The sequence below is a fragment of the Ixodes scapularis genome, unplaced genomic scaffold (assembly GCF_016920785.2).
Source record: "Ixodes scapularis isolate PalLabHiFi unplaced genomic scaffold, ASM1692078v2 PGA_scaffold9__187_contigs__length_104089568, whole genome shotgun sequence".
NCBI classification, from domain to species: domain Eukaryota; kingdom Metazoa; phylum Arthropoda; class Arachnida; order Ixodida; family Ixodidae; genus Ixodes; species Ixodes scapularis.
Window position 1 is genome coordinate 93,595,751 of NW_024609884.1, and position 72,089 is coordinate 93,667,839.

The 72,089-nt window shown below is 45.3% G+C and overlaps 1 long non-coding RNA gene across 1 annotated transcript; it reads right to left on the reverse strand.

Annotated features, from left to right (window-relative positions):
• Nucleotides 1–52,213: 52,213 nt before the first annotated feature.
• On the reverse strand, nucleotides 52,214–58,578 carry LOC121833721. Its single transcript, XR_006076796.1, has 3 exons — nucleotides 58,362–58,578; nucleotides 55,213–55,362; nucleotides 52,214–52,312 (listed from the first exon to the last, which is right to left on the reverse strand). It is a non-coding gene; the product is annotated as an uncharacterized LOC121833721 (long non-coding RNA).
• Between the last annotated feature and the right edge of the window lie 13,511 nt (nucleotides 58,579–72,089).

The following is a 72,089-nucleotide window of genomic DNA, read 5'->3' on the forward strand; positions in this document are numbered from 1 at the left end:
ATGTCAAGCTTATATGCGCCGCGGGGAGAAATGGATATCGAGTAGGAAGTGTCGGGCGTAGTGTCGGTTGTTGTGTTTGTGTACATGTCGGTGCTGTGTAGTTGTGTGCTGTGTTGCCTGCGTTGTATGTAGGGTTGCTGTGTAGTCGTGGTCGTTCGCAGTGTTAACAGACTCGTCTTTTTTTTTTTTGAACAAGCTGCTAGAAATCTCGATAGGTGGCGCAAGTTACCGCCCGATTCTAAATAGTTTGCTCAAGTTATTTATCCATGTAAGTTCGGCATTGTTTTTTTTTTCTTTTTTTTTGTCTAGCGGTTTGTTGTAGTTACCGACGCCGCCGACAACGCACGTACGTACCTTTGCAAGTAGCTACGTCCGCCACTTGGAGACTTTACTGTGTATGAAAGACATCGAACGAGGACTAAAACGCGCCCTGTGTGCTTTCAATACGGCTGAAAGGCGCACGGCTCGCTGGGCTCGTCTCTCGCCTGTTCTCGGCCGCTGGCCGCCATGTTTCATAAGGAACACGCTCGAAACGGTTTTGCGGAAGGCAGACACGGTGTAGCGTGTTACGTTTACACAGCACCTCAAGTGTAGACGAAAAACACAAATGGCCTCGTGTAAAACGAGCACGTTTCGACGTGTCCGCTATGGGACAACGGTTTACACGTCTGGGCGTGTTATTTTTGCTAACAGTGTAGAAGTTATCTATCCGACCTGTGACCATTATCTGCAACTCACAAATTTCAGTGCTGCATTGGATTGTTTACAGCAAGGCATGCAAGTGAGTCATGTTTCTTTTATCCGCAAAACTTTCAAATGGCCCAATTGTTTACCTCGGCAAAAACTGCACGGTTCGGGGCACAGCCACGCAGGCGGCAAGGCGTTGACACCAAGAGGTCCCGTTCTCTTTCCCTCGCTGGCTCTTGTGGTACCCTTGTCTTCGTCGACTGAAAGGAAAGTCCCTTCAGTGCCGTGCATACTTAAGCCTCCACTGAAGCAAAAATTATTCCATATGAACCTACTTGCCATTAAAGACCAAAGTTCACTTCTTCACTCTTATTTTCTACCCACCTAATACAATGGCTTGTTAACAGGAACACCACCGTTAACTAGAAAAGTCATTCATAATGCAAGTCCTCCGTAGTAAGGAATCGTGTTCAAGGTCTAATTAAACAACAAGCATGGGCACTAAAGACACCCTCCTACATGGGTGGGTATTAGTAAACCCGATTTGGCTAACATTTGCGAGGCCTAGCTTGACAACATAATAAATGACATTGTTTCTGTTCACATCATCTTTTATAGATGCCTTGGCATTAGTTCTGACCTTGGACTGGTTTTGAACGCACCAATATGTTTGCAACTTCGCCATGGGAACCACGAAGTTCTTTCAAAACTAAATAGCAAGCTTTAAAATAAGATAACAAAAAAAGTTATACAGACGCACGAATATAATTACCATTGTCTATGCCCGTACCTGCTGGCACCTGTTTCCAGAAAAATCAACAAATACCAAAGTAATGCACATATTATACATCGTGAAGAGGCCTGCCGACAGCCTGATGAAATGCCAAGAACGTATGAACTGTTAAGTTTTCCGTTCACTGCATGGTTCTCTAAAGGCCCGTTCACACTCTTGTGACCTCTTAAAACTGAGTTCCTTAAAACCTCTTACAACGAGAGGACACACTGGCGCCATCTATTAGGTAGCAGTGTAAACTTGGCGGTCCGGCATATTTACTATTTCTCTTGCGCATTATCCTTTCTTTCTTGGCTCGAAAAACGTTTGTCAACGTTATAAACAAGCCTTTCTTACAGGTATTACACACGTTTTACCTCACAAATCCCGCGAAACCTTCGCTCTTGTGAAATGCAGTTCCAGGGTCACCGCATATTTGGCGCCAAAATGCCAGTGTGTACCCTCGTCCTAAGAACTTTTAAGAAGTTTTAACAGATCTTGTCTCTCTCGGTCGTACTCGGTTGCAAGAGTGTGAACGGGCCTTAAGACTCAAGTTTTTGCCAACTGTGTTCATTTTCTTTAATCTTGGAAGTGCTTCCAAAATAGCAGTGCCCATGTATCCTCCCGAAGTTGCTGGTGCATGCTTGGGACACCCTCGGAAGCTTCTGTCGTTGACTTTGGAAACCAGTGGACGCACACATACTGCGGTTTCATCCTCCAGCCAAGGCTACCCGTTTGCGCTTGCACAGCTTTCGCAGTTAGTTCACGCTGAGGCGAGACGAGGTATAGTGGCATTTGGCACATTCAAGATAGCGAAACCCACCAGATGTCGGCTCCGAGCGGCATGATTATGATACCCAAGAGCTATTTTGCGTATGGTCTATAAAACCTATATGATGCCCGATGCGGAACCTGCCAATTGCTACATAGTTTAGAGCCGGGAAGGCGGACATGCAGCAAGACACGCACCTGCAATTGCATCCACTTTGGCAGGTCTAATGGGCTTCCTTCCCACCGCGCCATACATTGTCACGCCTGGAAGGTTGGCCTGTCACACTCCTATTGACCAGGTCCTCGCCCTTGTAGAGGCACCGGGACAACAGGATCAGCAGCGCGAGTCAAACTTGGCCTTGCCTATGGCCCAGTCAAATTTTTCTTCTGGTAGGGAAACCCCGCCTCGGAGGTAACGCTGCTAGTGTAAAGATAATCATAAATAAACAGGTGCTCAAGCAAGGTTTAGTACAGGTATAGTGCCTGGACGTATTCCCCACTGGTGCAATTGCCATCCTGTTCCTCCCATGTATTAAGAGTTGTCCCAAGGAAGCAACAATGACGTTACAAAACCGAAAGTGTCATGCTGTCGAAACTCTGCAGTTGGTCTTCAAACCTCTGGTGAATAAGACAAGCAGGCAAGCAGGCACAAGTGCCGCTGTCATCGTGGCGTTCCAACTCGTTACTGTGAAGTGACTGTGGACTGTCGAGGCACCGAAAAGAATTGTGCGGCAAACACACCGGATGGCTAACCCCGCCTAAAACCCCTTGACGAGTTTGTGCTAGTTTCGTAAGTGGCATCAAAGCGCCAAAGCAGGAGGCCCGTGGAGGACTTGGAAGCAAATGGCAGTGTAGCCCTGAAATGAGAGCCACTTGGAAGTGAGTTGCAGCACGGCACTCACTCGTGGCACGTGTCTCTCGCTTTCAGACAATTAAGGCTGGATCGCATGTAAGCGACTTAGTGAGCAACGAGACGAGCATCGGCAACAGCGACGGAGATTTCTCACTGTCGCTTGTAACGCTGCTCGGTTCTTGAATTACTAGAAAACGTCGCTCATCGCATAGGTCGCTTGATCCTGTCGCTTTCATGCAGTGTGCCTCGTTGGGCGGCTGAGCGATAGCAAAAAGGGTCGCCATCGCTTGTCTCGTCGCTCCCTTCATGGTTGTCGGCGCTTGCAAAAATGTGAAGTGTGAAATTTATGTAGGGCTTTGTCCATGCCGGCTCTCAGACTGCCGGCAGAACTTTGGGTTTCAGTGAAATACGACCACATGGTTTCTCACTTTGCTTATGTACAGGGGAGGAAAGCTGACGAGGAAGTAGTTGAGAAATCAGTTCATGACCTCTTCAAGAAAGTTGTTCGAAACACCTCGTTTTCTGTTGTTTTTTTTTGGCTGTCTACAGTGCCGTCCGACGGCACTCCACCCGCGCCTAGAAGTGCCGTCCGAAAGAAAGTCGAACAGCACATGTATCCCTGGGGAGCTCGTTAACCAACCCCCCGCATATATTCATGCCGCCTCGCGGCAACAGTATGCGGCTGCTAATTACAAAACTATTAACCTACTTGGCCACGTTGCACATGACGCCTCGCAGCGTCCAGCCCCTCTGTCCCATACCAAGCCCCGCTGTCCCCCATGTACCTCCGGAAAGGGAATTTTCATGCCATTTTGTTAAAGGAGCCCTGCAATCATATTTAAGAGCCTACCTTCTTTGCAGTTTCCCCGTCTCTTGGGGTTCGGCCAAGCCAGCGGGCACGGAGAGAGTAACTAAATATCAGCGAGTCACATTGTAACCGGAAGACGCGGAAACCTCCTCCACCTACGAGGGCGACCCGCGTTGCCGAAAGCGCGCAATATGTGACGTCTTTGGTCCTGGGCTTACCACTGGTCCGAGCCGCTAAAAGTTTTTTTTTAGTCGAAATACAAAGTATAGGTGTCGCAAACCATTTCAGTTATGTATAAAAGTAGTTTTTGTTCCGTAATTTAGATCAGAAAAGAAACAAATGCAGTTTATAAAGTACGGAAACAAGAAAAGACTCGTCAACAAACCCGCCACCAAGCGGCGGAAAAAAACGGCACATAGTAGAAAAGGCTAGTGGGATGAGGCTCCGACGAACAACGAGCGTAGAAAGGTCCCGGATGTACGCGGCGGCGCTGCGGTCATATACCGGCTCGAGGATCCGAACGGTTCCGAGCATTCCGAAGGCTTTCGGCGCGGGCTTGGCTGGCAATTTGGCCATTTGGCGGTATGGCAGCGCGAAGTGGCTCCCGTTCTGAACTGATCTTTTCACCGTGTTTGCTGTAGTTTGTGGCCAATAAAGTGTTATGCAAAATTAGTCCTTAATCGCGCAGCAAATGCAATGCAAGCCGCCCTGGCCGCCCGCTTCATACAGCCTATCCAACACGTGCTTTAGTGGCGCCCTTTCAAGCCGTCGAGACGGAGTGCGGCAGCCATGAGCGCTCGATGAGCTCACTACTCCTCTAGTTCACGGCCGCTCAAGCCAGGACCTACGACGTCATGAAGGAGGTTATTTTTTGCTTGTTTTTGTAATTCTAAATTGCCTATAACTTTTAAAATAAAGCGAAATTTGAGAAACGTTTCTTTAAGTTACTACGTTCCGTGCGCTCAAGTTTTGTGCAAATTAAAAACCAGTCAAAACGTTGTTGCAGGGCCCCTTTAAGCAAAGTTTCGTCGACAACATCCCCCTTTTTTTTCCCCAGTGTTATAATGGTAAAAAAGAAATGACATAAATATCGCCAAATGCCTCGACGAAACAAAATGTTAGAGAAAAAGATTTAAAAAAGTAAGCTCACACTGTGGATCGAACCCGGGTTCGCTGCCTATGAGGCGAGCTACGCTACAACTTCGAAAAACTCGTTTTGACTATTCGCTTTACACAAGACATTCGGACGGCACTTGAAGACGCTAGTGGAGTGCCATTGGACGGCACGTGAACGTTCTGCAAGAGTGCCGTCGGACAGTACTCGACACTACATTATATATATATATATATATATATATATATATATATATATACAAAGTTGAAAATCCCAAGTCAGAGAAACAAAAACACGGAAGGTTTATTTCAACGTTTTGGCAAGAGTCTTGCCTTCGTCAGGAATGGCGACACAGTTCATGTGTGACGCGTTTTATCCAAATCCTTAAAAAAGAGGGGTGTAGGCCCGTTTGTCACGTGCGCATTCGTCATAGGCCAACTGGTAATAGGCCCGTTCGTCACAGCGGAACATTCGTCATAGGGGAATTTGTCACTAGGAAAGTTTGTCACTGTGCGAACCGTATATTTGCGAATTTGAACAACTTATGTTCCCTTGACTTTGCATGCAATAAAGATAAGTACGTTATATTTAATTTTTACTGAAGAGAGGGAACTTCCAAACTAGTCATCGTTGTACTTAGAAAACAACAGGTTTATTGAGAGAAATAAAAACAAACTAAAAACCGATATTCCGAGCTGCCGCCCTAAAGGTTTCAAGACAATAGCGACCATCGCAGCTGCTCGCAATGATCTGAAGATGCCGGCTGCAATCGGCGTGCCTCTTGGACACCCTCGATGATGTCGTGCCGCCTTCTGCTTGAGTCAGCTTCATCTCTGTCAAGGACTGCTCTCTCTTGATGCAGCCCAGGAACACCCAGATCTTGGGCAACTGCAGCCCACGCTGCTCTGGCATAAAAAGAAAAAACAAAAAAGAACACACACACACACTCGTGGAGAAAGCTTTTCGAGTGGGCACCGTACTGAAATTTTGAGCCACAAATGGAAAAATGCGCTACAGAAAACTTCCAAGATCTCAAAGGATTAGGTTAGTTCTCACCTGCAGTCCCCGGTGACACGCTTCGATGCTGTTGTTCGTCCTTGGCATTTCTGCTTGTGTTGATTCTCTGACTGACCAAACCAGAGGAGGGAAGGTTGCCGACGACAAGCCGTTTTGACGGGGTCTCCCGATATACACGTGCTCGAAGTAGTCCGCCACGAGTGAGGCATCGGTCCACAAGAAATAAAGTAACCAATTAGCTTAACTGAAGAAAAAAATAAGACATATAAATATAATGCCGTATACCAGAACAGCAAACTCTTCATCTGAATTGTAGCGACTCTGGTGACCACTGGAGCACACATTCCTGTACACCGACAGGGATAAGTGAAAAAAACATCCCTATACCCGCCGGGAATCGTGGCTTGTATCGCGTTGATGGCCACTACCTCAAGGCGGTTAGCCCCCATGTGACTCAGCACGACGTCGAAAAACCTTAAAAAGAGCGAACATATTTGGAAGTGTTTGAACACATATCCAATAATAGGGCCACCGAGCGTTTCGTTTTATACGTTTATCAGAGCCCTTGAATGCTTACCTTCTTAGGCAGCTTCAGATTTGTTGGGCAGCAAGCCGTAAACCATTGGCACCACCACGCCATTGGCTCTGGCACCCTTTTACGAACTGTACACGAAGCGTGTACAGTTAGTAAAACTGTTCCGAGGTGACTTTAAAGGTCCCTCCGTGAACCACGTAGTCGCCTGAGCCAGACAGCTCAAGTTGCGCTCGGTAGCAAAGATCAGGATTCTTTCGCTGTCGCAGACCACAGCCAGAGAAATCTCATTTGGCTGCCGCGTGTATGCAGGTAAAACAGACATTATTATCATAATATGTCGCCCACTGTGATTTTGCGCTGCAATACCCTTTACCTTAAGCTCTGCGGGCATTCGTATGTCGGCTCTGCAAGATGGTACGCTGAACTCGAAGTTTGCCGCTGCCTTTGCTTGCGGATTGTGCGCCGAAGTGTTGACGGTGCGGGAATCTGCGATACAGTGTCGTGACTGACACAGGCAGCCGCATCCAGAAATATTTGGTACTGTGCTAGACGCCGTTTTAAGGGAATAAAGACATTAGTGAACTTGTTTTGGGGATATAAGAACAGGAACAGATTTTCCTACATACCAGCCTTTTCCTTCATCTCATGACGAACCCGAAGCACGTTTATCTCAGTGGGGTCAAATGGATGCGTATGGTCACTGGAATAAGAGATTTCACGAGTCTTGGCGTGATCGGTGACTATATTAGTTTTACAAACTCCTCTTCGCCGGCAGGCCGAATACAACGTAGTTTCGTTAACCTTAATGCAAGTGTATACGGATGTCCTTCGTGAAGAAGCATATCGCCACCGGATGGATGGATGGATGGTAATGGCTATACCCTTTGTATCGGGCGGCAGCTTGCGCCACCTAGCCTAACATTTCGTCATCCCTTCTACTATTTTTTTTTTGTATGTATTTTGTTATAACAGTTCCCCCTCTCTTTTAAATTGAATTTATTGCCTATTTTTATATGTTTTTTTTTTTTATCCTTCCCTAGATCTCTTCCACCAATCTTCCAATCTCCTCTTAGTAATCGCAATTCTTTCCCTATCAATTCGTCCATTCATGTCCGGAAAACCCAGCGCCCCCTCCAAATCCGTAGTCATCCCCCCCAAGAGGGTGGGACGAAGCCCCGTGCACCTTAAAATTAGATGTTCTATAGTTTCCCTTTCGTGGTTGCATACGTCACACAGAGTGTCTACTTCCTGAAATTTAGCCCTATACGTTTTCGTTCGCAGCACCCCCGTTCTAGCCTCAAAAAGCAAAGAGCTCCCCACTGAATTATCATACAGCTGTTCCTTCTTTATTTCTTGTTTTTGTGCCCTGTATATTGCTAAAGCTGATTTCCCCTGCATTCTCTCTTCCCACAATTTCCTCTCTGTTTCCTTTACTCCCTTTTCCACTGTTATGCTCTGATCGGCTCCATCTCGTTGAATGTATTTAAATCTCAGCTTGCGGGTTCGGTTTGTCCACCTAGTGTTAAGACTTTTCATATATAGATACTTGTACACTTTCGCTGCCCACCGTGTATCCTCAATTTCAGCTAGTCTTTGTTCAAATTTTACTTTACTGATCGCTTCTCTACTCTCGAAAGATGCCCAACCCATATCCCCCTGTACTCCCTCATTTGATGTATTCCCATGTGCCCCCAATGCCAACCTACCCACACTCCTTTGCTGTATCTCTAAACCTGCCTGAATTTCTGACCTCATACACAATACCGCATTCCCAAATGACAGTCCTGGCACCATGACTCCCTTCCATACACCCCTAACAACTTCATATCTATTATAGTTCCATAGTGCCCTGTGTTTCATGATAGCCGAATCTCGTTTCCCCTTCTTTATTACAATATCTTCATGGTCTTTTAGATACCGTCTTCCTTCACTTAACCATACTCCCAGATATTTGTACTTTTCTACGTGTTCTATTAATGTGTCCTGTATCTCCAGGGGCTCCCCCTTCTCGTCGTTGAAAACTATTATACCAGACTTGTCCCTACAAAATTTTAGTCCTAAATTGTCCCCTTCCCTGCTGCAAATTTTAATCAGTTCCTGTATTGTCTCACGACTTTCTGATATGAGTACAATGTCGTCTGCATACATTAACCCTGGCAATACTTGATTTACTTCATGTCCTTCCTCCATGTAAGTCAGGTCAAAACCTAGGTTGCACCGTTCTAAACTTTTTTCCATTTCACTGAGGTATATCATAAAGAGCAAGGGAGACAATGGGCAACCCTGTCTAAGACCTCTTTTTATTGCTGCTGGTCTTGTAGTTTCGGCTTCCCATGTTATAACCACCCTATTCTCCGTATAAACCCGTTCTAGAAACTTAACCATGGTTCCCTCTAGCCCATATCCCTTCAGTTGGTTCCAGAGTTTTTCCTGATTCACATTGTCATATGCCCCTTTGATGTCTAAAAATGCTACCCATAATGGCCTTTGACTTGTCACTGCTATCTCTATGCACTGAGTGATTACGAATAAATTATCATCTAGTCGTCTATCTTTCCTGAAACCGTTTTGAAGCTCCCCTAGGATCTGCTTTCTCTCTGCCCATTCTTCCATTCTTCTTTTTACAATTTGCATAGCTACCCTGTATATTACTGAAGTTACTGTGATTGGTCGGTATGATTTGATACTGTCTTTGTCTCCCCTGCCCTTATATAATAATCTCATCCTGCTCAATTTCCAGTCACTGGGTACCTCCCCTCCCATAAGTATCTGGTCAATCACCTGCCTTAGTTTCAATTTGCTTGTTTTGCCTAGCACTTTTATCAATCTCATTGGTATGCCGTCTGGACCTGTCGCAGTTCCAGCCGGAACCCTTCCTTCTGCTTTTTCCCACTCCCCAGTGGTCATTTCCTCTTCTTCGCTATGATCCTCCTCTTGTGTTGTGTAGACGCTATTATTCCCTACTGCCTGATCTGATTCTAACTCTGAAAATGCTGCTTCGATTGTATGTCTAATGTATTCTCTTGCCTCTTCCCCCTCTACCTTTGTCCCTTCCTGTGTGGTTAGTGTCTGCTGGTACCCCTCGGTCTTTTTTCCCTGCGCACTGATGTGTTCCCAGAACCTTTTTGCCGCATTCCTATCCTTCTGGTTTATCTCCATCATCCACTGGACCCCTGCCCTCCCAATTTTGGCCTGTATTAATGCTGATGCCTCCCGCTTTCTTTCCTGAAAATTCGTCCCATTTTGATGCTACTTCGTCTAGTGTGGCCCCCTTTTTCTTTGCCCATCTGTGTTCTTTAGATGCCGCCTGGCGTCTCGATATTGCTGCCTTAACCTCTTTATCCCACCAGCTTTTCAGCTTACGTTTTAGTTTTCTACCTCCTTGTTTGATTCGATATTTCTCTAACTCTCTTTTGAAAACACTAATTAAGTCTTCATATGTCCATTCTCTTACCGGTTGCTTGGATACTATGATCTCGATTTGCTTGGATACCTCCTGTAGTTGTTTATCATTTAAGTTATTCCTTCCTTCTTGTTTTTGATTTTGCGTTTCTAATTTTACTGTGCCGAATCTGATCTTGATTCTCTTATGGTCGCTCCCCAGACTTTTTGTGCCTTCTTCATCTATTTCCATGCCTCCTAATCTGTTGTATATCTTACGCGACATTAAACAGTAGTCAATAGTCGAGTGAAAGTTCTTTCTTTCCCATGTTATTTTTCCATCACATTTTACTTGAGCATTAACCAATACTAGATCTAGAGCTTCGCAGAACTCCTCCAACAACCTCCCCGTTGTATCTGTATGTCCATCAAAGTCTTCCAAATGTGCATTCATGTCCCCCAAGATAATTATTTCCTTGTTAGTGCCGATTTCCCTAACGTCTCCTGATATACATGTCAAGCGTTCTGCATTTTCCTCCGCTGCATCACTCCCTGTTTTTAGATAAACAAAACCCAAGATTGTGTCCAGACCCCCAATATTGCCTTTGACCCACATGTGTTCCCTGCAGTCCTCTTGTTCCCTTTCCCATTCCTGACCCTTAACTAACACCCCTAATCCCCCTCCCTTGCGTTCCCCATTGGCCCGGTTGCATCCCATCCAATGATATCCTGGTATGTATGGCGGTTCTTCCATATCCCTCAGATGTGTTTCTGCTAATCCATACACTGCAAAGTTTTCGCTCTCTAATTGCTCCTGAATCTCCTCCCACTTTATTCTGTTCCTGCCCCCCTGCATGTTTATGAACCCTATGTTAAGCTGTTTCTTTTTCTTAGTCCTGCGAGGCTTCCTCCCACCCACCGAAACCCTCCCCTGTGTATCTACATTTTGGCCCTCATTCACACCGGCACCCTCAGGGCTCCGGGACCCCCAAAAAATGTACGATGTGACGTCCAATCCTATCCCCTACCGTGCTCCCAGTGATTCCACTGTAGTGGATGCCCCATGTAAAAGGGTCGGAGCGAGCCTCGTACACCACCCTGTTGACTTCCATTACTCCGTACCCAAATCGTCGGCTCAACCCCCTTATCACCCGGTTTGCTTCCACCACCAGCCTCTCTATCTGCAAAGACTGTCCCCAGACCTCTGGGACGGTGCATATTTGCACATGCACAGTCTCAGAGACCTCCCTCAGCTTACGTAACCCCAACTCTATCTGCCTGGCAAGGTTCTGGCTCCGTCCCTTTAACACATCATTTAGTCCCGCGTGTATTACAACTAGGTTCTCTCCCTCCCTGTTTTCCCACACCTCATCCTTCGCTTTGGCCATAGCGTCGACCATGCACTTTCCTGACTGAGCCACTACATTTACCCTCCCATCCCCTTTCACCCTGCCCAGCAGCCCCTCCTTAACCCTTGTTATGTTTGAGTCTCCTACCACCAGCACCCTCTTAACCCCCGACTGCCTGTCTTCATCCCCTCCAGCTATATGTGCTTTCTCTGCCTCAACTTCTGCTGCCTTCCTCGAACCCTGCTGTACTGCAGCACTATACAGCTGTGCAGGCTCCTTTCCTGCACAGTCCAACACCCCGTCACACCTGTCTGCCGCCCCCACCGCCGTCTTCTCTGCCACCTCCTCCTTTCTCTTATTAACTACTCCTGTCAGTTGCTGCACCATCTCCTCACACTTCTTCTTGTGCTCCTTCAACTCCACCTTCCACTCCTCCACCTGTCGCTCAAGTTCGGCTCGCTGTTCCCGTTCTCGCCTCAGCTCTCCCGCCACGCTATCTACCCTACTTTCCCATTCCCTGGTCATCTCCTCCACATCCGCTTCGGCCCTCTTAATCAAATCTCCCACCTGCGCCTCGAGCTGTACCCGCTTCTCCCGCTCTACCCCTATCTCCCGCTTCAACTCCTGAACCGTATCCGCCCATTCCCTTCCTATTCTCCCAAAACCAAGTTCTACCTTCTCGCAACTCCGGCAGGTAAAGCTGCTCTCCTCGGCTTCTGCTACAGTTTTGAACTCCGTCTCCATCATGCAGCACCAACGGCCACACCCCTCACACTCCACATCGGGTCCTTCTTTTACTTTAGGCTGCGCATCCTTCTTCTTTCGCGTATTCACCATTGTCTACCGACACACAGCGCGACCCCACGACGAATATCCCACCAAAACTCAAACCAAGAAAGCCTGTTGTACGCCTCTGCCCTCACAACCAACTAGCCCGCCAAAAAAATTCCAAACGTGCAGGTGGTTCGGTCTTGTAACCCTACCTAAAAAGCCTGCTGAACCCCCCTATCGCTACTCTAAACACTTTTTTTTTTCTACTTATAAAACCACTAGCATAATCAAAAAATGCTTCGCAGTAGGGCTGTAAACCTGGAGGATCAACCCCAACGCGGTGTGCCTCTTGCCTTTAGCGCGCAACACCACCAACAACGCCGCCAACCATTCAAACAAAGCACGTGGCCCAGTCACGTGGCACCGTTGATAATACTCCCGTGCCTACAAGAATCTAAACTAAACTATAAACTATCCTATCCCCCTGTCCCTACTACTACAAAAAACTACCGTCCCTATTCCATGCACAGCTAAATAGGAAACGAAAACAAAAAAAAAAATAGTAACAGGGTTGCCAGGTGCTTGAACTCCAACCCGCCAAACGTCTACGAGATATAGCCCAAAAATAGCCATATGTCGATCCAGAAAAATAGCCCAAAAATAGCCCCAAAAAATTTATCATTTGAAACGTTTATTTTGAGCAGAAAAGACAGATAATACGTTTTTATCCATCAAATGCCCCAGAAATGGCGTCCCTTGCACGTTCGGCGAACTTCCTGAAACGCTCGTACAAGCGCATGACAACATACCTTCCACTGTATTGGGATGCTTACTATCGGGGCATGGTGACCAGAATGCAGTGTTGGAGGTAACGCGTTACTAGTAACGACGTTACTGGTAACGCGTTACATTTTTTGCTAACGCAGTAACGTACTCCTTACTATTCTGAATGACTAACGACTAAAGTATTTCCGTTACTTTTTTTACGGTATCGGCTGCCAAATTACGTTACTCGTTACTCGTTACTTTTGACCAAAACTGGTGTAGTCCTGCACGAGCTTATCTCAAGCTCCTGCACGAGCTTATCGCTGCACGGAACCAGCACCGGTCACTGTAAAGTTAAAAAAAAACTCACTTCTGGAAGGCGAAAAAAACCTTCGACTACCAGCTAATTCCGTTCATCCTCCTTTTTCTTTTTTTTTTCATAGTGTCACCACCCACAAGGCTTAAACGAACGACTGCGTTACAGCCCCCTCCCCTCCCTCCTCTTCCACCCCCCCTCCCCCGCTTTGTGCAGCAGAGGTGGACAGCGGGAGGGGGGGGGGGGGGGGGGAGGGGCGTGGAGAGACATCCGTTTACAACAGTGGACAACTAGTCGCGAAGCGATTCGCTCATTTCTCTAGTTTCAAAAAAGAAAGAAAAGAAACAGCCTTTGTGAAATTTTTTTATCCTCGCTCTCCCTCTCGCTGCCTGAAAGTTCCTGACCCACTTTCGTGCACAGAAGAATCTTTCGCTTGATTAGTCTTTAATTCCCCAAGGTCATGAGAAAAAAAGTTTTAAACCTGGAAAGAAAACTTACAAACGTGAAACCTCTTTTTTTTCACAGAAAAACTAAGAGCTACTGCTGGTAAGAGGCAGCAAGTGATTATAGCCACTGTGCTGGTAACCGGTGTCCTGTTCCAGATATTGAAGTAAATCTGTCTCTGGTAATATTATGAACCCGACTGTTACTAAAACCGGCCTACAGATGAGGAGTGTTGGTTGGCTGGTTGTGTTACAGCAGTCCCCGTTCGCATGCTGTAGTTTATAAAAGCCGATTGACTAACCTCTCCGACTCATTCTGCGTATGAGATGGACATGAATAACGAAACTCGTCGCCATGGCCAGCAGCTCTGAATGAAATGTATCAACTAAAGGAGACAGAATCAGGTAATTTACAGTTTCAATGCGTATTCTGCATGCCGAAAATTAAGCTGCTTCGCGCCTCAAAGCACTATGAAACCACTCTGTAAACGTCTATCTTTATCGAAGCTTGTTTAGGAGGCTTATCATACATCTCTGCCAAACATATGTACTCAAACACAAAAGTAACGTGAAAGTAACGTTCGTTATTTTTGAAAAGTAACGGTAACGGTATTTCGTTACGTTTGTGAAAGAGTAACGTAGCTCAATAACGCGTTACTTTTTACCAAAGTAACGAGTAACGCTATTTCGTTACTTTTTTTCAGTGACGGGCACAACACTGCCAGAATGACGTCACGGAAGAACTATGCAGAATTTAACACAAAGTATAGGTGCACGCCAATCAACAGACAACCTAAAGTATGCGCAGAACAGGTGCTTTTAAGGCCGCAAGGAATCGCACCGTCACTTGTTGAGATGGAGGAATAACAGCCCATGCTTGCATCCGGACAAAATTCGGAGGTAAACTATTGCACAAGGCGCGCAAAAAGAAGACGAATTTGTTTGCTGTCGCAAACTTATCAGGGTTAAGGGACTGAAGCGCCAAATGTTCGCGTAACTTGCTCTAAAACATACATTCGAACCTATAAACCCAAGTACTTTCAGGCATTTTGGTTCCAGCACAGGTCAGAAATCGCCCAATGCACAGGTCAGAAATAGCCCAACACTAGCCAAATAGACAACTACCATTTTTTCCCGCCAACTTCAAATAATACTAGCCCAATTTGGCTATTTATAGCCCAACCTGGCAACCCTGAATAGTAACTACCTCCATTTAGACATCTAGAGAGAGATGGGAAGCAAAAGAGATCCGTCTTTGATAAGCCAGGAGAAACCGGCATGTAAGCCCTAAAGCGGGGCACAAAAAAAAAAAAAAGAAAGAAAAAATGATAGGGTTTAGTGGGCTTTTCTTATTGTGATCTTTTTGTTCTCGAAGTTATTCTGTTAGTAAGGTTACCCAGATAAGACAACATGCAGGCAAAAGGCTGCACGTCGCCTTACCTCGGGGTCGTTGGGACATGCTTTTGCTCCCGTTCGCACAGTGGTCAACTTCACTGACCTTGTACGGATGTGGTTGGGTGGCCCCCTTTCGTAACTTTCCTAACAAAATAGAAATAAAACGTTTAACAATTTTTGGGTCATTGTGTGACGAACTGCCAGCGTGACGAATCATCCCTTGACGAATGTTCCGATGTGACGAACGGGCCTGTTACCAGTTGCCCTATGACGAATCGACATGTGACGAATGGGCCGTATCTCAAAAAAGAGAGAGGGGGAGGGGAGGGGACAACATTTGGAGGTCACGAGAAAGCATGACCAAGCATGGGGACAATACAAAAAAAACGGGGGGAGAAGCAACTAGACCGGACAAGGTGACGAGGGTTTCACCAGATAAACGTACAAAGGGCGTATAAGTCAACAGTACTACAGTAGAACGAAAGTGGTAACAATGCATGACCTAAATATTGTTCTCAATGCAATATGAGGAGTTAGCGAACGGAAGCTCTTGGAATGGGCCAGAATACAGAACTTAAAAAGAGGGGAGGGGGGGAGAGACACGGACACTGGCAATACCCTGTTTCTAGCCTCAAGTACGGCACCACTATATAATAGAGTCTGTAGAAGTTTGTGTTCAACACTCTATTACGCCTGGCACTTATTGTCTTGGTTTTGATAGCAATTCGATTGATGCGAGCGTTTCGGGGCTTTCGTTTATGCCTTTTTCAATTGTGTTGAAACGATAAGTAAGATAGGACTCGCGTTGTTCACGTTCTCGGTTTGACTTGAATCCTGTCTCTAAGAGCGTAACCGTTAGTTTATCGAAGGAGTGTTTTGGCAGGCCCACATGTTTTGAAAGAGGAAGATTTGGGAGAGATACTGCGTGTGCTCTATGGTTGTTATATATATATATGTGTATATACACGATAGACTGGGATACGTTCTCCAACAGCTTTGTTTACAATAACATTAGTAGTGCACCCTTTATACGCCATACGCACGCCCTCAAGAATAACAGGACCTACATTTACATGTAGGTACATGTTCCTGGAAAGCCTAAGGGTGCTCGCTGGAAAGTTTGGGTTTAAAGTAAACTCCAGCGGTGAAGTTTTTAACTCGAAGGAAGTCCACTGCAACATCTGCAAAAAGCCGTTTTCGTACAGTGGAAGCTTAAGTTCGCTTTAGTGTCACCTACGAGTGTCACCTACCACCCATGTACTCCGCTGCAGGAAGGACCATCCGCCAAAACGCAAACAATCAACGCCTTCTCATCGAGGCCCCTATCTCTGAAAAAAGAAGAAGGCATTGCCCGAGCCCCGACTTCTTGTCTTCCTGTCAGAGAATTTGTGCAAACTCCTTTTCCTTGGGAACTGGAGCAAAAATATGTGAGACTTTAAATCGTTGAACTATATGTAACCTCAATTCTAAATGTCCTTTGCGCCGTGTAACAGAGAGCAAAATAAGTCTTAAAAGGCAAGACGATTTCCTGCCATTCAATTTTAATATATTATTTATAAAAAGCGACGCAACCGATTAATCGATTAATTTATCGATTAAAGCGTGGCGATTAATCGGGTTAAAATTTTTAATCGACGCCGAGCCCTAATATATATATATATGTATATATATATATATATATATATAGTGTTTTTTAAGCTTAACAGATTTCTTTAAAAAAGCCGTGAAAGTTACACTTATGCCACTTGTGGAGGTGAGTTATACAGCCAGGGGGACATATTATAGGAGGCTATTCGTAACGATCAGTCGGCTAATTATTTAAAAATCGTTCATAAACTTTTTAATTAATGAAAATAGACAGATGGTTCCAATTAGAAACTTGCTCAGTGCCATGGAAAACCACTAAATCAGTCATTTTCAGAAAGACTTTCAGCGTGTGAGAAGCGTAGTATTGTACTAAAATTACCACTCGTGGAGCATGTACAAGGCTGGGGCTAGATAAGAGACGGAAAAATCGCGCGGGCGCCTTATCGCAACCGCTAGCTTTGTACCTGCTCCACGAGTGGTAACTTTGGTGCACTACTACGCTTCTCACGCGCTCAAAGTCTTTAAGAAAATTACTGATTTAGTGGTTTTCAATGACGCTCAGCAAGTTTGTAATTGGAACCATATGTCTATTTTCATTATTTAAAAAGTTAATTAACGAATTTTAGTTAATTAGTCGACTGGTTGTTACGATTAGCCCCCTATAATATGTCCTCCTAGCCGTATAACTCAACTCCACAAGCGGCATAAGTGTAACTTTCACGGCTTTTTTTAAACAAATCTGTTTAGCTTACAATAAATACACCCTGTATATATATATACATTTTTTTTGTAACTACTCAATGTGCGTTTTTTCCCACAACCTTCAAAATAAACTAAAGCCAGAGGGCTAGCAAATAAGTGCAACATATACAGCATTTTGTATAAACATTTCGTGTCCTAGTAAAAAAAAAAAAAAGACCTCTTCGCAAGCAACATCATCAATGCAGAGAAACGAACCTGGATTCGAACACCCGCAGTGAAAGCAAACGGGGTGCAAATACGAGCGCCAGCACGTAATGGGAACCTTTAGCAGTCGTGGGTTCGGCGAAACACACCGCTTAGTTAGGTGGTACCAAGCCGCCACCCGATTTGTAGAACTCGTCTTGTCCACCGATCCACGAGATAAAGCTCCCGATACACTTACGAAGTCCCGTCCAACAAGGCATAGAATGCAGAACTCACTTTTATTTACTCTTACAGATATTGAGTCAAGAATACAAGCCAAAGGAAGAAACTACTTGCTTCTGAAGCAGCCTTTGTTTTGACAGTCTTTTTCTTTCTCGGAAAAGTGCATGAACAGGCGTTAGTAAGCACGCCGAGTATTTTATTTCAATAAGTCAGCAAAGAAATGTCCAGGAAAAGTGCGCATGACAAACGTTTGATTGCCGCTTGATCCGGAGATGCCAGAGCCACACACTGAACTACAGGTTTTCCCACTCATCTTAATCCACGCGACGTCCAATTTAATCCCAGTGCCGCCCATTTTAATCTAGTCGCCACACAATTTAATCATTGCGCTACCCACTTTAATCCCGGGGTTAGTCAATTTAATCCACAATATATAGTATATGCACTAATTGCCTTCAGGGGTCGTGTTTTGCTTACACATTTGGTAATTTAGAATAATTGTTTATACACTTAGATTTTTATGGGGACAACTGATAATATGATCATTATTGTGACTACTTGGAGTAACTACTCCCACTTGTATTACTCTTTTTGTAACCTGGAGTTATTATGGCGCACTCGAATATATTTTAGCTGAATGGACGTTTTGTTCAATCTTTTTTATTACTCGACTTATCATTGATACGATTGAGATAATATAAATATAATTGCAGTTTATGATTAGTCTTTTGATTACTTCGTGCTACTATTGCTTCAACTCATCTATAATAAACTCAGTTGACATTATTATTTTTCTTTTGATTATTTCGAGTTACTTTTGACCCATTGGTCATGAATTCGAATTCAACGCAATTGTATCATACTGCATTACTTTCAGCTAATATTCAAAAAATTGATTTTTTTTTGTGATGATTATTGACATTATGATTACTCTTGATTACTTTGAGTTACTCTCAGTTCAATTAACTTTAATTCGGACTAAGTGACATTTGGTGACTCTTGTTTACTTTATGTAATTACAGCGCCAATTTATCGGTTTTGAGCTCAGTCAGTCATTATTATTAGTCTTTTGATTACTTCGAGTTACTTTTGATCCAGTAATTCGGCCTCATTGATACTGCGATGACTGTAATAATTTTTTGGGGCTAATATTTAATAAATTATTTATTATTCGCTCAATTGACTTGCAATTACTTGTTTTATTACTTTGAGTAACTATTGACCAAATGGACTTTAATTCAGCCTAGTTGACATTTTGGCTACTCGTTTGATTACTTCGTGTTATTATACCTCCAAATGATCTATAATGAACTCTGTCGACATGATTATTACCAGACTTGTACACGTTACTGAAAAATAGTAAGGAATTACATTTACAATTACTCGAGGCTAAATTGTAATTTATTACAATTACAATTACCCTCTCATAAAAGTAAGTGGCCGTTACCCCCAAAAGTAATCCGTTACTTTCGTGGCATTACTTTCAACATTTTTGTCCTCAATTAAGAAACAAAGGAAAGAGGATTATTTAAGTTCTTATTGGTGCCACCTGCTCCATTTATTGACCTTGAGTATTTTGGGCAACAGCTGTCTCCCGAAAGTCTCGTCAGACATTTTCCGTCATTTTTTACTGAAGATGTCGACTGCTACGCTGAACACCCTTTGAACTGAGGCACTGGATGGGAGTACCATATCGTGCTTTATGAACATTTAATGCTCTGCATTGAGCTATTTCAGTGAAGCAATGGAAGTACTATTTAGCTCAAAGATAGAGCAAGGCTTCATCTCTGCAGCCGTTGCCTGATATTCGAGAGTTTTAGTAGAGTTGGTAACAGTAAGGTGATAATTAAAATAATAAATAAGGTTTGGCTCGATATTCTTCTTTCTTTGGTTATGAACAGGTCGAGCCTCGGTTGAGACGTTGGTGAATAAGAGTTTCTAATAAATAAATATAAGTAATCGAGAAAAAAAAATAACCAGGACACTCATAACAACAATTAATTAGAACGTTGGTTAAAACAAATAAATGTAAACGCACGTTTGCTGTATGTACCTTTCTTGGCGCCTTTCACAAACGCACAGAGCACGGGCCGACTGCAGTTTACTCCGATGTTCTCCAGATAGACATCCGCTGATTCCACGGGCAGCGAAAGGTAGAGTACTAAGTAAGACACACTATGAAAGAAACACTCACGAGTTTCACTCGCTCCTCCAGCCCAGAATATCAGTCTACGTCAGCCATCATTATGTTTTATTTGTAAAAATATCTGCTTGAGATAAGATGCGTATTGCAGGGGTAAAAACAGGAAGAAAAAAGGAAAATTATTACCATTTTCGAAGTGCTCGCGAAAAGTTGACTCACAAAAGGGTGACTGAGATGCAGATAACCTGCCTGGAGTTCACAAATAAAGTGGGCCAACCCGATTCCGAGTCAAGAGGTCCAACGCGTCAAGAGGTCCAACGAGTCAAGAGGTCCAATATTGGACCTCTTGACGCGTTGGACCTCCTGACGCGTTGGACCTCTTGACTCGCCGTGGATCTCTTGACTCGTTGGACCTCTTGACGCGTTGGACCTCTTGACCCATATTGGATCTCTTGACTCGTGCCTTGATGTGTCAAGAGGTCCAACGCGTCAAGAGGTCCAATATTGGATAGCTTGACTCGTTGCATCTCTTGGTGTGAAATATGTACAGCAAGGGGTGTGAAATAAGTACAGGCAAAAAAGATGTTAAAAAAACTATGAGGGCACCTAAGATTTCTCTTACGATCTGAGAATGCGCGAGCACTACCTTTTCCCGAGTTGTGTTGCCGCAACGGTTAGCACGCTAGCCGCGCGATCAAGAGGGCCTAGGTTCGAAACCAGGCATGGGATGGTTTCGTGCTCACGCAACCAGGGAGGTCACGTGACCAGAAGTTTTTTTTTTTTGGTCACGTGACCACAGACTTCTTTTTTTTTTTTGTCACATGATCAGATAGGTCACGGGACCAGACAGATCACGTGACCAAAGATATCACGTAACCAGAGTTTTTTTTTATTATTATTATTATTATGTTGGACTGTGTTGGACAAGTCACGGATTTCGGCGACGGCTTTTTCGCTGACTGAGCCAGGTAATGCTCACACATTAAAAAAACAGACAACAGAGATGCTAACAATAAAGGCGGAGAAGAACCATGTCTGAAAGAGAGCAAAAAGTTGGGCTGTGAAGACTTCCACACTGCAGGGGGGATCTCACGAACACGGCTTTGATACATCGTTTCTGGCCGGTGACGTAATCAGTGTTCGCGCGTATGACCCGTCATTTGCTTGGTTTCTTAAGTGACAGATACGCGCGCCCTGGGCCGTGGGAATCGCATGCTGGGCACTGGATTTGTAAACACCGGAAATCATTGTTGTTATAAACTGTCAAGCTTTTAGCCACATTCGTTTGTTGGGGAGATGTGTGCCTTCTCTCTTCTACCCCTGACCACGAAGTCGTAAATCTGCATCTCCCGTGTTTCTCTCCCCCGCGAATATCGAACACGTAACCGGAAAGGTCTTAACATTCCTAGATTTGAGATGCCTTATTTTCTTTTAGGAAGTGACTACTTCGACACCTGGGCTCGAAACATTTGAAAAACTATTTTGAACACATCTTTCGTCAAACACGAAGGATATGTCCATAGTTATTTGTTATTTCGACGTCTACCATCACACTAAAGCACTATTACGGCGTTTGACATCAAGATAACTGAACATAGTTCTTTTTTTTTTATTTTTGTGACGTCATTTTCAAAAGTTGTAACAATTGTTTAAATTTGTTCACGTCTCATCAAAATAGCTTCCTTGATATTTTGAAGCGCTTGGTCTTCGAAGGACTTGAAAAGACAGTTTGCCCTGGCGCAGCATGGCATGTAAAGTTAGTCATTTTTCCCTTCGCCATGGCCTAGCACTGGACACACTAGAGATCTATCGGCTTCAGAGATCGACCTGCTTTCCGACACGAACAGTTCTTCAATCGACTTCAAACTCTATGACCCAATTTTCTAAATATGATTGAGCAAGTAACCCACCATGTTACAATTCCAACCGACTAACACATCGGGTAATTTCAACTAAAAATAAATGATATCGACAGACATGTGTTAGGTAATTCGTGTCAAGAATACTTAATCATGAAACATTTAGTTTCATGGTTTATTTCGCAGCGTTATCAAAAATAAAGAGCAGTAAAGGAGTTACATATCGCAAGCATAATTATTTGTTGCTGCTCCCTGCTTTTGAGTAAACCAACGGCCCAAATTAACCCGCTATAACTTGCACTGGCCATAACGTTTCAAGGAGACAATGCTCGCATTCATTTGCAACACTCTATTGGACGCCAAGTGGCATAATTTGGGCTCGTTTAAAGACGCCCTCCAGTGATATTTGAGCTTCTTCCCATGTTGCGTTATTTACCTTTTTAGTGATTCGGTGAATTACCTGAATAAAAACTAATGCATAAAATAGTAGTGCATCATATTTTTAATAGAGCATACGAGAACCCGGGACTGGACAAAGTTACCCAAGGAAGTATTTGCGATTACAAATACTGACATACGTGAAAAGGAAGGCTAGTCGCGAGATGCTGAGGTACATTTGTATTTTTTATCTCGGGAATTTGAGAGACACTTCCATAGAAATGGCATAAATGTGTCCTAAAACAGAGAGACTGGAACACAGATATTAAGTTCTACAAGTCCAAAATATGTCGCGAGGCACTATCCACTATTTAACACTGAAATACATATACATGGTTGCAAATAGTATCTGTCTACTTGTCTCCAATGGCTATGTAGTAGTTGTATTGTCCAAAAATCATTCAAATAAGTCAAACAGTCAGTAACCATAAAAAACAGTCCCCATTAGTAGCAATATCATTATAAACACAAAAGATAAAAATAGGGCTCGATGGACCTCTTGACGCGTTGGACCTCTTGACTCGATGGACTTCTTGACGCGTTGGACCTCTTGACACAAATTGGACCTTTTGACTCGTTGGACCTCTTGACACGTTGGACCTCTTGACTCGAATTGGACCTTTTGACTCGTTGGACCTCTTGGCTCGGCTGTCACGTGGCTATTGGACCTCTTGACTCGTTGGACCTTTTGACTCGTTGGACCTCTTGACCATAAGCGGGCCAACCCTAGAAGTTGGACTACAAAAATAACACTTTCACATATTATCACATCTCTTTTAGTGAATTTTAGGGTAGACGGAGCGTTGTCTCGTGTTGTGACATTATGAAAATTTTCGTAGTCACTATAACCGAGAAGGACATTGTTAATTCTTGTCGTTGCACTTACTGCCTCGAGCTTGTCGAAGAGGCACACAATCACTAGGTGTCCTCCTCTCCCCATCTTCGATCGCAAAGAAAAAAAAACAGGTACTAAAAAAAGCGGATATAACTTGCCCCCCCCCCCCCCTTTTTTTTTCTTCGTAGAAGTGTTTATTTGGATCTTTGACATCGCTGTTAGGGTAAAAAAAAAATAGGTGCAGGGGCTTGGTGTTGCAAAAAAAAGACTGCGGAACTGGAGTGCCAAGCCTCCCTTTGCGCTGGTCAATTCGCGTGAGTGTCACTGCATTCAACTTTACCAAAATGAAAGAAACCTTTTCTTTAGAGAGGGGGGGGGGGGTGGGAGCTGGTCTTGAAAAAAAAGTAACGGATTACAAGGAATCCGTTACGTAAAAATTGTAAGGGAATTACTTCAAAATTACTCTAGAAAATAGGTAATTTTTCCGTTACTAAATTACCGATAAATGTAAGGGATTACAAGTAATTTCGTTACTTGTAACGGATTACGTACAAGTCTGATTATTACTGTTTTGATTTCTTTCAGTTACTTTTAAACCAGTGGACTTGAATTAGACCGAAAGGAAATTAGGACGACTCTTGATTACTTTGAGCTTATATTAATACACATATTTATTATGAGCCTAATGTATATCATGATTACTCACAGCCAAAACAGCAGAACAGCCAAAACAACAGAACTTGTAGCAGCCTCAGAAGAGCGCCGGCGCCTGCGAACCAATATATCACCCGAGGCCGCTGACTCTCCTGCAGACTGCAGCGCCCCTCGCGGTGGCGAAGATTTTCATCGCAACTCGCGCCCCTCTCTGACATGACGCGCATACGGCGCCCGTCACACTTCCAAGACACTTCCCCTTCTAGCCACCATAATGGCGGCGACGATCGTTCTCTGTGCGTGCTGTATGGTTCGCATGCTGTGTCGTGCTCAACCTATTTTTTGTGCATTGGTCGTCCAGTTATCCACCTCCTGCAACCCACATCAGCCGCAAGCATGCTGTCGAAGTATTGTGTGCCCGCCGGAAAGAATATCCAGTCTTCTCGGAAGCAAGGCTGCAACTAGGGCTGCTGGGATGATCGTGGCTTGGACGTCGTCGGCTCCCACGAACCGCGTCCGCGAGCCTCACGTCGTTTGCTTGGTTCCTTTTCGTTTCCGGCGATGAATCCCCCAGCCTTGGCCTTGGCCTCATCCCTACAGGACCTAGCTCGTGAAAAACAATCTACGACAACGCGGCGTCTTTGCAATGCGATTACTACGATCAGAGGCTCTTAAAACCCCAGTGACCCCACTTCAATCGTGAGCTCTGTGTGTGTGTTTAGGCGTTGTAAAGAGAGCTCTTCGGTGTAAACGCTCTTACCTTCACAGTGTGCAAACTCTTCGAATGGTTATTCAACAGGCGGCGCTGCGAGAGGCGAGCCTTCGGCGTTGCTTCAACTCGCAGTGTGGTGGTGTGGTTCTCAAAATGGGCACTTATACTCATTTTCATACATAGCGTGCATAGCTGTCAAAGGTACTGAAGTGGTGCGCATGAAAATACAGAAAAAAAAAATGTGTTCCTGCGCGCGTTTCGTGGACGAGTGGTAGCGCTGCTCTGGCTATACCGACGTCTCGGAGGCAGTGGTTCGAACCCACTAGACGCGCAGTTTTTTTTTTTTTTTTTTTTTTTTCTTTTTTAAACATACTTTTTGTACAAGATTGTGCGCATTGCCGAACTGCATATTTCAATTCCTCCTTTCTTCTTGCTTTTTATTTATAAGTCGCCGAGAGGCCACATTTCTACCATCTGCTCTGCCGCCTTGCAAGTGTTATTTGCCTCCAGCACCGAGTTATATTTTTCTTTCGTGCAACGTGGAATGAGGAATCTCACTGATAGCAGCCTTGCCCCAAAATTTATAATAGGATGTTAATCGACAATAGTTGTGGCCTGAACAGTTTATTTTGAAATAGCTGTCAAGGGTAGGAATCCCCCTCTCGGGGTACTTGCGATGCACCTTCAGGCGAATGGCGTTGTGTATGTATTCGGCATGCTTGACAGTCCCCGTGCTCGAAACTTCTACATGGCGAGGTCATCGCTTCGGGGGCGCCACCTTGCCAGATAGACACTGCGCCTTGTACTTCGCTACAGTACGGACGCACACTCCGGTGTTGTTACTGACCGTCTCCAGGACTTCACGACCGACTTCTCCGGGAAACGCATTCTTGTGCTCGCGTACACATTGGCGATCACCTGCTTGCACTCTTTCAAGGTCTGCGCACAACGAATCTTCGAAATTATCCGAGCAGGAAAGGTACTTGAGCTTGTTGCGTAAGACGCCATCTTCTCAAAACCAGCCAGTGCCACACAACCCGAAAACCCGCAGCGGTGCCGCACGGACGAAAACGAAAACAATTAAAAGTAGTTTACATTATCTTTTCCTTTTTATTGAAAAAAAATGTGTGCTCCGTCGAAATCATAACACCACTATCTGTTACTAGCTCCAAGGAGGCACATTTTTCAACTTTTTTATAAGTGGTTTTGCAGGGGACGCGCTACTTTAAGGGGTGAACGTAGACACAAACGGCGATGCAGACCGGTGCGCTAGCTTTGACTGCGTTGCATGCTATGTATGAAACGGAGTTTAGTCTTGAATAAGCAACTGCACCTTCACTCACTCCCAGCGACGCACCCCACGACAGTTCTAGAAATATGTAAAATGCAGACGCAGGATTCGGTTTCGTATAATATGCACGACGCGAAACTTGTTGAATTTCGTATAAAACGAATTCTCAAAACGAGTACTCGCAAGGTATAGCTATGTGGAAAGATGCCCGCTTCATACGTAGCGAACCCAAGTTTGATGCAAAAAATAAACATACTGTTTTTTTCTTTTTTCTTTTATTTTACAAATATTTTTTTAGAAAAATGAATGTCGACGAAACTTCGTGCATATTTTTTTTCTTTCCTTTTTAATTTTTTTTTCACAATAATTATTTAAAAAAAAAATGTTGTCGGCAAAGCTTTAGACTAAATTGTATCGGACTCCCTTTCTAGAGGTGCATAGGGAAACGGCGGGGCTTGCGTTGCCGGCTGGACGCCGCGACGCAGCATTCATACTGCTTTTATCGGTAGGGCAAATGCTGCTGACATGTGACTCCCGTTGAGAAGGGGAAGAGTCAAAACAGAGTCACACGAATCATTGACTCTCTAAGTGAGTCGTGAAGTGTCAAAGGGAGTCATGGAAGCAGGGACTCCCTTTGGACTCCTTTTTTTTTTTAAGAGTGTGTTTAAGACGATACTGTGGCATTTGAGAACACCACAATGCCCGGTGCCTTGCCCTTTTGCCTTCGGTACCTTATATTGCAGAACGCAAGGCTAACATCTACTAGAGCTTTCAAGCCTGCGCGTCCCGTGATATGATGTCACGTCCGGAAGGCCAACACGGCGAGGCCAGCACGACAATCCCACCGGAACCCTGTCGTTCGCTCTGCCGAAAGGCAAGCCGTGCTATTCGTGACTCCAGAGAACTATAGGAGGCGCACTGGTCAGGCAAAATGGCGAACAAAAGGAGGTCGTTCTCGTCGTTCAGCACGCGGACCACCAGAAATTCATCGCACTGCTGCATAAAATCGGTGTTACAAATGAAAGCAAAGCGATTTTTCGACGGTGGAAACCTTCTTCTATATTCAGTGCGTACGAATCAAACGGCGGAAGCATAAAAATAATTACTGGAAACGATGTTTGTTTCTATGCTGCCTACGAGAACTAAGCAGCGATAGCAGACGACCGAATCGAAACGACCTGTTCTCTTGAGCTTCTCGGCGTTGCCGCTACGCGGCGTCGATTTCGCTGCGGCCGGCAATACTCCGTTCATCCTTAAAGGAACCATGAAATGACCTTTTTACTTTTGCCAAATAACTTCACATTAAACCTTCAATGTTCACTGAACGCCGAACCGGCATCCGTTTTCGTATCGGTTTATTCACTTCTACACGACAAATTATTGAAATATTGAGCTTTTCTTCCTTTCCAACTCACTGGAAAACAAGCCGCAGCGTAATTTTGACGGTCGTGACGTGCGCTTTCACCGGAACCGAAAGTACTCTGGGCAGTCGGAGAATATGAGCGTTAACGGCAAGCTGGCGAGTGTGCCGGCAGGTTTTACCACAGGGTTTTATAACACTGAGGCGCCGATGCCACTGATATTTTCTGAATCGGCGTCTCTCATCACCGCGATAGCCATGGACACACCGCAGCGGAGCGACATACAATTAGATATCCTGCGCACAGCGATAGCAATGGCATGGTCCCATACACCGGTACGAAGCGGAGCAGGTCGTCAGCACGACAGCCGTTTCCGTGGCATCTCTGAAAAGCAGGAGACGCGTTGTCACTCACTCGCGTAGCAAAAAAATGCACAGAGTTTTCTATAAGCTCAAGCTTTATAAACTTTTATTTTGCCGGGATAGGCTCTCAAGCCTGAGTGGATGAAAAAAGAAAGAGATGCAGTAAGCCGTCTTGGACGATCGCGACTTTAAAACATGACTTTATTCATAGTGCAAATCTCACGACACGCCCCTTCTACGATTGCAAAAGACTATGTATAATCTGTGAAAACTCAAGAACTGGACACCCTTTCGCTGGTGTCCACACCCAACCCGCGCTCGTCATGAGCCGCCTCACCCGCCTCACAAGCCATCTTTATTCTTACCCTTTTCGATAAATCCCCACATCATTTCCCCTTTCGGGGGGGAGGGGTAAGAGGAAAGTTTCTTTTGCAGGTGGATTTCATTGGTCGCCTCCCAGAGCAGACGCCATGATTGTGGAGTTCTTTGGCAGGGGGCATAATGATGCCGTGTGTCCAGTCACAGCCTCCGTCGACGATAAAGTTCCGTTGGGAGCAGTGGCCTCTGCAAGTGATATGCTAAGGTGGCCAGGACAGACGTGCTTCCTTGATCACCACTCGCCGTTGGGGGCCGTCGGTGAGGCCTTGGCGACGGGGGGTGGCCGCCCATGGACTTCAGAATGGTCTATCGTCGCTCCGGGATTTGATAGCTTCTAAAGTGGACGTCGCGGAACCGCTTGCGTCTTTTTGCTTGTGAGGGTATAAGATTTAATGCCGTGGTTACATCTCGTCGTCGCTAAGTCTGACATTAGCCAGTTCTGGTGGTAAAGTTAGTGTTGGACGCAGGCGTTCGGGGCAGGCCCGGCTTAACAAAGGCGGCCTCGATGTCGGCAGGTATACCTGCCCTTATATATAAGGGCCCGCGATCCAGCCAGTACCAGCGTCGGCTGGCGGTCGTCTCGGTCGTGGTGAAGTGCTCCTTGATGATGTTGTTCGCGTGAAATGACTGGGACGCGTTAAAGTTCACTGATGTTGGCGTATTCTTCATCCTCGTATGCGGCGGGCAGGTCTGCAGCACAGCGTTCCGTTACTGTCCGTCGCCGGAAGGGATGGGGAACGACCTCTGGTACAGACCCTTTTGGCACTTGAGGTTGGTGCTCCCAGGCCATCCGGGACGCGAATGTGACGATTTTCCTGGCCTCCATCACGCACCAGGTGGAAGCCTCGGCAGTGCGGGGCGGTCGCTGACGGCGGCAATGTCGCTTGGCGCGCCGAGAGTGGCCCCGTGGGTTGGATTGGGGGCGTAGGGAGGATCGGGAGCGGCTCCATGATCGTCCAAATGAATGGGTGTTGCTGCGCCGAGGTGGCACGCCTGAATAGAAAATAACCATGAGCAACAATGTAAAAAAAAGTAAATTAACCGCCTTTTTCAGAACTGGAAAGCGCCATGAGAGGCGCGCGCGGGCAAAACGCCATAGGGGCGGCATGACGGCGGCGGCACAAGCAACAATCGCTCTAGGAATAGTTTTCTTGTTGACAGATGTGTCATGTTTCGTGCAATTGGTGCGAATGCGGGGAACTCTTTACTTGGGTCGTCCATCACGGGCAGTGAAGTAACCGAACGTTACGATTTTCTGCCATGCTTCTACGGGTCAAGTTACGAGGCAAACATCAGGGCCTCATGAGTGTCATGCTCGTGATACCTAGTTAATGTTTTGACCGTGATGAAAGGCCACGGTAATTCTACCGGCATCAGAAACTTGAGGTCAATATCTAGTACCAATGCTGAAAACTCCTCCGAAAACCTATGGGAGCGGCGGCGAACGTGACAGTTGCGCCTCTAGCGGACTCGGAGTCTATACGGAAGCAGACGACGCAATGGAAAAGTATAGGCTCCGCGGCATCCTCGAGCTTTGCGAGCCCCGTTTCGTCCCCCCAACAGCTGAAACAATTCATTGCGGCCAACCCGTTTGCAAAATGGAATCCACCGATTGCAACTGCAACGACAAACAAATAACAACGCGCGCATAAACGAAGATAAAGCAGTTTATTTAGAGGTCTCAAACGCCACTCAGGGGGATCACACGCGTTTGAAGCGCATTTGGGAAGCGGAAAAAAAGGCGTTTAGCCACTCGAACTACGTCGTAAGCAGTTACTGTTTATCCGTTACAAACTGCGTTGTCACACTTTCTTACCTGAGGAGGTGATTATTAAAACGTGCGCAAACAATATGTTAAAACTACCTGAGCAAGCGCACCAGCCTTTGCAGCATTACAAAAACAAAAAAGTAACGAGAAAAATGACCGTGCAAACACTTTCCGAACTTTGCAGAAAAGATGGGCTCGCCAACCCAGACGAAAATAAAAAGAAAAGGAGAAGAGTCGCGAACAATGGTAGGCGATTGCAACGAAGAAGTTAGCAGACGAGATAAAAATACAAATCACCCAGCAAAGACCTCCTTCAACGACGACGATCGCACGGGGCGTCGGTTGAAAATTAGCAGGTGCTGCTCGCCCTCGGTGTTGAGTCCACAACAAACAAAGCGGAAGCAACACGACGAAACTATTGAAGAAAAAAAAAGAGCTTCACTTTTTTTTTTTTTTTTCAGCTGCACGCTACACGTTTGTTTATTTGCTTTCGCGGCGTTGGTAGGAACTAAGAACAAAAGAGCTGCGATCTGCTACGTGCTAACAGTGTGTGACTTTTTTGCTTTCGCTTTTCTTTTCTCAGTGACTTTGGCAGGTTGTTTATTTGCTCGCTTGGCGCAGCAGTTCAAAAGTAAATTTCAGTACTTGTTGGCGTACATGTCCAGACAATCCTTGCACACCGTGCCTTTGTTTTGAGTGTCGATGAGCGGCCTCAAGTTCGTTTTCAGGTGAACTTTTATTTGGTGAATTATTCGCCTGCTGAGGCGTCAGTGGCGATTTTGAAGCACTTGGATAGCTGTTCCAGTTTAATTTGAAGTAACTTCATTACCCACGTTTGTTCGGTCTTCGCGAAGCGGAAGAAGGATTTTCCACCACATCAGAAAAACTTGTTTTCCCAGTGGAGATGGCAGGCACATGCCATGCCTGCCATCTCCAAGTATGCGCTGGTTTATGCCCGAAGGCGGCCGCTTGATCAACCATCGATGACCCATAGCAGACGCGACCGCGTACTCAAATAAAATCCAAATAGAAATGTATAACGAGCTTACACTTCTTAATATATTTATTAAGTATCAAAAAGTACATATGAAGATTTCGGATCAGAAACTCAATCGAAGGTGAACATAGGAGGTTATCATAGACGACAGTGGAAAAACAAGAACAACAACAACAAAGTTGCAGACGGCCCTCCAAATGTCAGGGCATAGCGCAGACGAACCGGTGGTAGTAAGCGACGAAGCGAAGGAAAGAAAGTAAAAACTGAGCCAAACAAGGCAAAGCAAAATACGCGATGGTTCGAACGCCAAGTAAGCACAAGAAAGAAAAAAGCAAGCAAAAAACATAAACGCAGGAGGAAGAAAGACCGCTGCGGCGTAGCGTCGCCACAAACATAAAAAGAAAGTAGACTTTGAAAAATGGAAGGAGGTGCACCACCGTCCATCGGGTGTTCTTTTTTGTAACTCCGCTTTTATTAGTTTCAGTAATAGCGTCAGATTTGCATGTGCACAATCGTTTTTTTTTTTTTTCCAGAGCATACTGACATCGCAGTAAGGTACGTGGTTCGAAATTGCCTTTTGCTTCTTCATCCGGAGACGATCGGTATATAGCCAGCTCGCCTATTTGGCGAAACGGTTTTAAGCAATACAAACATGAGAAATTGAAATTGCAACAACAAAAAGAACTGATCGATATGAACAGTAAAGTTGAAACATAGCAATGTTCTAAAACATATTTTTACATTGCCCTTTTCAAAGAAAGAGGGCGAAGGTACATTCGTGTCTTGCTTGGCAGAAAGAAGTTCTGAGTCTTCTGACGCAATATTTTCTTCGGGAGGGCCCGAACATTGCACCCTACAAGCTATAACATCTTTCCCTTGCGAAGAAAATGTCCTTGACTCATGAGGTGGAACCTACTTTTTAACATTCAAAGCAGTGAATACCCGTGACAATTTTTTTTCATTGCTCACCTCGCACGGAGATAGGCAAAACCAATGCATTGTGGAGGATCCGTCTGCTAGCGGAGACTCCGAGCTCGCCAGGGGCACTGCGATCCCTTTTCGCCCGCGATCCGCGGGGGTTGCCAGTATTGGCTTACATGATATTTGCTAGTACTTTGACGGGATTCTTTTTTACAGTGAACGAACCTTCCTGTGGCGAAAAATGGCAGGGGACTGAGTACATTAGGGTATCCTTAAAGGGTGACATCTCTAGAAACAAATGGCTTCAGACCACAAGCATTAACACTCAAGAACTGACAAATCTTTTGTCAGTTCTTGAGTTTCCAGATTGGGGCCCCATGTTGGGCGCCAATGTGGAGACTCAAGAACTAACTATCGTTTCGCTGGTGTCTACGCCCGTTCTAACCCGCGCTCATCATGAGCACGAGCTAGCTTCACGCGCCTCAAAAGCCATCTTTCTTCTTTTCTTTTCGATAAATCCCTACAAAATATGATTTCGTGGCGACATAGACATTGCGATCATTCAAGGAATGCTAACACTAATCACTTTTCTCGGGTGATGAAAACGCGTCAAAATTCTCATCCTTTATTCACACCTGTAAATAGAGTACGCACCAGTAATAGCTTAAACTTTATCACATGCATAGAATGTGAAAACTAAAAAAAATCCGGGCGATGTTCAAGAAGACAAATGCTAAGAAAGCACCACTGTAGTCGAGGTAAACAAAGACGACGGCACGAGCGTTTCTGCTGTATTGAAGGTGCCGCCACAACATCACCGCACGAGTAGATAGATCTCCCCTTCTATAGGACGTACTGTATTATCATCGCTACACGCGACGAGAATTCAGTCAAGAATAACGCTCTACGCGGAACGATGAGCTTCCACCAGGCCGACTTGTCAATTATCATCACCGACGCAATGTTTTTTTGTTTTTTTTTTCAGCAGACACGCGGCGATGCGCAGACACAGTCTGACCTTTCTCTTGCTTCGTTTAGCACACGATAGATGGCGCATAGCTCCCAGCACTATTAAATTCGGCAATTTCCGCCAATCGCTAATTAATCAACAAAATGGGGGCCAGAATATTCTTTAACAAAACTTTTAAGAAACATTCGCCGGCAATTTATTGTTTAGGATCGCGGTGCTGCTAGGAAGGCTCTTACACAATAGGCGATGTGGATTTGGCTGACGTGCCGAGGCACCTCGTAAAAATAATACATTGTACTTAAGAGAACGAATATAGGTGCATTCCGTTCGCCTGTAAGGTGACAAGGCAGCGAAAGTTACAAATACACCCGCCAAGGAAATGATCACTAGAATTCTGCAGACAAAGCTAGCGGCGCGCATGCTCAGCAGCAGCGTACACTCTAAGAAAAAAAGGAGGAGAAAGGTAGCAACAGCGACTGTTCCTCCTTGTTGCGGACAAGTTGCCCAGAGAAGGGAGGAATGGCAGTTCAGATGAAAGGAGGAGGGCGAGTTCATCCTTGTTCAGTTGGCGCAGGGGTAAAACATCGCGCTACTGTCCAAGTGGTCAAAGGTTCGATCCCTAGTGGAGAGGTTTTTTTTTGTTTTTTTTTTTTCTTTTTGTAAAGTTTTTTTTTTTTTTTTTTTTAACAAAACACACATAAACAAACCCAGACCGATGAAAGGAAAATTAAAGTCATTATTATTCACCGAGACGTTTTCCTCCTTCTCCAGGCAGACCGGAGAAAGCTTTCGCCCTCCCGACTCATCTTCTTTCGGTTTCGTTTTTCGAGCATATCGCGCACGTTGTTTAATAAATTAATGTTGAGTTGATTGAGCTTCAGCGGCAGCAAAGGCCGCCTGTAATTCCGTCTCGTAGTCCAAACGTGCAGAACATTTCGGTTGCATTGACGTTTTTACCACTAATTTTATCAAACGATCTAACGAAGCCGCTAGAAACAGCGAAGTTCCGGAGCAGTGCCAGCAGCGCTACATACACTGGGTAAGACCACAGTGGAATCATAACCAGTGGTCCCACTCAAGGCCACTTCCGGTAATCGCGCATACACAGCGCTCCTCAAGCCGGATGGCGACAACTGAAGTTGTCAAACAAAAACCAACAAAAAAACAGGGTCAAAAAGAATCGCAATTGACTAAATTGAGTGCGTTAATGTTATTATTCTTAGAAAACATAATAAGCTAGGTAATAATGATAAACCAACATGGAAAGAAAAAATCGAGCAGTTACCGTTAGCTTCAAAAAGTTCATTGCCCTAACTGAAGCCATGTCGCCGGTCGCGTTGTCGGCGTTGTCGGTGTTGCTGTTCTGCGAATTTCTCTTTCCTAGTACATTTCCCCTTCGGTTGGATCCTCGCTTGGCGTTACCGAATCGCGCTATGAATGTGTTCTAAATGGGCCTGCTCAGGCAAGAAGACAAAAAGCCAGGGACTCACTTCGCCGCTCGAGATTCCGGGATTCCGCTTCAAGTTCGTTGCTGGTGAGTGCAAACATTTTAAAGTGCTCGTGCTGTCCTTCGCGTCAGGCCATGGCACGATCGTCTTTTCTCCAACGCAATGTATGTGACTCGATTAATTTCTTAGTCGTATGTACGTCGGACGTGACTTGTAAAACGGTCGAACGTAATGAATTGCTTGTTCACGCGCAACCTCCACGTATCGAAACTTTCACACCACTTTACTGGAAAAATAAAATATAGTAGCAAATGACGCGGATCAGGACCGAACCTTGGATTTGCTAATCTGTAAAATCATAAAAGAGAAGCTGGCATCATAGCATAAGATATAAAAAAACAAAACAAAAAAACACGCAACATTATAAAAAGTGAATATACCAGTTGTTATATATTTGCATTTGGCTAAGCAAGTTGACTGAGTACAACTAGTCAGATGGATGTCCCTTGAAGGGAATTAACGGGAAGGCACCTCCAAAAAAAGTGTTGCTCAAGCATGCCAATTTCCTGGACTCACACCTGTCTTCTCTCTCTCGTCAGGATACCCTGTGGGTATGGCAGCATCTGGCACCTGTCGTCCAGCATGCGTCGAGAATCCTCCTCCCCCCGTCAAGCTCCAGACATTATTTATCTCCGCTTGGCACGTCATGCAGTAAGACCCAGAGTACTTATCTAATTTAGAAGTATAAGCAGGGACAGATCCAAGGGGGAGATCCAAGGGGGGGGCGACGGGGGCGGCCGCCCCCCCCCCCCCCAATCTCGGAGGGCAATTTGACATGGCTGGACCCCCCGGTGCACACGAAAGAAGGGGAGAATAGCATCCTTACAAACTTTCTGCCCCCCCCCCCCCCCAAACGGAGTTCTGGATCTGCCCCTGAGTATAAGGTGTGTCTCGCTTCGTCCATTCACTGTATAGTGTTACTTTCATGTTCCAGTACGATGCTTCCTCGGAGAATCACACAGAATACCACGAGGGCGACAAACGTGTGGAGGCAAGCTGCAAGGGCCGGACACCAGAGACAAGGACCATCAGTAACCAGGGGGATGAACTGAGGGAACTCAAGAGGCAGCTCATCATCTGGGCCACAAGAAGAAAATCGGAGACCGTACGCTGGGAAATTTGTCGACCCTCATCCTTGGGTGGCATGAGCATTTTCTGGTCATATTCGTACGTGAGGTGAACTGTTACTGGAACTAGGTTGACTCATCCTTCTGCAGCTTACAGGGCATTACCAAAGCTCCGGCACCAACGAGACAGCCGGAACATTTGGCTGAGGGACGGGACACCATATTGTGGGAGTATACACCTCCTACGGAGAGCTCTCACAAAACTTGCTTCGTTGCTCCGATTAGCTTCGAAGAGCGGCAGTGCTTTTCTTTGTAAAATTAGGCTGAAACAGATTATAGCTGTAATAGGGCCACCGAAATTGACATTGCGGCATAACATTCCTAATGAGGGTTCAGGCATCTATTCTATGATCTCTTATGCAATTATGAATGTCGCAGCCACAAGTGGTCACTTGACAATAATCTGCAACTCGTCATATAACAAACTGTGTAAATGGTTGGGTAAGTGCAGTAAAGGTAGTTCTGCATATCTGGGAAAAAACAGTGGCTGGGAGGGCTCTAGCTCTTACTAAAGTGGCGAAGCGGGCGAGTTGGTTCATGATATAAAATTTAAAAGCGCTAAATGTTCAGTTGAGAGTAAGCGCTCGTCCTGTTTGCCTTCCTTTTTGTCGTCGTCTTTGTTAGCGCTTTTAAATTTTATCTCCAGCTCTTCCTCATCACGATCTGTCTTAGGGATCAGCACAACAACCACAGCTGGTTGTCGTGCCAGTAGACCTCGTTCTGAAGTCACCGGTAGAAAACAATAACCGGTTGCTCCCATCATGTTGTCAAGTGGTCAAGAAGAAGATTTTTTCTTTTGAGCTTGGACAAAGTGTTCTTCAATTAGTTTTCTCAAAGCACCTTTGACACGCAATGGCACACATAACCTAGCTAGGTAGGACACCCTACCTGTTAGTAGTGTTTCCAGTTTGTGCTAAATCACGAAAAGAGCCCTTGAAGAATAAGGTAGTGTGAAAAAGTACATTTTTAATTCCTCATGCCGGAGATTCCCATCTGTTGGAGTTTGGATGGAAACAAGTTGTGGTCTGCGCTGTTAAAAGCCTTTCTGAAGTCTAACTGGACGATCTCGCACGGAGTTTGGTTGTCGAGGCTGGTGCTGAGTGCATAAGTGAAAGCTGCAAGGGCCGATTCGCAGCTTTTGCCGGGCGGAAACCATATTGGCGGGGGCTTCATTGTTTGGTTTAGCCATCGCAAGCCTTCGGACGGAGAACGTCGTAGCAGTTGTCTGTGCGCGAACTCAAGCTGAGTTTAGATAAAGTTATATGTGCCGGAACTAGTCCTGGGTACTGTCTCTCCTCAACGTCGGGCCCCGACGTTGAGGAGAGACAGTAGAGACTATGGAAGAGAGTGTGATTGCTGGTGTGGCCTTGATTGGCTGAGTTGTGGGTTGGGTGGGACAAAGGTTAGGTGCGGTAGGGTCAAGTAATGCTACAGCCCGAGAAATGTAAGAGAAGAGCTGTGCTATGTCGTCAAGATTAGAATAGGGCCTGCCGTGATGTGTGAAGACCGGCGCGTGGAACATTTTTTTTTATAGTGAAAACATGCCCAAGAGTTTGGGCTGGCAGGTTGCTTTTGCTCTTAGTTGGTAGGTAATCGTTATGGGAGATATGAATGAGATGCTTGACTTCGGTACGTGCCTGGTGGGCTTGGTAAAGATGAGTGTGATTTAGAGGCACTTTTTTGAATAGTCAACGTTTACGTCTGATTAAGGCTGCAATCTCCTTTGTCATCTATGGAAGGCTGCCGTACCTCCTATTGATCCTTAGGGTGAACACATTTGTGCTGAATTGCTGATATGTTGAGTGAGAGGTCGTCGGCCTCGTCAGCCGATGGGTGATCAAACACGATGAACCAGGGAGCGAGGTGGATGAGCTGATTGAGATGAGGGAAATCGGATTTTTATAACTGCTGGAACTTCTTGGCTTGATGACCTCGCTTAGGGCAATGGATATTGGTGAGGAGAGCACTGCGATCACTGCCTGGTAGGCTGGATTTCACTGTTCAGCGGTAGGATAAGGTGGGATTATTGGTGCAGACGAGGTCGAGCAATGTAGCGTTGCTGTTTTGAGAAATGTAGAATGAGGCGTCATGAAGTTGGGTGAGGCCAGCAGTTGCCAATACGTCTTACAGCATGTCATCAAGTGGATCAGATGAACAGTGCAGAAAACTTGCTGGGGTCGACGCGCTGTAGGCTCTTTTGGAGGAGGGCGTACGATTGTTCACGGTGGGAGGGTGGGCAGTAGGTAGACACCAGAAGAAGCTTTCCATGTTTACAAAATACCTCGACAAAGATGGCTTCTAGACCTGGAGGGGTGAGGTGGTCGAGACGTTGGCAGGGCAGGTGTTATGGCATGGCGAGGACGGACTCCTTCGCCCCAGGGAGGGACAGTTTTGCTGGAATAAAGAGAATTGTGCGAGATTGATCAATTCCCCATTAATTGCCCACCGAAGACAGGCGTCCAGCCATGTCTTGCACACAGCGAATATTGTATTCGGGAAAGATTACTTCAGCGCTTTAAAGTCAGGAAGGTTGTTTTTTAGGAAGCAAATGTTGGAAAACCAAACGGGATTGGAGTCTGTAGACTCCGATCGCGCACTTTTCACACGACAACTATGCCAAACGCGGAGTTGTCATGCGTGCGGTGAATGCTGCCGATGTCGCTCGCCGGAGGCGGGCCGGAGAACTACTTGGTAGAGTTGGCGATGATGGTGGGGTACACAGGGGCTCCGTGCTGCTTAGGGGATGGAAAGAGGTCATCGGCCAGGGGTGGGAGCTGGCACGCCGCACAGAGCCACTCGGTTGATAATGAGGAGAGGCGTCTATACAAAGCGAGAGATACATCTTCACATTTCTGGTGGAACCACAAATCATAAACGTCGCATTGGAGAGTGGCGACATTGTCGACAGAGAGGAAACAGCAGGGGCAGGTGGGACGTGAGCCAGAGTTTGAAGGTACACCCGTGAGCGATATGAAGGTGAACAGCCCTCTTCTTGTTTTTGACGCTCCTGCAAGTTTTGGAACAAGCTCTGTTCCAGAAGAGGGCTAGAACGCAAAGTTTAGACCCCAAGCCACATACTATTTGAGACGTTGAGAGTTAATATAGCTTTAGAGAGCCGTAAAACGGGCAAGAATCCAGGTAAGGTGTTCACTTTCATATTGCTGGCGGGTGTGCTTCACCAGTGATCAGCAATAACGAGATTAGGTGAGGTTGGCGAGGGCGATGAGTGAAGAATGCTGAGCCAGGAGGTTGCTTCCATGGATTACAATGTTCAATGGTGATGCTGCAGTCAGAAAGTGGCATTCTAGGTGCTTACGGTTTGTCGATGATAGGCGATATTTTTGTCGAAGGGCCAGTAGCCCCGTTAGGCAGATCAGGAGACGGAGAGTTGTAAAGGCGCGCTGTCATCGAACCTAACAGCTTAACATTGTGCTGAAAAAATTGACTGGCTAGATCCAACATATCAGAAAACTGACCAGGGGGGCAATGTTCGACAAATGTCTTGTTTCTCCTAAGAAGAAAGGGAAGTGATGGAAGTGACGATATCGCGTCTGATTAGTTAGAGGCTCAAATGACGAAAGGGGGAACTTTCATAATTTCAGCCTCTAACCAATTGGACGCAATATCTCCACTTCCATCACTTCCGTTTCTTTTTAGGAGAAACGGAACATTTGTCGTCGAACATACCCCCCAGGTGTGTTGAACATTCATCTTGGGGGGGGGGGGGGGGGGGGGGGGGGAAAGGACAGGCAGGTCAAATGCACCTCCAAGCACAGCTTTATTCTTTTCCACATTAGCCTGTAGTTACTGTTAAAGCAACTGGTTTGTAATCGCAATCGTTATGTAAAACTGTCGCGTCTGTACAGTTTTTTTTTTTTTGCATGGTTTATGAATAGCTGCTTCGCAATACCTTTACCGCGACTTTGCTTCTACGTGTTTAGACTATGTTTGTTGATCTTAGGTTTATCATTGTTTATGCACATAGCTTGAAGGCTAACATTCAAACTGTTTGTACTACCGTGTATGTTCGATAATACCCGTCAGCAACCGCATCATTGCATGTGCTGTTTGTAACGTTTTATAAATTGTACTATATAGAGCGAAAATAAACATTTGCCTGCTTGAAATAACTCTTGTGTGAATAAATTACCTGTGATTGTCGTCCAGTGGTGCTAAAGCGAAAGCGCAACGCAAGCGGACGCGAGAACCGGGTACACGAAATGCCATGGGGGCCGCCATCTTGAAAAGCAAAACAATAAAAACGAAGCATAAAATGTGGTTAGTTACGCCATCCGTGGTGAGAGGGCGCTTTTACGAGTTTAAATAATTGTTTAAGGAACTTTTGCTCTTTTTGAATTATTATGTTATCAATATAACTAATATTGTGTGAGTAATATGTAATGAGTTTAGTTCTACAATGAACTTTTATTCACACAAAGCCCTCGATCACGTGGTTTGCGATTACCACAGGCTTATTCTACAGTGGGCAAACTGTATATGATAAACTGTGGGTAAGACGGCCGTCTCCGATTTGCAGGACACACGCGGAACTACAGCAGCGAAACCGGCGAAACCACGAGGAATTGTGTCGACGTTTTCGACGTTATGGAAATCGCGGGAACTGCGTCCAAGGAAGGCAGGTTTTCCTGCCGGCTGCCTGGGTGCCTTCCTTGCTGAGTTCGGTTCTGTTGTCCCGTGCCGAGTGCCAACCGGCGTTCAACGTGATTCTGTATTTCTGCGTGTCAGCGACATCGTGATGGCAGTGTTGTGGGTTGTGAACAGAAGACTGGAATTGTCGCCGATGTGACCGTGTGTTCGCGTATCAGCGGTGTAACAACAAGATGAGATGACGTAAACTGTCGGGCATTGATGCCGCTGGTCGGGCCGTGTACGGAGGGGGCGGGATGTCGCAGGATGACATTCCGCTTTACATTAAAGAGTTTAAAACCACTTGAGGGATTAGGTGCAGTCGATCGACGTGTGGATAGTCATGTTGAACGCTGGTCTGAACGGTAAGCTCCTATGTACAGTGGCCAATGTGACTGTCGGTCCCCGAGAGCGATTTTTATTTTATCCTTTATTTTTATCCTTTATTTTACTGTTTAAATATATTACGGTTCCTGTAGAAACTGCCCTCCAAGTGGCGCGCTGGGATGAGCGCTAGAAGTGTTCGAGCTCGCAACGGCGTAGCTCCGTACACTTTAACAGTTGCCGCAAGTCGCGGCTTTGACTGCATTCAAGTTGATCGAAAAGCGATTTCTCTGACCGTGAAGCATCACTTCCAGCTGAGTGAATATCCGCTCTACAAAGATTAATTCAAGACGGCAATTGCAGCCGAGCGCGAACACCAAAAATAGAAAAACAAACACTACAATATAAATACTGGCTACGAAGGGCCGTGCGGGAAAACAAACTCATGGCTTGGAACCACATTGGAGCGGCACGATTTATTGGCTTTCAAATAATTACGGCATGATCGAGCGTTTTCTTTTTAATAAGAGATTCATCCCCTGAGCCATTAAAATTGTCTCAGATGTTTAACATTGCTGGAAAAAAATGAACATGTTCGGAATATTTTTTATTGCTTAGGGAGTCACCGAAAAATTCCGTACGTTCAAAACGACCAGTATAAAAGACGGAAACGCAGGGCTCGGGAGTAGTGATCGGGTTAGTGTGCTGTTGTGGCTGTTGTATTGATGTTTGTATGTGCGATGCCTGTGTATGCGCTCGACACATGTTCACCTGATGCTTGTAGTGTGCGTAATTTGTCTACATGTGTTAGAGATTCCCGAAGAAAGGGAAACGCAATTGTAGCGTAGGAAAATAAAAATATTTTTTTGCAAAACATGAACTGGGCGGTACCTAGCGCCACCTAGCCTAGCTACTTGCGATTACTCTGTTTGACCCTGCCATCTTGTGGCAAGCGATTTAACATCCTTTTACGCTACGCGGCTGCGCCATTATTTCGTGTTACCGTGCAGAGGTAAGCCAAGAGGTTGCTTCGGATTTGCTTTTTTTTTTTTTTGAGAGCGGCTTTTGGTTTTGCGGGCGAATGATTTTTACTCCGTGATGTGCGGTTGACGCAACGGTTGACGAAGGAATTGTGGCTCGAGGAATAGCAAAGGTAAGACATAAAGTGCGCGAACTGGGTGCCGGTTGTCTCCGTTGAACATCGCAGTGCTGACGATGAGAAGACTGAGTGACTGCATGCTTTCGAAATGTAAGTTTCTTTACCTGCAGGGGTAAAGAAACTTCGGAAATAAATACAGTTCGCGGAAAGCTCATGTTACGTTTTTATTTGCTGCTCCTCTCGCTCCGTACAATAGACTTAGTGTTCTCGTTAAGCCTTATCGAGCTCGATTTGCTCGATTCGTGGCCGCCATAATGAGATGCAGTCGACGGAGGAACTTTTGCTCCCCTCCTTGAGGGACGAAAGTTTCTCCCTTTCTGAAGGAACATATGTGTCAAGAGCGTTCCTCCCTTTAGGGAGGACTATACTGACCCTTTTTTCTAAGAGTGTATACCTCCGCTAAGAGATCAAGGAAACACCGTCTGCTCGGCGTTGTCCCCTTTATGTTAGTTTTTCGCATATTTGTATATGCCCTGCACATTTGTCTAGTGGTTCCAGTGACGAGTCATACGAAAATATCGTGTTTCCTTTTTTGCTTATTCTTTTGTTAAACTTTCTGTCTTTATTCTGCTCATATTGCTTCAGTTTCTGTGATGTGCTCTTTTTTTTTAATTAACTAGTAATTAAAGTGATATATTACAAATATTTGTAACAAGGTTACATTACAAATTAATGCCCTTAAATGAGTAACGTGGGAATTACAAAATGACTTGAAAAAGTAACGAATTACAAGTAATCGGTTCCATGTAATGGATTCCTTTCCAAGTCTTCCCAGGGGTCCCCGTGAGCTGAAGCGTTTACTTTTTGTGTGTCGACGTGTCTTCCATGCTCCTTTTCACTCCGACCGCTGCCGGCGATAAGACAGAGCCGAAAAAAACGGCACATACCATGAACCATAAAATGTTCCCCTACACGAGGATGATCCTGTTCAAATAAACATACTTATATATTAAAGGCAGAGGGATCTAATATCGTTTCTGTTGAAACTTATGAAATCTATTCCACATGTCTGCACAGTGTTTAATACATTTGGCAGCAAAAACTAAAGCACACAGAAACCGCAGCCTGTTATTGATCGAGTAGTAGCCCAAACATCATCCCACCGGATGGAAGATGCAGACACCATTTGTTTTATATTAGCGATGGATAACAAAAACAAGTGGAGTCTGGCTTAAAAACAGATGATACGTAAGCAGTTTATATTTTAAATGTTCTGTACTTTACTAGATACCAATGTTTTTTTGTTGGCATGTTAACGTGCTAATATTAAATTCAGCACTCCACATAATTCGAGGGATTTTTTTTCGTGCAAAACTTGTAAGCGGTGCATATTTGTTGCCATTGTGGTTTGCCATACGAAAGGTACTATTTATAGCACAAGTAAAACAGGGAGTTATAAAAAAGTATTATGACTCGAAGGAGGTCGACATTTATACGCAATGCCCAAAACTTTTGAAAGTCTGCCCGCTATACATAGCAGTTCCGCGTCCCAGCTCATGTAGCCGTAAAATATAACACCAAGAACATTTACGTTTGGCACAAAATCAACATTGTGTTCTCCGAGATATAGCACGTGAGGAAATGAACAAGATGGATTTCCAGAACGAAATAATGCCGCCTTCGTCGTATCTGCATTAATCACTAACTAGTTGGAAATCGTCCTAGCGTTTATCTTTTGTAGCACGCTATTCGTCGTACACACATAACTTGATGAACAACCTACCCCGAAAAAGGCAAACTGGCGTCGTCTGCGTATGTTATAAAATCTGCGCGGTCGTATATATTTCCTATATCATTTATGTACAAGCTAAAAAGAAAAGGTCCAAGGATGCTTCCCTGTGGCATCCCTGACGTAAGTACCTTCATGCTATTGAGCGCTGTCTATCTATTACGACACATTGATAACGATGTTGGAGAAAATTCTCGATCATCACTGAAGTGATACCTTGCACACCGTATGCATATATTCTAAGATGCAAAGTCTTGTGGCCCGAAGTGCTTCGTTGCATTGGCGAGCAGCAATATTATTCTTTACTTAAAGGGGCCCTGCAATCGTATTTAAGCGTCTACCTTTTTTGCGGTTTCCACGCCTCTTGGGGTTCGGGCAAGCCAGCGGGCACGGTGAGAGTAACTAAATATCAGTGCATCATATTTTAACCGGACGACGCGGAAACCTTCTCCACCTACGGGGGCAACCCGCGGTACCGAAAGCGCGCAAAATGTGACGTCTTTGGTCCTGGGCTTACTACTGGTCAGAGCCGCTAAAAGCTTCTTTTTAGTCGAAATACAAAACATAAGTGGTGCGAACCGTTTCAATTGTTTATAAAAGTAGTTTTTGTTCCGCATTTTATATCAGAAAAGAAACGAATGCAGTTCATGACGTACGGAAAGAAGAAATGACCCGTCAACATACCCGCCACCAAGCGTTGGAAAAGGCGGCGCATATACTAGAAAGGAGTAGTGGGATCAGGCGCCGACACGGAAAGGTCCCGGATGTACGCGGCGGCGCTGCGGTCGTTAGGACAGGAGGATCCGACCGGCTCCGAGCGTTCCGAAGGCCTTCGGCGAGAAGCTTTTTCTTGCGGTTTGGCCGTTTCGCGGTATGGCAGCGCAAAGCGGTTCCCATTCTGAACTGATCTTTACCCCGTCTTTGCTATCGTTTTTGGCAAATAAAGTGACATGCCGTGAGCGCTCGATGAGCTCACTACCCCTCCTCTAGTTCACGACCACTCTCAAGCAAGCAAGAACGTCATGAGGTAGGTTATTTTTTGCTTGGTTTTGTAATTTTAATTTGCCTATAGCTTTTAAAATAAAGGGAATTTCGAAAAAATTAAATTTGCACTAAGTTACTACGTTCAGTGCGCCCAGGTTCGGTGCAAATTAAAAACCAGTAAAAAAGTGCTTGCAGGGCCCCTTTAAATGCTCAAGACTTTTTTTTTTTTTTTTTTTTTTTTTTTTTTTAGGGATGGTTGGTTGTGTTTCAGGTCTCCGGGCCAGAACAGATATATTCCAGGGAAAAAAACATTCGTCAACTGTCAACCGCATCTCGCAAGTGCAAGACAGCGTGGATTGCATTGTTGGCGTTGTTAACAATGCAATGTGCAGTACTTAGTCATCAAGGTTTGCGACATTTGCCTCAAGGTAAAAACAGCTTTTTTTATTGTTACGCTCGCTCTTGGAGGTCAGAGTTATTTGAACAAAGATGAAAATTCTATATTGTTTCAATTGTCTTTTCGTGTAATGTTGCGCTGTCGCACACACTTCTTGAACTCAGGCAAGTGCTTTTGCAACCTCCGAGTACCGGCGGCTCCAAGCGTGCTGTTTTTTGTTGTTTTTTTTTTTTTTTTTTTTTTTTTTTTTTTTTTATGCAATTGACGTCAATTCGTTCATTTTTTTTTTTTTTTTCTACTTTCAAGGCTTGGAGAGAACAATAAGAACACAAGTATACGCAGACCACGACTGTAAGTAAAGCCGTCCAAAGACCGAAATGGGACGTGAACATGACCACCACTAATCTGTTTCCAAACGTTCTGAGACGGTCAAATAATTAAAAAATCAAAAACTTTTACTGCACACCGTGATACCTCTTTCTGTTTGCGCACATCCGCTACCGTCAAAGTTGGAGAATTGTAATTAACGGATGTGCGTATACCCTCTCATACTGTTATGAGTAACCGAGCGTTTTGCATTCCCATCGATATACTGTCGCCCTTTTGTTTTCTGTGGGACCCCAGAATAATAATTTTGAACAGAGTCCCTGGTGACTACAAATAAGCTTTCCTGTGCAATTTCTTGTTTGGTTTGTTGCTGAAGCCCAGTTATTCTTGATATTCTAGGATTTCTGCACTACGAAAGGACTCCACAATTACTTCTTTCTAGATAGCATTGAGAAAATGTGGTTAATTCTGAATTTCAGTAATACATCTTCATATTTTTACCTTTGTGATGTGTCCTGTTCCCGTCCTTTTTATGTTATTTTCCTTTCCCAGCACGTTCCAGTTGGTCAACCCAGGAATATTCTACTGTCTAGTTTTTTGGAGCGCCTTGGAAAGTAATTATGCATATTTTGGAATAAGTACATCTTTGCTTTTATGATATATATATATATATATAAAAAAAACTCGAGTACAGGCACCAGTGCCAAGATCTTTTCAACTATGCGTTCAAGTCAAAATCAAATGCGGGCTACAATTATCTGCCTACGTCTTTGCGTATTTTGCCGCTTACTCGCTTTGTCTCGCCAGCACGGAGGGAAAAAACTGGCAGGTAAGCTAAGAGAGGTTTTCAGTAGCAATGTTAAAGTTGTCGAAAATTGCGACTGCATAGTTCTTTTTTTTTTTCTTCTTTCTTGTCGGCAGCCATGGGGATTTTTCTTAGCATTTGTACATTAGGGGTTTCTCGTTGATCTGCGGATTGCGGGCCGTGCGGAGGCCAGCTCAGTCCACGCTCAAAGTGACGGCACGAGCTCCTGGCGAGCAACGCAAAACACTTATGTGTTTCTACGTGCGATCTACAACAAGTTCCTTTTAACGTGACAAGTAATGGGGTATCCACACGAAGGAGAAATCCGCGCCTTTCCTCCGCGGAGCGCGCATCCCGTGAGACATGCGTCATCCCTTTTTGACGCCTCGCGGCGCCGTTCTCCTCCATGGCGGAAAAGCAGAGGCTTCATGCTCTTAGGACAAGAGCTGCGCAGGTGGGCACCGGAGCCGAGGACGGAGTTTCTCGGGTTGTTGACGTCGTTCTCGTTCGCGCGGAGTTATACGCGCGAACGAGAACTCCGCCGACGGATGTGGTGACGTCAACAACCCGAGAAACTCCGTCTTCGGCTCCGCCGCCCACCTGCGGAGCTTTCGTGCTAGGACTACGAAGCCTCCGCGCCTCCGGCACAGAGGAGAACGGCGCCGCGAGGCGTGAAAAAGAGACGACGTACACTGTTAGCAAGTCCCGTGTATCTAGCAAATATTTGGGGTGAAAAACACGCTATTTGCACAAATTACCATAAATTTACACGTTGAGTACTGGATAATTTGTTCAAAAATCATGCGAGGTTGTAAAAAACGTGTTTTGGTTCGGTCATACACGCATAGCCGTGTAGCCGACCTCGAAAACACGCATCACCCCCGGCGACGACCGCAGCACTGCCGGCTATCGAAGCACCGGAATGCTTGGGGACACACCTAAAGAACCGTCGAGACAAATGCCGCGGCAAGAAACATGTCTCGGAGACAGATATGCACCAAAAGCAATTACGCCATGTCGCGGGACGGGGCGAACCCCGCGCTTAACGCGCTCGCTGCCATTCCTGCCATTGATTCTGGTCGATGGCAATGCGGTTTCCCTCTTGTCGCCGATGTTTTTATTTATTTTAGGGGTCTTGATAATAGTTTCTTACACACCACAAATAATTTTATGGGTCTAATTACTCGTTCTAAACAGTTCAAATGGATATAAAAAGCGTGCCCTCGATCTGAACAAGTGATACCTATTGCAGTTGGTTTCGTTTTGGCTTCAACCTTTCAATTGCAAGCGAAGGTGCGGCCGCTTCTTATGCACCCTCCTCAGAATTTACGGCACTCCTAGGTGGCCGCCATATTAAAACTTTATACCAGTTGCTGCATCTGTAGGTCATCTTTTAAGTTAGAGCTGACAGAAAATCTGGCCACGGCGCAACGCCGACGTACGCTGGAAGCTAGAGCCCGTTTGCTTTCGTTGTTTTTGTTTGGTCGGAGAAAATCCGGCAACAACGCACGTTGTATTGTTTTGGTTTGTCGGGATGCGAGAAGCTCGTAGGCTTTCAAGCACATGTTGCAAAGACGTGACCGGAAAAGTGCCCCTGTGATTTTCCCAGAAGACAGAAAGTATCGTTTGTAATCGTCGTGTGTGCTTTGAAAGCAAAGGGAGTCACAGGGTCCACGAGTGCGCGATTCTGTTTATTGAACAAGTTCAATACATTCGCTTTTTGAGGAAGCTTAACTTTAAGTATGCACGGCTCTGCATCATGCCCGCACTGTGTATTTCCCCGCAACATAAAAACCATAAAACGCATTTCAATTCATCATTGTACAATAACTAACAAATACATACATCTTTATATAAAATCTAAAGTCCATATTTCTTGCAATCTTAAAGGGGCCCTGCAATCATATTTAAGCGTCTACCTTTTTTGCGGTTTCCACGTCTCTTGAGGTTCGGGCAAGCCAGTGGGTACGGAGAGAGTAACGAAATATCCGTGCGTCATATTTTAACCGGAGGACGCGGAAACTTCCTCTACCGACGGGGGCGACCCGCGGTACCGAAAGCGCGCAAAATGTGACGTCTTAGGTCCTGGGCTTGCTACTGGTCAAAGCTGCTAAAAGCTTCTGTTTAGTCGAAATACATAAACATAAGCGGCGCGAACCGTTTAAATTATTTATAAAAGTAGTTTTTGTTCAGTATTTTAGATCAGAAAAGAAAAAAAAATGCAGTTTATAAAGTACGGAAACAAGAAATGACCCGTCGACATACCCGCCACCAAGCGGTGGAAAAGGCGGCGGATACTAGAAAAGAGTTGAGTAATGCGGATTCTTGGGCGAGTTGGTACTGAAACTTGGAGAACATAATAGCGCTTCACGACAGGGACGAAGGGTAGGAACGAGACAACACAATGCGCTAACTTCAACTGGTTTAATCGTCAGAAAATCAAAGGTATAAATACTCTGCATCATCGCGCATCATCGTGCATCATCGCGCAAAAGAGTAGTGGGATCAGGCACCGACACGGAAAGATCCCGGATGTACGCGGCGGCGCTGCGGTCGTTTACGGACTGGAGGATCCGACTGGCTCCGAGCGTTCCGAAGGCCTTCAGCGAGTAGCTTCGTCTTGCGTTTTGGCCATTTCGCGGTACGGCAGCGCGAAGTGGCTTCCATTCTGAACTGATCTTTTTACCCCGTGCTTGCTGTCGTTTGTGGCCAATGAAGTGTCATGCCGAATTAGTGTTTAATCGCGCCGCAAATGCATTGAGAGCCGCTCTGGCTGCCCGCTGTATACAGCCTATCCAGAACACGCTTGCGTGGCGCCCTCTCGCGCCGTCGACACGCAGTGCGGCAGCCGTGAGCGCTCACTGAACTCACTATCCCTCCTCAAAATCACGGCCACCCAAGCAACCAAGGACGTCATGAGGGAGGTTATTTTATGCTTGTTTTTGTAATTTTGATTTGCCTATAACCAGGGATGGGCAAAATATATGCAAATATGTATCGAAATACAAATACAAAATACTTCGTTAAAAATGTATTTAATTACAAATTTAATTACATTTTCAAAAAAGCATTTAAGTACAAGATACAAATACAACCAAATGTATTTTATCTCCTCCAAATACTTTTCCAAATACATTCCTCAAAATTTGCGTCAGCGACTTCAGGGCACCTGCAACGGGTTTCTGGGTATCTCATTTTAATTTTGCATCACACACTCGGGAGTTAGTGTGCGATAGTAACATAATAAAAATATAACAACAAAAAAATGTAATCAACTTGGACGTAATAGGTGAACAAAGTACAGAGCTTCAAGCAGCTTTTTTTGTCGATTACATTTTGGTATAGACCAACAAAGAACCGAGACGACCAAGACGTGCAGCGCTAGCGAGAGAATTTTTTATTGTTGCAACCCGCACCAGTTAAAAAATCTGGACGACCCGCGCTTTTAGAATGTTCCAGGCAAAAATGTGGATGGAAATCAGACTGGGAAGAATCACAAGTTGTCACAGTCACTTACTTAGCCAGTCTGCCTGTGAACGTCGATTTCGTCACTATACTTGCCCTGGACTAGCACAGTAGTCACAAAGTCAATAAACGCTTGTGCTTGATTGAGAGACACGGCATTCGGTACAGAACATAGTTTTCTTTCTGCTCTGCACAGTGACAATAAATTTGAGGGATGTATTTTCGCCCACATAATTGTATTTAATTACAATTGTATTTGAAATACCCACATTTTAGTATTTAAATACACACGTCAAATACATTACCCAATTTGTAATTAAATACAAATGCAAAATATACAAAGTATTTGAAATACGTATTTGAAATACTTGTATTTGAAATACAGCCCATCCCTGCCTATAACTTTTAAAATAAAGCGAAATTCAAGAGAAGAAAAGTTACATTGAGTTACTACGGTCAGTGCGCTCAGGTTTGGTGCAAAATAAAAACCAGTAAAAAAGTGTTTGCAGGGCCCCTTTAAAATCCGTGACAAATACATCAAACACTGCTATTAGTCCCACGCATAAAATGACAAAAACAACTGAGCGTTCCCCGTAGGACCTTCAGTGTCAGGGATGAAACATTCCGCTTTGAAAATCCAAGGGATAACAGAAAATCAGCGGACCTGGGACAAACTGGTCCTCTTTCAGTTACTGTTACGGCATGGACCGTCACCGAGGACACCGAGGAAGACAACTTAATAGCCCTAATAAAGGCTTCACCGGAATATTTACGAATTTTATCCTCATTTAAAGAGTTTAATGATTTATAATCCCCTACCACTTGAATATCAACAACCGAAGCTCTACGTCTTTTACTAAAACTAAATCTGGATATCTTACTTCATCTCCAACAACCACCCTCGGCTCCTCCGTGACACTCCATCCCTCAACTCTAGCCGTTTCCGCCACCCAATTCGCAACACAGTTACGTCGCTCCAGCCTCGGCGCATGGGTTCTTGGGCATACCTGGGCAACATGCGTATGTGTCTCGGGGAAGAGACAACCAGCCCTGCAGCGTGTATCCTTTATCCGGCCCCTCGCACATCTCGTCTTGGTCGGGAGCGCGTGGGCTCCAAGTTTGATTAGATCCACGTACTCCCTCCCAGTCAGAAACAGCGGAGGGTTACGGACAAAGGACGCTACCACGCACGAACGTGCTTCCGCCAAACCCTTAGTGTCCACCATTTTCAACAACTGGCCTCGCCAAAAGTTGCGTTCCTGATTCCTTGTCTTTACAGATGTATTTTTAAACTTCGCATATTTCTCAGCCCTTTTTAACTCCTCACTCCAAGCGTGCGTAAACACAAGGCTCCTCAACATTGCATCATCCTTCTCAGCCACAGCCAGCACCCTGGCACGCCGAATCCTTGGGATCATTGTCACAAGACAATTGACCCCTGAGGCCGCCGTCCCCAACTGCAGCATAAAAAAATGCCAGCGGTGTGTCCCGAGGTAGATGGAGGAAGAGCCTCACTGCGGCTCGAATTCTACGGTCCAGTTGAGCCAACAAGGCCTGCGATTTCACTCCCATAAATAAACCGTAAATAAGACGTGGAACCAGGGAAAAAACCAAAAGATTAATCTTTTGTTGGGGCTTCAGCGGTGCCTTTTCCAGTCTCGAAATTAATTCCTCAAAATTTATTCCCTTAAGCCGAATCTCTCCAATACTATTTAGCTCAACGCCTAAATACTTCCACGTCTCTGTACACCTCAGTGGGTGCAATACTTCTCGCTGAATTCTAAATTCGAGTGGACACATCTTTACTTTTTGATTCCCTGTAATTCCAACTAGACTCAGTGCGGAAGATTTCGAAACATTAGCCGCAAAGCCCCTAACACACAAAAACTCTTCGAGCTTGTCCAGCAGAAACTGGAGGCCCTGCGCTGACCCGGCCAGAAGCACAAGGTCGTCAGCGAAGGCTAAAGAGGAGCAACTTCGATCTCCTAGGCGAACCCCAAATTCCTTAGGAATTTCACTCAAAAATTCATTTAACACTGTATTAATAAGCAATGGCGATAACGGGTCACCCTGCCGGACACCTCTTCCCGGCTTAACTACTCTTTTTACTCCTCCGTACTGCAGTTGGGTAGACGAGCAATCGTAAAACCACTGAAGGTAACTGAAAACAGTCCGTCCAACCATATGATGGTGAGCAAGAGCATTGATTATAGCAGTATGAGTTGCACAATCAAAAGCCTTGGACAAGTCAATACTTGCCATACACTGTTAGAAAAACTCCTGTCAAAGTATGGGACACATACATGCTAACCTTGTTGCCACAACATGTACTGTATTACCGGACTACAGAACGTGTTCCATACTTCTTTAGTACGGGACATGTTGTTGTTGTATGGGCAGCCACAATAAGTTCCATACACCATCATCACGGAACAAGTAGTGTATGCTACAGGAAATGTACCATCATGGCACACAGCAGCACATGTTCGGTTGCAAGCCATGCTAGAACATGTGCCATTTTTACGAAGTACATCACATGTTCCAATGCGTCCAAAATGACACAGGTTACATTTCTTGTACTTACGGAAAAAGTTCAGTCTTGTTTGTGATAGTACTCGCCCCATTTTATGTTACTACCGCTATTCACGAGTACATCCGGGCTTTGTATGTCACATGCCAAGTTTCTCCTTAAAAAAGCTGATATGTGACATGCAAAACAGGGATGTCCTGACAGTTTGCAGGCGCAACTTGATGCAAGTCTTTGCAACATAAAATTACCTGCAATGCGGAAATGTTCCCCAAACTTGTATGGAAAATTTGAACTGTCGTATCTAATGCGAGCACTAACCTGAAAAACAGAACAATGAATCTGTGACATATATACTTAATAGAACAGCCAGGAATGCTATGAGAAAGTGCTCGCATGCTACGCCAAGTTTAGAGATAGTTGTACATGTAGGGACGGGGATAAAGGCATATAAACATTTGTAAATATCCTTATGAAACGAATTTCACGCTTGGTCCTTCTGGTTCCAAACCATAGCAACGGACCTATTGCGAAGAAGACTGAACAGTTTGCTGCTTCAAAAATTTTTACATTTATTTTTCTTTTAAATTACTAGAACACATACACAATAAAAAAACATTTCATGCCGCAAATATATTTGGGGCAGCTCAGCCATCAAAAAAAAATATCAAAGTGAGCAGTCCGCTAAAGAAAAATGTCACAAAAATTTATGCTGACAAGCTACACCTCGAAAAGAACCATCGTGGCCTATGACAACAAATAGTAATATTAACAATAGAAAAAAATGAATCTAAACAAGCACCGATTTTTCTTTCCACTTCTTTCGGAACTTCGAGAACTCTTGGTGGGCTCCCTGCGCCTTCAGACGCACCAGAGCAACTTTTCTTCAAGACTGCCGGGACCCCTCCTGTGGGTCCATTGCCACAAGTTGCCTGAAAGAAAGAGCACTTAATTAATGGGCGGGATTATTTAGAGGAAGATGTCTAACAGAAGCTAAGGAGTTCCTGACTCCTTCTTTAACTTCTCTATCGGTTAGTAATCCAATCTGAACGAATTCTAAATCTTGCCTATAGTATACTTTCAAGCCGAGACAAACGCCCCTAATCTGGACAGTCCGTGCACACACCATGAGCTTCCAAGTCTGATCCTTGCATCAAAACAAATTTTGATTGTACAAAAAAAAATTTCAACCCACTGGCATCAGTTTTCAGTAATAACTGCGCACATTTCGGAACTTGCGTGAGCAGACAACGCTAAGACATTCTACAACCCGAGGCGGAGGCTACAAAGGAGGACAAACACATCCATCTCAATTGAGACGTATGTCTTCGTAGCCTCCATCCCGGGTTGTAGAATGTCCATATTAACCAGCTCGCCTGCCTAGTAACGTTGTACACAACAATACTTCGGTTAAAAAAGGAATTCAGAGTACCAGTCAATGCAATATTACAAAAAAGCTTGCCTGAAGTGCTTAAGCAGAATATTGTGGTTAATATTAGAACACTGAACATTCATGTCTTTTGGTTCATATTACTTATTCTAACCGATGAGCATAGCCCGGTCACAGGTATATTTATGTGCCCCTGCAGAACAAGGGCCCATGCATTTGCAGCCGAGTGATATTAAGGCGGGTTAAAATATAAGTTGCACGTACCGTAGGATGCATAAGTTCTAGTATTGGTTCTATATGACAATATATCTGAGTACCAGATTCATGTTGATTCTTTCATTATATTGCAACATAATAATAGGATTTAAAAAGAAACGGTCCTCCCCGCAGCACATCCAATTAATGTGAGTAACGAATTGTAAAGCGAATTGCGAATTGCCAAGCGAATTGTTAATAAGGGTGTCTAGAAAGCAGCACATTAACATTAGACCTTTGCCTTTCTTAGTGTAAAGTTTGAACAAAAACATGGTTCAACATGTTCCAGGTTGCTGTTGAAGGTGCCAAACAAACACAAACCCCAAGGCTAATATTCTGCTCTACCAAACATATTTTTTTCCAAATTGCTGTCGGAAGTTAGACACTTTGCTTGATGTAATTGGCAATGCGTCAGCGACAGTGTGACCAAGCTGAATGAAACCCTTAATATTTACATGGGAATACTGCAATACGTTCGAGGAATCGTTATGCGTCTGCTATGCTGTTTTTCTTTTTTTTTTACAGGTTTGTTTAAAGAAAAGCCATGAAAGCTACACTTATGCGGTTTGTGCGAGTGAGTTATACGCCCAGGGGGATGTTACCGGGGTGGCTAATCTTCGAGATAAGTCGGCTAATTAATTGAAATTCGTTAATTATATTTTAATTAGTGGAAGTAGTCGTATGGTTCCAATTGGATATTTGCTGAGCGTCGTTCAAATCCCCTAGATCAGTAATTTTTAGAAGGACTTTGAGCGCGTGAAAAGCGCAAAAGTGTGCTGAAGTTACTACTCGTGGAGCAGGTACAAGGCTGGGGCTAGCTAAGAGACGGAAACATCGCGCGGGCGCCTTACCGCAACCGCCAGCATCGTGCTCCACAAGTGGTAACTTTATTGTACTACTACACTTCTCACGCGCTTAAAGTGTTTCTGAAAATGACTCATTTAATGGCTTTCGATAACACTCAGCAAGTTTTTAATTGGAACCATGTCTATTTTCACTAATTAAAAAGTTAACCAATTTTAATTAATTGGCCGACTTATTGCAAAGATTAGCCACCCACACAATGTCCCCCAGAGCGTATAACTCACTCGCACAAACCGCATAAGTGTAGCTTTTATGGCTTTTTTTTAAACAAATCTGTAAGAATAAAAAAAATCCTGTATATGTACAGAGCGCGACACTGTTAGCACGAACAAGCGATCGCCGGTTTTTTCATTTTTTCGTTTTGAAACCAAGGTATGTCATCCAAGTTGTTATTGCTACGGAAAGAGCTCATTTAGATCTATAATGTAAGCGATCAAAATTCGTGCTCGCTAATAGTATTTAGAAGTAAAATGCGAAAATGCGCCGATGTCGTGTTCGCGCTAACAGTGTCGCGATGTGTACAGTACTCAGCAAAGGAACACGCAACTGTATTACCTCTTAAGATTACATTAATCTATGACGTAGCGCACAAAATTGTTGCATTAAGCATTAAGCGTTCGGCCACCGACAAGTTCGCACGTTTATGAGGTAATGAACAGTTTGTGTGTTCCAACAAGTTTCGGAAACATTGCACATTGCCAAAGGAAAACAGTGTTTGAAAATTTTGACTTGTGCCCTATACTGTAAACGACTTATTTTTCGCGGGCTCAATATTTCGCGATTGAGGTAAAAGTTGAAGATTTGGAATAATTCGCGGGTTATAATTTTCGCGATGCGGCGGGATCCCAATATAGATTCCAATGTGTTTACGTGTTACCAAAATCGTTCGCGGGACCTTTTTTTTTTTTTTTTTTTTTTAGTTGTAGGCGATTTGGGAAAATTAGTATCTTCCGAAAAATAAGTCGCCTACAGTCTTCGAAATCTCCAATTCTGCGCCCAATTGGCTTTGCCGGAAATACGTTGAGGAGCACACCACCATTCAAAGGTATGCCAAACTGCATAGGATGTTGGTCAGGACACGATAACAGATGAGGTACATAATTTATTGCTAACGGCCTTTTGTCATTAACGCTGTCAAAAATTACTTATCAGTTATTGCTGCTTCACAGACAAAAATAAATCGCCTATTTATTTCTTCACGAAATGCATTATCCACTTGACAATTCCACCACTTGAAGGAATTAGAACTGTCCATACGATACATTTTTCCAAAGCAAATTCACAGTGCACATTTTCATAACTGAAAGACACATTCATAGTTACCTCTAAACGAACTTCAATGCTGCTGGCAGCTCAGCAGGGTAGTTTAGGTTGAGACAACAGTATGTGGCGTACATCAGCTCCATAGCAGAGAGGAAGCTGAAGCCTTCGAAGTACCTGGTGCCATCCAGTGGCAGTTGAAGATGCTTCTGCCTGAAAAAAAGTAGATCTTTTTAGTCATAAAGGAATGCTGAACCAAACGTTTATGATTGCAATTGTGTTTGAGAGCATTAATACCTAGGACTTTTGGGAGTTATACTATTTTCAAACATGGCACACCTTTGCAGTTTTTATCTGGGGAGGAGATTTTCAGTTTCTTCCGGTTAGCATGTATACCCATGAGTTTTATCGCTTTATTCTGGTGATATGTATAGTATATTTCTTTAATTCACAACGCTAAACCGCACTCCGTTGCGGTGAATGAACTTGATACGCGATGAAAACAAGTCAAATCCCATCCTCTAAAAAAAGGGAACTTGACACACAAAACCCTATTACAATTCACGAGCATGCTCATGAATGTGCGAGGCTGCATGCACAATGCGCGAGTCTGGTCACATATTCACGAGCAAGCTCGTGAATTGCGAGGTTGGTAAGGTCATGATCTCGAAAATATTTGTTTGGGGGCTCTGCAGTAATTTGTATTGCCAGAGCAAAGCTCTGCCACTATGGCCAGGATTCGGGTCGTCCAATGAAAGAACATTAACGCGCGTCGTGCGTACTGCAACTTCCAGTAGAGCTGCACGACGTCGTGCGTGTAGCAATACTCTTCATAAAAAGGGTGTCCTTCTCAGGCCATAAGCGGGAGTTCACTCTGAGCATGCGCAGCGTTCAGAGAGCTCCAATGTGGCGTCCAGTGAATACCACCTATTACAATAGAGGTTTCGACTCGACGGGGGTAATTTCGAAGTATATTCGTCTATCAGTAGCCCGAGTTATTTCGGAAATATCAGTTCCGAAAAAATCCAATCAATTTAGTCCACAAAACACCAGGGCCCGTTTTCTCGAACGCGAACCGTGGTTTAAAGTTAACTATTGTCCCTAGAAGGGGGAATTCCAGGTCACGTGACTGGGAGACCAGGGGCGCCGAGGGAGGAACAGTACCTAGAAGCAAAATGGCCGCGGCGTCGCTTAGTGAGGGCTAATAGTTCTGCTTGGTTCTGCTGAACATTCATTTCGATCTGGCTGTTATATTAATGACTCACCATCAACCTATTAGCATGTCAAGCAAAGCGATAGTTCAGGGGGACTACTAAACTGGCCGACGGCAGCATTCCGCGAACGCATCACTCTTCAGCAGTCCGGGATCGAAGACATATGACGGTACATAAGCCTTGCAAGTGTTTTTATGGTGAGTAAACAAAAATGTTTTGCGAACGAGTGTTGGTACATATTTATACTAAGACGTTTAATTTGTTACACTATGCACGCCAACTCGTGAGCAGCGATTACTTTGCGGAGAAAGGGGGTTATCCTCAATAAAGTCTTCGTTCCGGGTGAACAGCTGAGGCATTGTACTGTTTTTTTGTTCACAGTGCGTCGACAGTATGCCGATAGCATTGAGGTTTCCACATATCCCCGGTGGCCAGCAATTCAACGGTGACGAGAAGCTTAGCTTCTCGTCACCGGTGAATCGGTTGGACAAATGGAAGAGAGGGCAAACAGTTGAGATCAGCAGGAATCGCAGAAACGCGCGTCGCAAGGAACGAAAACGAGACTACAGCACCGGCGTTGCCAGACCGGCAGAAACACGGGAAAGTTATGCGTTGTTTATGGGGAAACATATTGAAGGAAGTGTTTCTTACATTTTCGAATATTCGTCGACAAACTCTAGCATAGTAGCTAAAATTTCTTCGTACCATCGGAAGCAAATAAATTGGTCTTCAAGTACAACATTACTATATTTTGACTTAAAATACCATACTAGATCGATGACAACCAGCGGAAAAAGAGGATGAACAAAATGACTGGCTTGTTTCACCGATAGATGGCGCATCTTATTGCCCAATCAAAAATAATTATTGTTGTTCTATATCCAGCCGTTTATTACAGCACCTAGGTACTTTTCCCTTCCTAGGCACCGTGCTTTACCAAAATGGGTTTACCATCGCTTCGAGAAAACCGGCCCTGGAGTGACGGAGCATCCGCGGCGCGCACACGAGCATTAGCAAGACGATGATTGATTACTGGCACAGCGCAGATAAGTTTACTGGGCGACTCAAAATATCGCACTATAATGCGTTGCTATTCCTAAGATGCATAAGCCTGCATTATTACTCTGCATCAAGCAGGTGCCACCTTTATTTGACCGCATATTCGAAAAGCTGCCAAGAACGCTCACACGGTCGAGAAGCTGAGAAACGCAGTGCTCCGCTATCTTTTTCAAACGCATAAAAAAAAAAAAAAAAAAAAGTTACAAACAAGCTCTCTTTATCGAACGCTGTATTGAGAATATATTACGCTTTTGACCTTAGGAATATACTTCGTTCCTTAAAACATAAATGACCAATGTTCACGTCTTCTAATCCGATCTTCCCTCATTCTCCAATTGCCCCATCCCCCTCCCCGATCAAGCGCTGAACTTTGAACCATGAGAGGTTGAAGTTAGCGGCGAATCTAGCTTAATTCGACGCGCCTAATACCCTTGTTACACGGGCACATTTAACTGCAGTTACGGTAAGCCACAGATAGCGCACAATACTTGCGGACGACATTCTGCGGCTATGCTGTCAAAGCTATGGGCGAACGTGCGCTCGAGCATCTTGAGCATCTATCGAAGCAGTGCGCTCGCGCTCTTCACTTCTTCTGATATAGCTGTCAGAGAGTATAGTGCGGTATCTGTGGTGCCGCGAAACAGAAGTTGAGTTAACCGCGGTTAAATGTGCCCGTGTAACAGGGGTATAAGTCACGCATGTTGACAGCGGCTTGGCATAATAATGCGGGAATATTGCGGAAGCCGTGCTCTCCTAGTGCGCAACTACTAAATAGGGTCGGGCAGTATGTCGCCCCGAATTAAAAACTATAAAAGGCCTAGCTTTATGCGGCTGGGAAGACGAGACGCTGCACGATGGGCATCCCGAACTTGGAATATACGACGCCTTTAGAGATAGTAAACTAACACTGGCGTTAGGAACAACTTAACGTATACGTACCTTGGAAAACGAAGCCGTCTGCGCACCGTAGAACGCCGCTGACGACGCGACAACAACGCCAAACTCGCCTTCCGAACGGGTAGCAGCATTCCGCAGCCCCCGGGCCCAAGCCGGCCGGCAATGGCTTGCGCATGCGCGGGAGAGAGATGTCTTCCTTCGCGCGGCGTAACTCGGCTCACGGGCGCTGTACTTCCGCGGTCTGATTGAGTTCCATAAAAATTCCTGGATATTCGGCACTTTTGGGCGCGTCCAATTCGGTTATACCAGTTGAACAGACTATAAACTGTAATCTAGTAAGGCTTTTTTTATTGATACGGATAAGCTCATACTTATTGCTTAAATAGCACATTTCAATGCATATGGTACAGTTCCCGTTTTTGAAAGCAAACAGCACATTATGTGCATTTCCAGGAAACGGGACATGTTCCACTCGGTTTTTCCACGTAGATTGATGGAATTTTCTAACAGTGTATACAAGCTTCGCCCTGATGCATGACTAGTTTTAATAAGCGTACTCAACAGCATTATATTCTCAAGATATCCGTCAGTACTTTTAAAAGCACGCTGTTCATCCACAAGGTGGACTATGTTCCTGAGACGTTTGTCAATTATCTTATGGAAGGTTCTCAAAATAACCAATCCAATAGAAATTGGTCTAAAATCCGCTGGGTTAGAAGACCTCTCTGTCTTTGGAATAAAAATTGTTTTAGCATTGGCCCATTTAAGTGGCAACCGCCCCCACCATAAGAAAAGGTTAAACAGTTTTGTCAAAAATGTCGTCGGAATAGCTTTAAACTCCTTGACAGAGAGGCCGTCAGGACCTGGTGCACTTGAATTACTTGGGAGAGCCTCCATCAACTCCTGCGCCGATATAGGCTCCACCGTCACATCTGGCGCATTACACAATTCTTCCGATAACTGCTGTCGTTCTTCCCCTCTTAGGTTCATTACCTGGTACCAGTAATTGACCAATTCCTCTGGGGCAACACTATCTTCATTGACACCATCAAATACTCTCTGGGCACAGACTTTCCGATTTTTAAGATACAGGTTTTGAATTATTCAGTACTCTTTAGCTCTGGCCTTTCTGTTACTCAGATGCTCCTCTCTAGGTGGTTGGTTAGCTTCCTGCTGTTGATGTTCATATTTGCAATCACAAGCCAATGTTCACGACAGCGCTGCGTTGACTTCGGCTATCTCGTTCTGTTTGGTGCAAAACGGCGATGCGAAAAAGAGCTGAAACGTTCGTGGTGTGTGGTGCGGTGCTTGGAGAAACTTGAAACCCACATGCACACTAACACGAAATGCAAATTGGTTGATGGGGGGGTTGAGGTTCAACGGGTCCAGTCCCGTCGTCGTCAGCTGATCCGGTCCAGGTGGTCCGGGTGGACGCAGCGAGCGTTTTTAAAAGAAAATCTTCCCTCGTTCCGTTTCAAACTGTGGAAATATCCCGACGCTTACCATGAGTAAAAAGCTGCGTGCGTTTTCAACAAATATTACGTCGTTTTAATTGAATAATGGACTCCGGATTGTTGTCCTAAATCTGCCGTTTTTATGCTTCGTGTTGGACTGCATTTGCATAGCGACGCACACCGCTCGTGTAGCTGATTCGGTCCTGCAAACAACCGGTTATACAAAATTTCAGGGAAACTTAAGTCACCACCGATATTTTTCTCTAAATCGCGTGCGAGTTTGTTGCACTCATCATGCGGTGTGAATAAATTAGGGCAAGATTTCCTTCCTGCCCACAGAGGCATGAACTGAGACCATTTTTTACGTAGTGAAGGTAGTGCTTTTTCTTTATTTTGGGAAGAGGCGTTGGGTGCGTTTTTTATGGTACAATCACTTGAGAGTTGAGAAATTGAAGAGAGCGAGCAAGCTTTCCCAACTTTGTCTCCTTCTCTCTGGCACCGCTCTGTTTAAGTTTCACTAGGCATATCTACTTGCAGGTACAAACTGCGGAAGGTAAAAAACAGGGGAAGCTTAGTACGGTGCGCACTCCGTGTTTCGCGCTCTTCGCAAGGTGACTGGGTAAATGCTTTTGCAAGGTATGCGGATTATGCAAGCGATTTCGTTATGCCCGTCGTTTGCGTCTCTCCAGCAAAAATAATAAGATGATCTACAAAGGCGCAATCAGAAGCCAAGATTTACAATAGCAGTGCGTTTGCTTCGGTGGTCCGTGTGGTTATATTTTACCCTGCTCTCTGCAACACCGTGTCATGACGAAGAGCTGGAACGGTCACGGTTTGTGCTGGCCTCCCGGTTGACAGAAACCCGCATCGCCCGCATCGGCACCGAGTACGCTTGGGCTGTTGATGCTCAAGCCTTTCATCAGCGGCTTGTCGCCAGCTGATCCTGCTACTCAACGGTGAGGAAACGGTGAGAGTGACCTCTGAAGTAAATGTAAATCCTCGTTCATTCGGTTATCCGGTGTCAAAGTGTGGAAGATGTCCAACGTGTACTGAGGGCGGGAACTACGATCGTTTTGCCTTGCTTTTATAACCGAAACCAGCGCAACGAGATAACTGCCTTGCGTACTCCACAATGACGGAAGCAATAAGTTTCAACAGGTCGAGTACGTCACGGCGTAACCGGGAATGTAGGCAAGACGGTGCACACTGGTTAAACGCTTGCAGTATCCACGAGTGGTTCCAGGAAAACGACGTCAACAGCGATCGGAGCTCGCGATTCAGCATAATGCAGTGCTACGGGCCCAGTGGCGTACCAACTTGTTTTTGAGTGGGGGGGGGGGGGGGGGGAGGGGGAGGGGGCAAACCAGACCCGACTCCCCCCCCCCAGGGCCGGGGGGCGGTGCCCTTGGTATCCCTTGGGCGCCGCCGGACAGTGTTTCCCCTGCCCAGTGGCGGCTGTTTCGGGGGGGGGGGGGGGGGGGGTAAAGCACATGCCTTGCCCCCTCCCCTCTGAGAACTGGGGGGGGGGGGGGCAAGCACCCCCCTTGCCCCCCCCCCCCAGTTCTTAGAGGGGAGGGGGCAAGGCATGTGCTTTACCCCCCCCCCCCCCCCCCCCCCCCCCGGTTGGTACGCCCATGTACGGGCCCGTCTCTTCAAAGTTCAAGGTGGTGGCAGTATAAAAAAAAGACGCATCAGCGCCACACCAGTGATCACGAATAACACCGGTCACGAACTCCCAAGCCCCACCGCTCCACTCAACGCCGACACGACATACGACAACAAACTGCATCAAAACGCCCCAAAAGTGAAGGCGTCTGCTCCCGTACTGCAACTAGCGGAAGTGAAGTATTAGGCGAATGTCGTTCACAAAAATATATAGAAAATGCTTTGCGCCAGGATCATATCCATTTATTATTGTAAACGTAATGAAAAAATCCCAATAATTTGTTTTTCTATCTGATTCAAGCTAGTCAGAGTGCTCATAACACTGGTCAAGCAGGAAAATAACAAAAATTGTAAACTTTTCATGACCGGTTTAAGATTTATTGTTAATATATCGTTAACAAAGTGCTCACCCGCACATGTCAAGCTTATATGCGCCGCGGGGAGAAATGAATATCGAGTAGGAAATGTCGGGCGGTAGTGTCGTTGTTGTGTCTGTGTACATGTCGGTGCTGTGTAATACGTGGTACTCGTGTTGCCTGCGATGTATGTAGGGTCGTCGTCAAGTCGTGGTCGTTCGCAGCGTATTAAAAGACTCGTTTTTTTTGTTTTTTTTTTAATATAGGCTGCTAGAAATTTCGCTCGGTGGCGCAAGTTTCCGCCCGATTCCAAATACTTTGCTCAAGTTATTTATCCATGCGAGTTCGGCATTCGTTCTTTTTCCTTTTTTTTTTTTTTTTTTTGTCTAGCGGCGTCGTTGAAGCTGCCGACGCCGCTGACCGCCGACAATGCACGTACGTACTAGGGATGCCGCGCATATTTTCGAACCTTAGTTCGATGGTCGAATCAAGCGGTTCGAAAGAGTTCGAATTTTCGAACTTTCCATATCGAGAAATCGACGGATGTCGAATTTTCGATCTTATTAAACCAGAAAGTTCGACGCTTTTCGAAATTTCGAGCTTATTACGCTGCAAAATCGATGCTTGTAGAACTTTCGACAAAATTCGATGATTTTCAAACTTTCGAACGTCTTGCACTAAAAAGCTCGAAGCTTTTTGAATTTTCGAACGTTCTACGCTAAGATATTCGATAATTTTTGAACTTTCGAATTTAGTAATGTATGAATTCGAAAATTGTCGAACTTTTGATTCCTGAAAAGTCAAAAGTTCGACGAACTTCGACCTTTTAGGGTAAAAGTTCGAAGTTCGTCGAACTTCGAAAGACCGGCGTGGCGGTTTCATTTGGATTCAAGCAGTGAGGTACATTCGTATTTCTTTTTTCGTAATTTTACATGCGGTGCCGCATTCCTTGCGAAAGACAATGCAGTTTATTTCAATCATCTGGCATGCTTGGTTTTAAAGAAATAGATTCCCGAAGGTGCGAGGAAGGACGACGGGTTTTTGACGATTGTCGTTTGTTCCATATTTGAAGCGCGCTATAGCCGAAGCTATTTATGGTACAGATGTTAAACTTTTTTAAGAATGATCCATGTATAGTCTAGGTACGTGTCGTCTTAAGATATGATTATTGTTGTTGAAGATGAGTTTCGAAGAAATATCGAAACATGTACTTACGGGCAATTATGCCCTAAAATTGGTAATTTTTTTTCGCCGACATTGTTTGAGGTATTGCATTTAAATTAATACCAGAGACAGTACATATCATTACCATCTGCAGAATACAAATATTGTATTTATTGTTTTTTTCGCATTGAGGAATAAATTAAATCATGGGGGAAGATTTCTGAAATTGTTCAAGTTCAGCTCGTAATAATTTTTTTTTTTCTCATTATACCGCCGTAGGGTTGTTCGTTTTCGGGTAAAACCCGATTTCACCCGATTTTTACACCCCGAACATGTTTAAGAAAAATCGGGTTAAACCCGATTTCTCCCCGAATTCCAAAAACACATAACCAACCTATTTATTTTTACGCCGCACGGAGTTTGCGGTGCGCACACGCTACCTACCCTACTTCGGGACAACAGTGACCTGCAGTTCATTTCGCGAGCTGCTCTCAACCAACCGCCCAACGAGCGCGCCTAACTCACCATGCATTCTATGGAGGCCGGCTGGGGAAAAGCGCCAATAGGCGTTGGGGCCTCGGAGAAACATTTCCGTCCCCCCGCTGTACAGGTGGAACCGCCTCGGCACGCCACGTAGCTTCGGCCATGCTGCACGCAGCTTGTGAAATGCAGTATCAATCCCCCTTCGGTCGCTGAGGTGTCGACGCCCAACAGGGTCTCTCGGGTAGCATGGCCATCGCGCTGACGTCCAACCTTTCTCACGAACAACATTCGAGCCAGTCAGTCGCGTAAACAGATCGGGAAAACTTAACAAGTTTATTTCATAGCGAAATATCTGATCGAAGGCGACCGTCCCTCGAACGGTGGGGATTTTTGTTGACACCTGAGAGAGAGGAGGATTCCGTGGGCGGTACTTCTCTTGAAGCGACCCATGTCAATCGAAGCTGGAAAACCCTGATGTCACCCCGATTACCAGCTTGAAGCACATCCCTAATTTTAACGCGTTAGAATTAAACAGCTCGTAATACCCTCCAATAACAAAAGAAAAAAAAAAAAGAATGTATTATTGAGTACATTTGTATATTTAACCCGAAAAAAATCCGAATTTCGAAATGTTTCGTCAAATACAAACAGTAATACATACAGTAATACATATGCATAAATTATTTCAGATTAAAATAAGCTCGACCATGCCCTCTTTCTCCGTATTGTTTTCTTTAACAGTCTGAAATATCTGGGAGGGCGGGGGGGAAGAAACTGGAGCCTCACCCCCCCAACCCTTTCCCCCCGTTTTTCCTCTCCCGACGCCACTGGTATGGTACAACGCTCCTCGACCTCAAGTTGCGTCAGCCTCTGTGCTTTTTGCTCGGCGTTTCCTTCCGCCCCAGAAAATAAACCTCCAAAGCAATTACAAGCAAACAAATTATCAAGGTGCAGCCGGGCTGGTATATGTTGATCACGATGCAAAATCCCGAGACTGGGAATGAAATTCGCAAGAAATAGTGTAAGAAGAAAGAAAAAACGGGACAGGACAACGTCTCAAACTCAGCTGAGTTGAGTTTAAGACGTTGTCCTGAGCTGAGTTTGAAGCGTTGTCCTGTCCGCTTCTTTCTGCCTTCTTACACTTTTTCTTTCAAATTTCATTCCCAGTGTCCGCATGTTGCATCATGTGCAAACTAAACTTACTATATACCAGCGTCACTCGGGCGGCGTTCGATCGGATTACTACCAGCGTGCAAGGGGGTAGGGGGGCAGTTTGCCAGATCACTTCAAGGTTTTTCTGAGCCTCAATCACCTGCCTGCCCCTGGCCGTTTCGAAGTGGATGAGTATCGTTAAACAGTGCGTTCGTAGGATCACTACTTCGTGATGCAGGTTAATGACCACCCCGGGCTGGCGGTCACAATTACTGATCTATTGTCAGACGTCACTCTGCACTGGTAAATATTCCAGCCCATCCGGGACACTCGCCGTCTCATTTAATTGCCTGACCAACTTCGCGCAGTCTAAATATTGTCACGAATGAACAGGCGAGGAAACAAAGGATAACTAAGGAAACTGAAACGTTTAAAGGGGGGCAAACTTGTGCCCGGGCCCCCCCCCCCCCCCCCCAAAAAAAAAAAATAAATAAATAAGAAGGAAACAGAAGATAACAGCAGAGCGTCGCGGGCGTCGAAGTCCGCGAAAGAGAAGAGTCGAACGCTGGGGCGGAACTGACTGCCGATCGTCACACGGAGCCCCTTATGTACATGTGTGGGCGGCTTCTGGAATAATCGGCGTAGAAAGTTCGGCGTGTAGAACATTCTGACCTCGAACAAGCAACACGGTTCTCGAATTTACCAGAACATTACGTTAGAGTCAACAAAAATGCGTCCCCGCGGCCAGAAATCGCACCCTGGCTTTCTGCCTAAAACGTACGCGCGATAACCGTTAGGCAACGAGCGCGCTGCCTGCTTGGTCAGCTGCGCTCGCGGCAATAGACGCGGTACTCTCGGGAAGGGGGCGCGAGCGCGTCCGCAAGATGCCAATCATGTTATGCTGGCAGCACTATCGAGGTGGCGCTGTAACGTTCGATTCTGCACGTGCCACGTCCGAATGCAAGCATCTGTCAGCATCTGTAGACGCGCGATAACAAAACGTCTTAAAAAAGAAAAACTAAAATAAAAAGAGAATTATGCAGCTCGAGGCCTCAGCGTCCCATTCAGCTTTATTATTTTATTGCGTTCTTTTATAGCTTGAGTGAGCCCGTATATTTAACTTTACGTGATAGCGAAGCTGAAACTACTGGCAAAAACATGTTCCCCCAAACGATGCTCACACTGCACGAGCGCGCGTACTTGGAAGGGACACTACAAGCTCGGAGCTCGCTCTTGCAGCCTCTGCTACGCTGGCACTTGGAATGGAACGGAGTAGAAAAAAACGGTAGTGGGGAAGCGTGATGACGCACGTTCGAAACGCGAGCCAAATATTCTATTTTGTTCGCCTGGAGCGCTGCTCAATACCTGAGAGCTACGGGCCTATAACACCGGAACTTTCCTAAACCTGATTTCGTGAGAACCAGTGAAGCGTGAAAACGTTATTTGAAACTGAAACTGTGGCGGAACATGAAAACCGGACTTCGAGCTTTGCGCACTTGGACTTCAAAGAAATTAAAAACCTTCGAAGCTTTTTTTTTTCGAATTTAGCCCTAAAAGAGAATCGAAACCTTGGAACTTTTCGACCTTTACGTAGAAAGAAATTTGAAATCTTCGAATTTATTGAACTTTATGTTTTTAAGAATTCGAAACTTTCGAATTTTTTCGATTTTCGATCGAAAGAAACTTGAAACATTCGAATCTCTCGAATTTCAAATTAGGGAAGCTCGAAATCTTCGAATTTATCGAACCTCAAGTAAACAAATATTCGGAATAATTGAACGCGAACTTTTAGAAACCGTGAAAGCTTCGAACTTTTCGAAAATCGAAACCCCACGATTTTAGAAAGTTGCGAATTTTTTCGATTTCGAACCTCCGTACGGTCGAAAATATCGAAACCTTTCGAATTCGAACATCAGTTCGGTTCGAATATATCGAAACCTTTCGAATCGAACCTAGGGTGGTTCGCGGCATCCCTAGTACGTAACTTTGCACGTACACTCTAAAAAAAAAAAGGGTATCACCATACACCCTTTCGTCCCATATAATACACCCCAAAATTTCATTTCGACGTACAGCGCCCTATAGTCGAACAGACGGCACGAAATTTTACCAGGGGCTTGATAACGGCGGCGGCCGTAGCTATAGCTACGGCCGCCGCTTGGAGACTGTTTACTGTGTATAAAAGACATCGAACGATAATTAACGCGTCCTGTGTGCTTTCAATTCGGCTGACAGGCGCGCGGCTCGCTGGGCTCGTCTCTCGCCTGTTCTCAGCTGCTGGCCGCCATGTTTCATAAGGAACACGCTCAAACCGTGTTTTGCGGAAGGCAGACACGGTGTAGCGTGTTAAGTTTACACGGCACCTCGTGTGTAAACGAATAACACACATGGCTGCGTGTAAAACAAACACGTTTTGACGTGTCCGCTATGGGAGAACGGTTTACACGTCTGGGCGTGTTATTTTTGCTCAGAGTGTATGTCTCACGTGATGCGCGCTCCGCGGAGCGAAGTGGCGGATTCCTCCTTTGTGTGGATACACCATTACAAGCTTACGAATACCGCTAACCATTGTTGTGGAAACACGCAAGAGACGTGCACGAGTCCCGCTCGAAACACGGGCCTCGTGCACTGACGCATTTGACGCTACTTGCAAGACAAACACCAACACATCAAGGGACTTTACTGCACACCTCTAATACACATATTCCTAAGTTACCCAGGGAGATTGCAGAGAATGGTGTTCCACGCGCTGCAAGTGTTGGCGTCACCAGTAATAATGTTTGTTAAGCAAATGCCTAAAACAAACGGCATCTTGCACCCGCGTTCGTCAACGCTTTATCGTGGTTTTTTTACTTGGCGTAGAACACTATCCACTGCATTATCCGTTATGTGTGGTTAATTTAGCACTAGGTCTATTAACACCATCTGGTGATTTTTCTGAATTCCCCTCCGGAGAGAAGAATCAAACTTTTCAGGACAAACGTTCTTCTTTCTGTTTAACACCACAATGCTTGGTGCCTTGCCCTTTTGCCTTCGGTATCTTATATTAGAGAGCGCGAGTCAAGAGGTGCTATGTTGCGCTTTTTGGACTCCCAGGAGACTAGGGAGAAGGAAGTGACGTCAACAACGCAGAAAATGCAGATTGGATGTTGATTTTGTTTTCTTCTGTCAACATCCAATCTGCGTTTGCTGTATCGCTGACGTCACTTCCTTCTCCATAGTCTCCTGGGAGTCCAAAACGTGCAACATAGCCCCCCAGCACTTCTTAGACAGCTTCCAAGCCAGCGCGTCACGTGACATTACGTCACGTCTGGGAGGCCTGCACGGGCGCTGATTGGGTGCGAGCGCCGCGTCAGAGTTGGCGTAGTGCTCGTTTCCTATCATAGTCCCATGCGCGCGCCGGCACTCGCATCCAATCAGAGCTGGTGCCGGCCTCCGGGACGTCATGTAACGTGACGGCATGGAAGGTGTCTAAGAGGTGCTGGTGAAGACGGCTCTCGTCTCTGAAAGGTGCCTTGAACAGGGTTCTGAGATCGCCTAAATGTGGCGATAACTCACTCTGCGGACTCTAAGCATCCCAGAAACCCAGAAATCCTAACGATGTGCGGCCGATTTTCCTAATAAAAATTCAATCAAAGTTCGAAAACACCGATGTCGCTTCCGGTGACGGAAGGAGCATTGTTCCAGCAGCCAGGACGACATGCGACCAATGAAAAAGCAACATTTCGTTGTAGTTGCAAACGTTGTTAATAAAAAATGTGTACGCTTTTGTAGGCGATAAAAACAAAGAAGAGTAGTCGAAAAGTGTTCTTTTTTTTTTTCTTTTTTTTTTCGCGGAGAGGAAACATAATACAGAAATATTCATTTAAAAAACAACGCAATATGTTCTTGTTTTTTTGTTTTTTCCGAGGGAGTGATATGTCCTGCCCTCAGCTCTCGTGTGCGCGCGTGCTCGGCTGAATCGTATTTGATCGTATTCCAGGCTGTATTGCAATTTGCAACGATGCGCTCGCATTCGAAATGTTGCCACGCGCTACTCCGAGCAAGCGCGTCCGTTGCCGAGCGGTACCGGTACCGGTTGAGCTCTCTGTCTTTTCCAAAAGCGCGGGAACATGTTATCCTTTATTGCACTTTTATGCGTGCGGTGCTAAGAGTAGATCTGTATGTTTCATGGCGAAGTGCGATGTTCCTTGAGTACGGGTCACGCGAAGGTAATAGAGCTTTTGAGGTTCTAACCAACCTAGGCGTTGATGCACTGTGGCGGTCAAGAACGGATCACCTCGATCATTCTTGTCGAAGGAGGGAAACCAGCGTGGAGGAATTTTTTATATTTTTTCTCATGCCGGTTCACTGATAGCGGCTACAGCGCAGGAGGGTCTAGAGTGTTGGGAGACTCTGAAGGCTCGGCTTGAATTGCGTGGGCTAACCAACACCAATGAATGACGACTGCCAGTTGCTTACTGAAGCTTTGTTCCCGTCCGGTCCCGAGTGTTGCTTTTGTTTTGATTCTTAGAGTGTACATATTGTATTGTTGCCCTTTGTTTTTTTTGTTTTTTTTCTTTTTTTTTCTGGAAGCTTGCATTGTATGTCGGAAAGTCTCCGGGTATTTTTGACATTATGCATTAAAAAACCGTGTTTTTATAAAAATAAGAAACAAAAAGGGGTGGCCGAACTCTTATCGTGCCTGGCTCCCATGAAAAGTGCGCAGGTTGGATTCCTGGGAACGGACTTAGTACCATTTTGTTATTTGTAGATCGCACGTCCTGGTAAATGCGAGAAACACGGCTGGTTTTCTCATCCCGAGGCTGCGGCCGCTGTTGCGGTCAAGAGGGATTTTTATGTCACGCGACATGCTTCATGGAGACATGAAAGTACCTAGCGTCCCTGCCTAATGGCAGAGAAAAAGAAGAATAGCACTTTATTACAGCGGAGCTGTTAAGGGCTAGTTTCCTTAGTTTCGTGTCCGTGGACAAATAACTCTCCACACAACCCTTTGTACAGCTACCGCCATCTGTCAACGACGACGGCAACCGGACAATCGGCTTGCCAGTTGTCTGCTTGCCGCCGTCGATCATAGATGGCGGCACATAGTACAGCTCGACTGCTCTTCCATGTTCACCAAAGTGGAAAGGCTGAAAGTTTTTTTTTTTTTTTATTCAGCACGGTCTGTGGTGTGACGGGTGCAGCCGCCTTATCCACCGTCCTTAGAGGACGGCCGAGATTCCCTGGTCCTCGGCGGCTTCTTCGGCTAGCCGGGTGGGATCTGAGCTGATCATTAGGGCCTCCCACTGGTTCCAGTGCCTCTAGTGTCTCTTTGATTCTGCCTGCGCATGCACCCGGAGTCCTAGTACCTTGACTTCTTCCACGATGGGTATCGGACCCCTGCTCACTTTTTTGGTAGTGCTCGGTGCCCCTCCGTATTGCTTTCAAGTGGTGGGATACACCAACAGGAGCTCTGATTTCTGCGGCGAGCAACTGAGTTCCTTCTCCGTCGCGTAGCGCCTGACTGGTTCCGCTGCTCGCTGGAGCATTTCTTCTATTTGAGCATCACTGCCGCTTGTCACCCATAGAGTAACATCGTCAGCGTAGAGACTTTAGTTGAGGGCCTTGATCTAATCTAAGATTTTCGGCAAGCTATGATCGCAACATTGAACAGGAAGGGGGCAGCTAGTACTGAACCCTGCGGTGTGCTTTTGCTGCCTAGCTCTATCTCTTACACTCTTTAAAAAAAAGGGGTACTGTAGTGCCCTCCTTAAGGGGTAACCGACTTCCACACAGCGAAACCCCTTTTGGAGGGAACGTTACCTCCTGCAACGAGGGTGCAAACTAAGCCCCTGGTTAGGGTGCAACATTGCCTCCTTTTGGAGGGAACCTTAGTTCCTCTTAGGGTTAAAAGTGCATCCTTTCAAGGTCAGCTTTTACTTCCTTAAGGAGAGCACTTCAACCCCCTTGAGAGGTAAGACGACATATTTGAGGGGGCTGCTTTTACCTCCTTTTGGAGGCAACAGCACCTGCTATAGGGGGCTGATTTTCGCTCCATAGAGAGGGAACAGTGGCCCCATCTTGGGGGCAATAGTACACGCCCCTAGTTTCAACTTTTACCCCCTTATGGAGGGAACTATGATCCACGTTGGGGTTAAATGGGGTTAAAACTATGATCCACTTTGGGGTTAAAACACATCACGTGCGCGCCGTGTGTGTGTCTGGAGCGTGGTGCGGAGTGTGTACCGCGCCTCGCTTGGGGCGTTCCGCTTCTTTCCTTTCGTCCCCGTACCTTCTCTCTCTTCCCTTTTCACTCGAAAAACATTGTCAACATACCGTTTTTTTTTTTTTTTTACGGTGGACACCCCGTGACGTTCACGGTCCGGTGACTGTTTATTTCACGGTAATTTTTTACAGTGACCCTATAAAATTATTTTAAATCTTTTATTCTTGTGATGACAACAAAAGGTTGGCACTTCCAAAGCACAGGGACACTTCATATAAACAATGTATTAAGCTTAAAATATTAGGGCAAGTCAGGTCAGGTCAGACAACGTTTATTAAGAATGAAATTCATCTGGCGGTTTACACTACGGTAGGGCCAGAGGGGAGGGGGTTATAAGGATGATGGAAGCGCGTAGGGTTGTAATTGTGGCAGCTACAAGTCTCTGCCGAGGTTGGCCGTCTTCAGAAAGTCGACCAGCGATCGGAGGATGAGGCTGCGTCGTTCTGAGTCTCCTGCCGGGTTTACCCATTCGTCGAGTGTTGAAGGTTTGTCTTCATGGTTGAGCGCTCCCAGGGCGTCATTGCGTTCTTGGTCGAGCTTTGAACATTACCAGACCAAGTGTTGAGTGTCTGCTCTGAGATTCTCTAGGCAGTACTTGCACTGGTCTGGTTTTGGTACAAAGTCCGGATTCTTCTTCTTCTTTTTAGCGTCCGCCCATTTCTTCGTTATTGATGGAGTGACTGCAGCTCCTGCTTGGAGTCTTCTTAGCAGGACGGATTCGTGTCTTCGGAATCCCTTGGGAAGGCTTTCCCGTGCCACGTCTTTGTGCTTGTCGATAGTTTTCTTTAGAGCGATCCTGGCTGCTTTAATTTCCCAAAAAGGGTCGTAAAAGCCGTCAGGTTCGCTCTTTGGAGACTCGATTGGTTGTGACATTTGTGGTGGATTTCGATGGGTTCGAGAGGGCGCGGGGGCTTCGGAGTGGCATTGAAGGCAGCGGAGGAAGGAACGAGTTAACTCTCCTGCTGCCTCGTTGGCTATCTCGTTGCCCTCGATCCCTTCGTGACCCGGGATCCAGCGTACCGAGGCTCGGATGTCGCGCATCCTTAGCTTGATGGCCGTAGTCGTAATATTTCGAATCGCCTTGCACGTTTCTTGATGCGTCTTCAGTGAACGGATGGCGTCTTGGGAGTCTGTGAACATGATGATGCTCGTGCCGCATTGGGCTTCTTGTCCTAGTGCATTCAGGGCCTCTTCAATGGCCGTGATCTCAGCCTCTTGCGCTGTTCTG